Below are 72,089 nucleotides of genomic sequence, written 5' to 3' on the forward strand. Positions count from 1 at the left end.
ACAGCTTTCTTTTTCAACTGAATCTGGCACTACATATGCTGCATGCGTGTGTTTTTGAATAGCTCCTCTTGATGTGGGTGGCCCCCTGCTCGAAGGGGAGGCTAAATATGTGCCTGATGTGACCTGTCAATACCATTATGAAGTCTATGACTAAACATTGTAAAACATTAGCATTGCTACATTGAGGCTAATGGGAAAAAAAGACAATGTACTAACCACTAAAGGTGACACTTCAAACATAGAAACACGGAGCATTTGCAAACAATGCGAAAAAAAAGAAAAAATCCATTTCTGATAACACTTGCATGATGAAAAGAGAATCGCACTTTTTGTTTTCTCTTAGTAACGCTTACGATTAGCAGCTTAGCAAATGTACTTCCTGTGTACATTTCAAAATAAAAGCTTCAAATTCGCTAACATGCGCACTTTGCAGGATGAGATAACAGTAATTTTGGATCAATCAAACACTTTTGATGGGCTTTAATTGGCAGAGAACAAACATGGCATTGGGTTTCTCACCTATTTCATATTCTGCACTTAGCTAGCTTTTAAATGACTTTTAATGCATTGTGTGTGTTTTTTTTTTTTAATTGCATTTGAATGGGAGATTTATTAGAATTTATTGTCAATACATTAAGTGGTTGAACTGGTTTAAAATTTGATATTTGATATTTTCTGTGTCCTTTATGGTATATTGGGGACGGGTTTCAATAAGCTTCGGCTTGTCAAGTCAGCCCTTTTCTTTTCAGGTTGAATTAATTCTAAACACATATAAATGCTGTATGTTTGTTTGGATTTGTCATGCCTGAAGGGAAAATAAATAAATAAATAAAAATAAATAAATTTTAAAAATTACAATAATATCGCATCTCGGCAATAATTTATGCGACAATATATCACCTACTACAAATTGTTATCGTGACAGGCCCATTTCTAACAGTAGGAAGCTTCTTGATTTGTTTTTATCAGTGGTAACATGCCAAAGTTACTATGATATCAATATAAAAACAGTATCTCCAGTTCATCCATCACACACATTCCATAGTTGCGTTTCCATTACAGTTTTTTTGAAAAATAAAAAAACTCTCATGAAATCTCAAGATTTTGCTGAAGGAAGAAACTCTCCCAAAACCTGTTGTTTACGGATAAGTGATCATGTGACTAGGTGCATCACATCCTGTGGCGTATAATTTTGTAAAAGGTGTTTCCATTACGCTCTTGCCATATACCAACATCGAGACGTCTGAAGATCCTTTAATCGTAAATACATTTTTGCGATATTTCAGTGTTTTGTTTTTATTTTTTTCTGAAATTCACGCGTTTCCAGGGGTAATGTAACACAGCTAATGACAGCCAGTTAGTCAATTATAAATATACACATAACACATAGTACGTATATAAACATTAAACCCTTTCCAAGTAATAGGAATGTCATATGTGGGTTAGGCAAGGAAAAATGGCAGTGGACCAAAATGCAGGAACTGGAAAAAAGGCCGGCAAAGCAGGGGAACTGGTGCAAAAACTAAAATAATATTTATTTACATACAACACTCATTCTACAAAATAAGTTTAACCCAAGAACAAACAAAAACTTACACAACCAATGAACATTTTAGACAATGACCTGACAAAGACTGAACTGAAACAGGCAGCTTAAATACACAAACAGGTTTAACAAGAAAAGTAGAAAGTCATTGTCGACAAAACACCGTGATAATTACTGCGAGGTCAATGTATAAAAAACTCAATTCTGATTTATCTGTTGCCATCAATGGCAGCCAATAAGTTACAGTGTTTCAAATGAAGACTTGTAGCATTCCATTCGGTATTGATGATTTTTTTTTTTTTTTTTTTTTTTAACTTTGGCACACTATTGGAACATTACATCCCATGTCATGGCTAAGATTTGGTTGAGCTTTAACGTGTTCACTACTGTGGCTACAACATTTAAAGGGACTAAATGGGATTTTAAAAATTAATTTAAAATACTTGTGCCCACCATGCATGCTCCACCAATGCCCTGTTGAGCACACAGAGCTCTGACATTTTAGCTGAGACGGTTCCAAAACCCCTTTTTCTTACTGTCAATAGACAGACTTCGGGTTGAACACTCTGGGCAAACGAGTGCCTGTGCACGTTCATGCACATCCCTGAGTAGAATAGTGCATTTTCACTTAGCCTCCACCTAGTCTCTGCTTGGCAAAACTTTTCAAGCACCCTTAAGACTTGCTACTAATTTTTTCAGGTAGTCCCCGGGTTATGACGTACCTGACATACGTGATTCCAACTTTACAACGCTGGACTCTTGGCCGCCGTCCACACCTAGTTCTTGCCATGTCAGGATCCCCTCCTCCCCCAGCATCGTCACCGCCGCCTGTTGTCATGCTGCTGCTGCTTCCCCCCGACTTGGACTCCTCTTGCGAGTACCGATCCGTACATTTTTAGTTCGGACGGCGGGCTCGCGTTAAGAGAGGGGACACCAGCAACCTAAGCAGCCATGATATCCACCTTCTCTCACCTCCCTTCTCTTTCTACAGCACTTTTTCTCAGCAAGGCGAATCATTCGCGAGTAAAGCCCGAATAGTTTTTTTTTTTTTTTCCTTTAATGCCTGACTAGTCAACGAATATAACGGCATTTAACACAACGTACCTCACAGTACCTTATTTTTTACTTTATCTTATTAATATGACGCATAAGGCATGTTTTTGGACGGTTATTTTAGGTTCAGGGGATGTCTTGGGGTACTTAAAAGGTTAATTCCGACTTAAGCGAAAATTCAGGTTACATCGCCCTGCTAAGAAACAGAATTGATTCGTAACCCAGGTAAAAGTACAAATTGGTAAAATATTTAAAATATTGAGTGTACTGGTTCAAGTTGTACTTTTCATGCATTTCCATTTGCAAGTTCACCACATTAGTGACATTAGTTGGAAGGAGTATCGATCCGCCTTCCAGATGCAAATTAATTTATTATTACTCTTAAATGAGAAGGAACAAAGAGCTTGAAATCAGTCTTCAGTGCTGCTGGACGACATCGAAAGATAGAGAATGAACTGTAATCTGATAAAAGACCCTTTATCCCTCTGCTACCTCACCTTCAGCGTTCTACGGTGACCAGGGCTTACAGAAGGATCACTGCTTAGACCACCTAGTACATACATACACGGACATACCCCACGCACATCAACTCACTTAAGGTGCTCCCTGGCTACACCCAACCGAGGGTGACTTTTGTGTTGATTTTTTATATGTATCACAAGCCTGTACTTTGTTTTTGGGTGAATATGTATTGAGTTGGGCAGATGGTGCCATAGGTCTCTCGCTATCTCAATAGATTTGTGCACAAAAGGGAGAACAGAGTGAGTGTGAGGAGAAAGTTAATAGTGTTGTAGCATCCATACAAATCACCCTGCTGCATTTAAAGCTTAATGACCTGAACAGACATATGACCAAAGTTGAGGAGGTTCCAATGTGAATACTGAAAGTTGTAGTTGTGTTCAATCAATACATGTAATTCTGTGAAGATATGTGGTTTAAAGCAGTCCAGGTCCCAAAGCTGTCCTAATCTTCTAGTTTATACTAGTGTTGCACCGATATCGTTACCGATAAGGCACTAAAATTACATAATCAGTATCGGTGAATACTAAGAATTGATACTATGTACTCTTCAAGATTGAGTTTCAAAACACCTTGCTTTCAGTTACACATACTGTACATCTAATCATCCTGCTTTGAATTAAAATGACTTTATCGCCAATAGACATACAATTCATTTGAAGTGGGAGGTGGCAGCGAAATCTACATTCGTTCCCACTTCAAATGGATTGGATGTAAAGCACCGTCAACGGCAGCCACTGAGTCAATAGCAGGTTCGTTTATATTGATAAATAATGAAGAGTTCCACATATTGTAAACATGAAATAAGTAGAGCAAACTGCATACGTGTTTTGATCCTTTTAATCCTAACAATATCTGGAGCTACAATTCAATTTTGAGACAGAAGACATGTAACCAAAGTTTGGGGGGGGACCATGCCTCCCACCCCCCCACCCCCGGTGGCCAAAAAGTGTCATTGCAATTATTTGACTTTCCTGCATATGATTTTAAAATTAAGAGTTTTCCGGTAAATTATTATCTATAAAAGTTGTAAAGCAATAAAACAAACAACAAAAATAAATGAAATTAACAAAAAACAAATTTTTTATAATGGGTCAAAATTATTTTTCGAACATATCATGTGACTAGCACCTTAGAAGGTCATTTGCTTTGCTTGGCCAAAACCACCTGAGGACCGAAGAGGCAAGATGGATATATCTAATTTTTTTCAAACCTAAGCTTTCAAAAGCGACAACAACTCCTGAGCAAGAACCAAGGATTGAAAATGTGGACCATGAAACGCCAGAGAGCACCGCCAAAATGGTAAGCAGAGTTCAATTTGCCCCACTAAAGACACTAACTGTACAACAGAGCCACCACCGGTGGGTGTACCATATTAAATGGATGACGATCTTGGCGAAAATTATAGCTGTCCTAAGCAGCCTGATTTACAATTCCCCCAAAAAATGATGGGAAACAAAAAACGCTCACGTTCAACTTATTATAATTATTCTTGTAAGTTAATTTTATTGCTGACACTGCGTTTCGGGATCATCAACATGTTGCCCCCCCACCCCACCCCAAAAGTAAAACTCTGCCTATGCATGTAACAAGCTTAATAGGTAAAACATACATGGTTGAAATAAACTCAAACTTCAGTCCAACAAATATGACAAAATTAATGGACCATTTCTCTTTGATGGCTTTTTTAATGTGCAAAAGACTCAGGATATTGCAATAATAGTTTTTTCCCCTCCTTGCGAATAAGGATTTCAGCATGATATGGCACAATATGTATGTACAAGGTCTTCTATACCCCAAGCAAAGTGGCCAAAAGAACATAAACAAATGTGCTAAAATAGTAAAGCTGTTTCGAGATTTCAATTAAAATACTTAAAAAACAAGGTACAATTAGTCATTTGGTGAGTGCTGTGATTTAGCTAAAGTGCAAATAGAGTTCTACTAAATGATGCAAATTAATACTTGGTATCAAGTATGCTAACAAAAATATTCCTATTCTTGTTTCGATATTACAGAATACACAAGTAGAAAAAAAGTAGGAACATCAACAAGAAAACACACTGATGTATCTGTTAGTTTATTCTTTTAGATATAGTCGACAAACACACTCGCATGCCGTCATCTCCCCAGTGGCAGATGGGCTTGATGGAACTCAGTCAGCTTGTTAGTCATCATGACCTCAACAACAGTGTCGCTGCAACATGCATATGGATGCATTTTCCCACTCTTGCTTTCCCACTCTATGACTTACAATCTTCATGTCGCAAAACCACAAAGTTAATTACTGGAGACGGGTGAAAGAGGGCTTTTTGGATTTCCATTTGCTGACACTACTATCTCATTTTCAGTACACACGATGACATTCTTGCTGGGTGTGCTACGAGAAATTATGAGAGACTCTTAGATTCTTGCTGGTTTCAGCATGATCAATACTTATGCCATTAAAACACATGCATCCACTTCTCATGAATTTGCAAGAAACCAGCCGAGCAAGGCCTTTCAACTCGTTCCCCTCAAGAATAATTAGACTCAGGTTTGGAAAAGAATCTTTTTACTCACCTGCTGAACCCAAGAGCAAAGAGAACCAGTTTTACCTGACGTTCTTTAAGCGGCTTGCGCCATTGCTGTGTTGCTCGAAACAAAGTAAAGAGACAATTGGATTACACGACAATCAGAGGGAGTATGACATCAGTTACTGCTCAACACGCTGTCCTCAAATATATTTTTTACATTTAAAAGTTTGATACGGCCCCTCTGTCAATTATATGAAGCATTTGACGTGTGTATAGTGTTCTTGCCAATGTACTCTTTTGGTGTGTGCAGTTCAGTAATTGCCGTGTACTCTATCGACCTCGGAATGTAAACGGCTAAATATCTTAGTAATAGCTTTAGTGGTATTAGGAAGGTTTACCTACAACATTTCACATTAGTTTACCTAAATCTCCATCATGCTGAAGCCTACTCCAAAGATGATGACCGCTTTCACAACTATGGGTTGTATAAAGCATTCATTGCTCGGCTGGTAAAATTTGTCATTGCTCCGGAACAACTTGAGGGACTTCAATGCTTTAAAAGTGGACTACATTTGTCATCGCAGTACCAAAATACTTCTAGTAAATTTAATGAAATATTACAAAAAAAGGGGCCATTTCTACAGTAAACTTCATGGCATTTATGTACATGCAATAGAGTCTAACTCACGCTTTTTTATTTTAAAACCTATTTCCACGTAAAAGCAGGAAACCAACAACAACCAACTGTGATAACTGCATTCACATTTTATTTACATTTGATATTATTATATGCCTTTCAATTATTTTTTTTAAATAAATTAAAATTGTTACTTATTGTTTATTGATTTATTAACATTTTATGGGGCAGTCATTTAACTTATTTGTTGCCGTTCACTGTGCTAGGCGTCCAATCCATTTGGAACAGGATGGCAGCGAATGATAATTGATCAATAAGCATTTAAGATTCATTTTAAAAAATAATAAATGAATAAATAAAAGACTGATAGTTTCTAAAGCTATTTGAAAAGTGCAAAAGACTGGAACAATAACAAAATATTTATTCAAATCAAAATATGTTCATTTGCCCCTCCCAGTCCAAATTGATTAGAATTCTTGTTTTTTTCTCTTTTTTTCTTTTTTAACCTGTGTTGTTCAGCTGCTTGACACGGAGAATGGAGATCTGAGTGTCCGATTGATCTGAACAGTTTTAATGTATCACATAGGAGTATGACATGCATCCATTGCGATCATTCAACGTACCTCATTTATTAAGAGGAAGCAGCGAACAGAAAGGGATTATGGGGAAACAAAAGAAAAGAGGGAGAGAGAGACAGAAAAAGCACATCAACAACAAGAAATACAGTGTATCACAAAAGTGAGTACACCCCTTGCATTTCTGCAGATATTTAATTTTATCTTTTCATGGGACAACACTGACAAAATGACACTTTGACACAATGAAAAGTAGTCTGTGTGCAGCTTATATAACAGAGTTAATTTATTTTCCCCTCAAAAAAGCTCAAAGTATAGCCATTAATAGCTAAACCCCTGGCAACAAAAGTAGTACTGTCAGCATTGCTGCAGACCCTCTTCTGAAGACGGTACACAAGAAAGCCTGCAAACAGTTTGCTGAAGACATGTCAACAAAGCACATGGATTACTGGAACCATGTCCTATGGTCTGATGAGACGGGCGGGCTTTCTTGTGTACCGTCTTCAAAAGAGGCTTCCTCCTGGGGTGACAGCCATGCACACCAATTTGACGTAGAGTGTGGCGTATGGTCTGAGCACTAACAGGCTGACCCCCCCACCTCTTCAATCTCTGCAGCAATGCTGCTTATTATATAAGCTGCACAATGACTCCTTTTCATTTTGTCAACGTGTCATTTTGTCAGTGTTGTCCCATGAAAAGATATACTTAAATATCTGCGGAAATGTGAGGGGTGTACTCACTTTTGTGATACACTGTACATGAATCGCCTACTCTAACTAACTATGAATATGTTAGAACTATCGTTAGCTAGTTGTATTTCTGGTTGACACCATGTGGGGGGCCTGGTGACCTAGGAAAGGTGGGGGGGTGTCCGAGAGATAAGTGATTGGAAGGGGTGAAGTGTACCTAAATCTTCCATGTGGTCTAGAACCCAGTATTGTGCGAATGTGAGTATGTTGGCACCCTATTCTATGGTGTCTCTTTGCTAATCCTGACACCGAGGTTTCCTACTTAAGTGTGTCTAATTTCACCTTGTCATGCATGAGTCCCATCTAACATGTGATAGTCCCGCTGGCGAATGGAGATGCCGCGTGGGTGCCACCCCAGGGCCCCGGCCCTTCCCCAGCCCATTTGATCGGCATTCTAGCATCGGCAATGGCACTGAAAGATGAGCATTCACTGTCAGTCCTCCCAGTTTAAAATAATTGGATTTCTATTGTTGTCAATGGCAGATTATAAGTTAATACTGTACCTTGAAATGCAGGCAGCGATCGTACAATTGCCTTCCTCAAGACCATTTTAACTGGGATGGCTGGCATTAAGTGATCATGTTTCCCTACAATTGCTGGCGATAGACGTCCAATCCAATTTGACAGAACCCCTCAGTCAAATTGGATTGGATATCTATCACCGTTATGGCAGCCAATGAGTTAACTGCTAGGGGAACCATTTATTTTCTCGCACGTATGCCGGATCATCGTATATTGCAACAGACAAACTCACATGAACATGAATAAAAAAGTTAATACATGCACAGTTCACATAATACCAAGGCTCACGACTAAATTGAAAAAAATACTCGAAAGAGCAGAATATAACTGCACTATTGTCCGCAACCCACAATATTATATGGTCAACTGATACAGATCGCAATATAAATATGAGAAAGAGAAATACAAAAAAATCCGAATAAGAGAAGAAAACTTGATGCAGCCAAAAGGTTATGAAACTGACAGCGATTACATTATTGGCCTTCCAGGGTATGCAAGCAACGAAACATATCTGATTTGTACCCAACAGACTGCACTCCAATTTTGCATTTCCTCCAGTTGGGAGAGAGCGTGGTTTTAAAACAGCCTTTGAAACACTGCACTGTTCTGTATAAGCACTCTTCAGTACAACGGCCAGGAAAGCAGCAGGAAACCTTAACCTGATGATATGTTTAGCAGTAAAGAGAACATTTGCATTTGTTTTCCTGCACTGGCCTCAGCAAGGGGCTGTTTATGTAAGATAATTACACAGTGAAAGTGTCTTTTTTTGTTGCTGTTAGTTTTTTTTTTTTTTTTTTTTTTAAGGAGTGTATTTTCATTTTAGCAATAGTATTTTTAGAACAAATGTTAAATCCGAGGTTGTAGACAAGCTGGAAAGAGGTTTTAACAGTTTGAAAGAATATATTAAATGTTTAGGCTTTATCTATAAAGTAAAAAACAAATGTCAGGAATAGGGTTGGGCATCAAGCACTGAGCATCGATAGGACCCGGTTCTAACACTTCGGTTCTCCCGAAACCATTCGAATTTTTAAATTTCGATTCCATGTTTCGATGCCCTGACCGCCGAGCGGAAAAAAATACTGCCGAAAACCACGAAGAAGCTACAAGAAGCGTGTGTTTATGCATTGCAATTTCATTACAACCATGGACACGGTGCTGCGGCGCTCAAAAGTTTGGCTTAACTTTAGGGAAAAAAATGACCAGTCAGCTCAGTACAACATTTGTAACACAACTATATCATGCAAGGGTGGCTGCACGGCCAATCATGCACGACCGGCTTCATGGAATACAGCCTAAGTGCCAAGTGCAAAGCTAGCCGAGTGCTACATAGTTGACACGCTGCGCCATCAGAACCAGGTAAGTAAAACAATACATTAAATCTGCCTTCTGCTGTTCCCGCAGTCCAACCCCTGATTAAGCAGTAGATGATGGATGGATGGATGGATGGATGGATGGATGGATGGATGGATGGATGGATGGATGGATGGATGGATGGATGGATGGATGGATGGATGGATGGATGGATGGATGGATGGATGGATGGATGGATGGATGGATGGATGGATGGATGGATGGATGGATGGATGGATGGATGGATGGATGGATGGATGGATGGATGGATGGATGGAAAATAGTACGAGAATAAGTCGTATTATTACATCAGGCTATGGTCGATATCATGTATATAGAATTAGATGCAAAATGACAGATTTGGCAGCGTTGGAACATATAAAGAGAAATAGATGCGAAATGACAGATTCGCTGGCGGTAGTAAACAGCCGCCATCTTAAAGCAGTGGACGCCTCCATTAAAATCAACAGTATTAAAATGATTTTCTTTTTGGAATCTGTTGTGTTGCTTATTTGGAAAGAAGGAGCTATATGAAGCATTCGATTACTTTTTTAATGAACTCGTAGCAGTGAAAACATAGCATCACATCACAAAGCTTCCTAGCCAGAAGCTCTCATCTCTTCTTCTCCGCATTATACGTACATAATCCTACAGCGCCACTCACTGGCCTAACTGGTATTCTCACAACAAACATTGCATGTGTCTGTAAACACAACAGAATCGGTTTTACAAATAAGGAAACCTTATTATTTTGCCTCATCTACATCAAATTATAATCAATAGAAGAATTTATACTAATGCTTCGTTGTAGCTCCCAGCTAAGGTACATGTATGGCAAAAGAATATAAGTAAATGTTTTCTCCGTGAGCTTTTGAAAAATAAACATCTTTGGAAAAGTTCACTCCTTTGGAAAGAAACATCATCACATTCAAGTTCAAAGATTGATATTTATATACAGGTTAAAAATAACCCTGTGAGAAGTTCATATAATTTATACATTTTATATTAATTGTATTAATATTAAATCATAATAATTATAAATTCATATAGATAATAAAAATAATAAATTTTAAATTCATATAATTTTTTAAAAAATTGAGAAGTTAAGACATTAATATAAATTTTTAAAGTAAAGATTTTTTTTACCCTGCCTTTTTTTTGGGGGGACCCTGCCGTTTAAAAGAATCGGAATCGAGAATCGTTCGGAACCGGAATTGAAACATGGAACCGGAATTGAAACCGGAATCATTCAATTTCAAACATGCCCAACCCTAGTCAGGATTTGGAGCTTGAAATAACATCAGAATTTTATCTTGAGTAACTCATTCAGAAGCACTTTAAGCTAGTGGTGCAACAATTAATTAATCGACAATTTATCGATTGACAAATTAATCAACAACTAGTTTGATAACCAATTAATCGTTTAGGACCTTCTTCACCTTAAACCTGTCTAAATTCATGAAATTATAACATATGCTGTATACAACTTCTCAGTTGTAAATATCAGATTTCTTCATTATATTTTTATTAGGTCAAAGTTAGGACATGAACAAAATCTGCTTTTTGCCAATTTTTTGACATCTTACAGTCTAAGTGAGCTTAATAAGGCTGCAACAACTAATTGATTACATGGATTGATACATTAGTTGCCAACGAATTTGATAATCGATTTTTGCCGGCAACTATGAGTAGTCCCGTTTGGGTCCTTGTTTGTGTGTAATGCGAGTCTGTGTGCGTGACAGTGATTAGCACAAAAGAGAGAGAGTTCACTGCTACACTCAGGCTACTGAATCAATAAAACTGTATTACGAAGTGTAGAAAGTTAGATTGTCTTTTGTATCGTTAGATCTATTGTGCCTCTGTCTTAGGTGAGTAAATGAAGCCACTTGTATTGTTTGTATTCTTTGTTGACGAGACGTCACTACTTAGCACGGAGGATTAAGCTGTTTAGCGATTATGCTAACCAGTGTCTTAAGTGTCCGTTTGTATTGTGTTTGGAGAAACATATTAGCAGTTGAGTTGTCTCATTTCTTTTTATTAAGAAACCACAAACAGAAACCCATTCATAAAACAGCTTTTAGATTCTCCTTTCAACACAAGCTCCTATTCAAAATGTAAATTGTCATATAAGAGAGTGTGCTTTGAAATTGGATTTGGATTGTATTGATGAACAAATGTTTGATAAAGAAAACTTATTTCCTATATCCTTATTTGATTTTGTTGTTTGGTTTGTTTCAAGAAAAATGATTCATTGACACATCAGCAGCACTTTGATTTTAATGAACAGGACTTTTGTCTGATTTATGTACTGAGAAATTCTTTTGAAGTTTTATACTAAGAACCGTTATTAAAAACAAAATGTATGTATTTAAAACAGTACAGTTGTAGACTACAGTTAAGTCCGGAAGCTGTAACAAAATATTATTTTTGAAGGAAATAGTCATCCATTTTGTCTTCACTACATGCCTAAAAAACTTAAAGGTAAATTGTGAAGGTAATTGAAAAAAATGTGACATTTATCTGATTAATTGATGATAAAAATAATTGTTAGTTGCAGCCCTACTTTAAGCTAATAGCAGGTACTAAGTATGCCTAGTGTTGCACCAATACTGATACTAAAATGGCGTCATTGATATTGAAGAGTACTACGAAATAACATGCCGATGCTGAGCAATATGTACTTGTCGAGATCTTTTTTCCAACTGCTGGTCGCCAGACCCAAGATGGCCGCCAGCCATTAACACCACCTTTAAAAAGGAGCGCTTGTTGCCCTTCCCAAGCTGATAATAGACAATTAGACATACAATTGTGTGGCGTCCAATCATCCTTCTTTTGTGAATTTAAATGAGTTTATCAATAGTAGACGTCCAATCCTTTTGAACCGAGAGGGTCGGAGCCAATGAAAATAATTTTAAGGGGAATAAATGCCTACACATTTGAGCCCTCAGCACATTCAGTTCCTTGGTGCATGGGTAGAAGACGTGATACTGTCAAAATGTTGGTTTTTATCTGCCAGGTTTTTTGAGGAAAGAGGATAGAGCTATGGGGACAAAATATTTTAGGCACTTTATTTGAGCACGAATGAGTGAAACGGATTGTTTCTATCAAGAAATACAAGAAGTGAAAGTGCCAGAGGTTAGGGTTGTTTGCTTACCAGGGGCCTCCAAACACAACCATTACAGGCTGTTTCTTCGCTTGGTGCCCGTTTCCTTAGAAACAACACCCTCCTCCTTTACATTAATAGAGTCCTTATATTGCTGCAGGTTGTTATGGCAACAGGGTGATGTGACATAATCCAATGTGGTGTTGTTTAATCAGGTCCCTTGCTCTGGCCCGAAGCACAGTCTTTTCTCTAATTGTGTCTTCGTCTTCATGAGAAAGCCGCATGAGAATTCATCAGTGTGTCAATAATTGCTCTACCACATTGTGTGGGAAAGGTTAAGAAAAGTAGTGTGAAGCTGTTTTAATCAAGGCTGTTTTGTGCACTACAAAGAGGATTCAATGTAACGTTGAAAAAAAGAAACTCGACAGAGATGTAAAGCTAAACCTTTTGAGACTTGGTGACTTTGAATAACTTTATTTTCTTGTTCTTATTTTTGATGTCAGTGTGAGTGAATCTGTTTTCGTGAGTTGTCATTTCAAGCACATTCGGTAAAGTGACTGCAAAATAGCTATCAGGCTGATTCTCTTTCATATAGATACATTGCCAATGATGCCATTTTAGGTGGGTTAACAAATTAGATATGTTTGCTGCTGCATATATGATCGTCATGGAGCAATGTCAACAGAGACGTTTTGATTTATACTCTTGCCTTTGTTCATTAGTCACTTTAATAGTGAAGCCAAAAGGTGTTTTCAAACAGGAGACCATAGTGAAATACAGTAGGTCATGATTTTTGCGGTGATGTCGTTTGTCACGCCTCCAAACTCATCGCGTGCAGCCCTCTTGAGCAATAGTGTCCGACACTTAATCGGTCCTTGTTATAACTCCCCCAGGAGGTTAATTCCACACAGAGCGCTTAGATCGCGCTAGTGATCAATTTTATGAGGAAGAAAAATACATTAAAAATACCCAAAAAGGTATGCAAGTGAACTGAACTGAACTGAACTGAACATGCAAAAGCAAAAAGGTTCAATGCAGTTCATCCATATGAACTATTACACCCCATACATAAAAAGACATAATGCTCTTTGTTTTTCAACTTGCAACATTTGGCTTGGCTTGGCATTCCTGTGATTTTAATTAGTTACAGTTACCACTTACTTCTCCCAACAAGTAATTGAGTTAGTAACTCAGATACCTCATTCATTCATTCATTTTCCATGCCGCTTATTTCCACTAGCGTCGCGGAGGTGCTGGAGCCTATCCCAGCCAACAACAGGCAGTAGGCGGGGTACACCCTGAATTGGTTCCCAGCCAACTGCAGCAGTTACCACAATGTAAGAGTAATTAGTTACTCAGCAAAGTAACTGACGTTACTTTTCATGTTCTACAAATTATTACATTATACATTTAACAACATATTTCACATCAAAGATGTTTATACTAACTGATTGGATTGAACTGATTTTTTCATTAAAAAAACCCAAAACATTTTTGACACCTTTTTTCAATCACCAATATAAGAGTGTAACGGTATACTTAAACTTTCAAATCCTCCTTTTTCCTGTTGTACTGAACCTGCACCATGCCGTGACACCCGTACCGAAGTACGTACTGAACCGTGTCTATTGTCATATCCCTATTATATATAGATTAGGGTGACCATTTTTGATTTCCAAAAAAGAGGACACTCAGCCCAGCCTCAAGATACTTGAATTTTACTCGAAGTTCACTCAAAGATGCCTATATCACTTTGATATATTTAAAGTGTGCCCCCTCACTCTGGATGGAAAAATGCAGTTTGAAAAAAATATATATAATGACTTTAAAAATCAAAACACATACACACAGTAGGCTATGTGCCAACTAAACATTTTTATAAATTGTCCTTGACAAATTGTTATTCCCATTCAATTGATATTCTCATTCAATGTTATAGATTGCACACAAACAAAAACCGAAATAAACTGACGAACTAGTCAACCAGCATGTTTCCAAACATAGCAGATCAAAACTTCATTTCCCATAATGCCTAGCGCGGTTTAGCTTACTGTATATATATATATATATATATATATATATATATATATATATATATATATATATATATATATATATATATATATATATTCTCCCAACAAGTAATTGAGTTAGTAACTCAGATACCTCATTCATTCATTCATTTTCCATGCCGCTTATTTCCACTAGCGTCGCGGAGGTGCTGGAGCCTATCCCAGCCAACAACAGGCAGTAGGCGGGGTACACCCTGAATTGGTTCATTATTATCAACTAATTGTACCCACCTGGGCGCCACAAACTGTATGTAAAAAAAAAAAAAAAAAAAAAAAAAAAAGCCCGGGAGTTTAAGATGACGGTCGGCACGTTAAATGCTAATGCTAATGAGAACGCAAATGCTATGCTAACACTCTGAGCTACCTAGCCAATCTACAGTGCGTTTGCAATGGCATCAGCACTGCCTTAACCCCTCCCGCTCTGCTCTCACTTTCTGCCAGGCAGCTGTGACAAAATCAGACAACTAAATTGTACTAATGTGCCCCTTCACATCATAAGTAACGGTAACGGTGTTGCAGAGATGGCAAAAGTAATTAATTAGATTGGTCAGTGCTGAAAAAAATGATGCCGTTAGATACCTTGTTTTACTCTAACGCTGTTATTAACGACACTGGTTGTAACTACTTCACGTCTCATGCACATCATGAACAACCACTGTGTCAACTGCTCTGGACGCTAGAACAGTCAGGTGACTGAACCTTGCTCAAGGGCACCTTTAGAAGTAAACCAGCATGTACTGCATCTGATCTGGCCAATCCACAACAGGTCTTAAACCTAGCCAACAGCACTACAGATTGAGCTACTGCCTCTGCCAACTCTGTATTAATACTAATCGGCTCTCGCTCTGAGTCATACACACCGCCCACAGGAGGCACTGCTAACACATTTACATTAATATTCTTCATCTTAACCTATGATAAAGCTTTTAACTTCATATTAATAGTGAAAGAAAAGGCACTGTGGGTGATGGCATGCAGGTGTATCTCCCATTTGATTTTTAAAAGGAAAAAAAGTACTGCATTGTAATCGCATATAATGACAGATTATTAGCATAAATGCATATTTATGTTGTGTAAAATCTTGTCTTGATTACGCTGCAAAAACACTTCCTTAAAACTGGTTGAATTCCCTTGTTTTTAGTGTAAATCTACTAGAAATAAGTGAAATCATTAGCCAGTTCTTCAAGTAAATTTTACTCAGATTACTTGAAAAAAGCTTAACGGACTTATTTTAAGCGATAAATTAGTATATTTAATCTTTTTTAAAAATGTCAGAATTGTTCTTAATCCAAGAATAGATATTGTTCAAAACATTATTTGAATGCTAATTATTCTTGATTTAGCGGAAAAATGACCAAATTCTAGATGTATCGGCTTAATAAGAACAAATAGTAATATTTACTTTTAGTAAGTGGAATAATCTGCCACATTCATCTGTTAACTAGTCACTCAAAACAAGATGGAGAAAACTATTTGAGTAGATTTAAGAAAAAGAAATCTGATTAAGAAATTATAAATTTGCAGCGTACCATTAGCTGGTTTGTTATTTGTTGTCATACTTGTTGGGAATCACTGTTGCATAGCATGTAATTCAATCCAGTAATGTTGCAAGGATAAAAAGGTTTGTCGTCAAAACTCCAAGCATGCTTCAGGCACAATCGGCTCTCCAGCGGAGCACTTCCAGCGATCAATAATCTTCTCGCTGTCTTTCTCCCACCTTTTTTGTTCTTAAGTTTCCCAGATCTGAATGGGTGAGACACACTGATCTAGAAACCCCCTCCAACAACCTCTCCATCCCTGGCCTGCAGACTCCTCCCGTCAACGCTGGCTCCCATAACATCCGTTGACATGGCCTCTACCGGCTGTTTGCTGGGTCTGACCGAGCTGGGCCTGAAATGTGACCAGCAGATTGAGAGGAGATATGAGATTGTGCCCTCTGTGGTCTGTTCCATGAGCTGCCTTTTTGGAATCATCTACTGCTTCTTTGGTATGTTGTGCACAAGTCTACTGTTTGCATTGAGGTTCTGCTTGTATTTATCACAATTATTCACTTCATTGGCTGCCATCGACAGCATTAGACGTCCAATCCATTTGGGACAGGCTGGCAGCTAATGATCATTGATCAATGAGCATTTTAGATTTATGAAGTAAATTGTAAAATAAATATATATTTTTTTAATCATTAGAACAACATAGAATTTAAAGACATCTGAACAGTACAAAAATCAGGAGTAAAATTAAAACTGCATATATCTGTTGGAAAAATATATTCATAAGTACCGAATTTTCCACACTATAAGGTGTACCTACAGTAAAAGCCATCAATTTTCTCAAAAGCAAACAGTGCACCTTATAATCCAATACGCCTTACATATGGATCAGTATCGGTTAATCATGGCATGACATTTCCTTTAGCGCAGCTCGATCTACTGGATGTATACGCAACCCCAACCAGTACTACTACTACTACTACTGCACCTTATAATGCAGTGTGCCCTGTACATAAAAACCATTTTAAAATAGCCCATTCAACGCTGCTAAACGCGTTCTGACTACACACACAATAGGAAATATTGCAAATTGTGAATTTATGACGGAAACTATGGCGAATTTTCATCTCATTTTCGTGTCGTCAGATGACAACTGGCATCCATCTCGTTATGTTTTAGTCTCCCAAGACACGTTTTCAGCATGTCATCGTGACGTCATCGTCATGAAAAAATGTTTCGATGACGAAATATTTTCATGATCGTCACCGTTGACGAAAACAACCCTGCATTGAAGGTGTGCCTTATACTCCAATGTGCTTTATAGTGCAGAAAATACTTTACATAAAATTTAAAAAAAAAAAAAATGAAAATAGTAAATGCATGAATTTTAGATTTCTAAAAGTTACATAAGTATGATTAAAGATATTTGAAAAGCACAAAAAACAGAAGTGATAAAAAATACAATACAATGATAATAATACAAAACTTGAATCTTTTATTCATAAAAACTACATAAATAGTTTGCAAAAATATTTGTTATGTTCAAAAAGTAGGAAATAAACAGCATAAGTCAATAGATGAATTTCATTTTCATCTAAAAATTGGATTTGAAAAATGAATACATATTTAATAAGTACAAAATATAGACATATACAACATACAGTGCATGTTTTTTTTTTTTTTACATTAATTAGTTTTTAGTTTAGTTTAATTTGGTTCAAAATGATAAAACATTGAAAGAAACCGTGTAGCTTATGTGAAGGCAGATTCATTATATCTCATTATACAGTAGTCTTTAAAATATCATCCATGCGCAAATGTCTATTCATCAGGTCCTGTTCACAGTCACAAAGGTCATGTCATATATTGTGAGTGTATTTTCTTTAATTCAACTGAACAAAGTTACATGTGAGATGTGGGAAGACAAAAGGCCATCTATTTTTTTTAATTCAGCTGAACAAAGTTACATGTGAGATGTGGTGAGACAAAAGGCCAGGACAAAGCAGGAGAAATAAAAGGGCATAAGCTGACAGGAACAGATGGGATCGAGGGCTTGATTGCTCGAGGGATATTAGACAAGGTGAGCAGACAATGAGAAGGAGTGGCAGAAAGGCAAATGCAATGTACGGATTTGTCTTGCTAGAAGACAAGAAAAGCCAGGGTTTATACTTATAACTATGATAGAAGAACAAATACAAATTTGAAATAGTTCTTATCCAACAAAAGTTAATTTTAGATTTGCGGATGCCTTTAGAAAAGTTAGACAAAGGATAAGAAAAGCTAAAAGGATTGCATCAAATGGCCACCACAGTTTGGTCTCTGGTCTGGATAAAGGAAGTGTGCAATACACACACTACTATCATTTAATCTGAGGTTTATTCCCCTTGAGTCGTCGAACAGAAAGTAACAACAAAAGAGATGGAAATTTTAATGATGGCAAAACAGAGCTGAATGGTTTTTATTGGAATACAGAACAACATAATGATGCAACGCGAAGTACAACGACCCAAAGCCAAGAAATACTGAAGATGCCACGCTAAGAGACAAAAGAAAAGGAAATTAGAAGGGCAGCAGCCTGCATTTGGCAAATTAATGCGCATGACCTTTTAGTATTACAATATGATGATTAACGCATTGGCTACCATTGACAATCTGCAGTAGATGTCCAATCCATTGGAACTGGGACACTGGCGGTGAAAGAACATTTGTTCATTCGCCACCACACCCTCAAAGTTCAAATAAATTGAAAGTCAGTTGTTTTAAATGGCAGGCATTGATATAGGATATTTGTCCACAGTTTCCAACATTTTTTATCAGATTTTTCCATCACATTCTAATGAGGATTTGTCTGTGTGTTTGAAAGCCAACATGTGAAGACCTTGCTATTGCAGTTTCTAGTGCTAACAGTCCAAATAGTTCAAACAAAATACTGCACACAACTCGACAAAGAATGAAGGACTTGTCATGCAGTCTGCTGGTTTCATTCACTTGAAAGGGTGAAAAAGAAAAAAAAAAAGCTGTGAATTATTGCTTTTGTTTTAACACCACATCCTACTGCTTTTGGCCACATCGAAGACCAAATAGACGTGGAGCTGTACTATTAGAAAGCTTTCACTGTGTTTTTGATTAAAATACATCTACTGACATGAGCAAAAGGAGCATTTGTTTATTGTTTAAAATACTTGCTGGAAATTCCATCACTTGCACCTAAAGGTCACCATCACAAAGTATCACTGTTTTGCAGAGGTGGGTAGTAATGCGTTGCATGTACTCCGTTACATTTACTTGAGTAACCTTTTCAGAAAAATGTACTTCTAAGAGTAGTTTTACTAAGCCATACTTTACTTGAGTAGATTTGTGAAGAAAAAACGCTACTCTTACGCTGCTACTTTGGGCTACACAAGAGTCGTTTTATTTTTCCTCTTTATTCTACATATTAGATTTATTGTTGTTTTTGCCAGCGATGCTATTGGCAAGAGTGGCACTACTAATTCTACCAATAAGACGTCGAAACAATAATCATCCATTACACCAATCAAATGCAAGCTTGCCATTCTATGATCACACAAGCCTGTTCAGTCACGTGTCTTTGAAGCACCGGAACAAATGAAGTAGACATACATAGAGCGCTGCCCTTAACATGAATCGAAATCGCGGATTTAAAATTCTCTCCCAGTTTTTATTTGGCACCGATTGACCACAGAAAACCGGAGATATGATCCTTTTATTTTATTTTCATAATCGTAACTATGAAGGAACTACAGTAATCACTACTCAAACTTTTTTTTTTCCACTAGAGGGCAGGGCACTCATGCTCGCAGGGCACTCTTGCTCTTTGGACGAATAATGCTTCATTACTGTTTTTTTTTTTTTTTTTTTGCTCTCATTAATGATTTTTTTTTTCCTTTGGCTTAATGTGGTTATGTAATGGGTTTTTGTACAGTATCATTATAACAACAGTTCATATAGAAAACTTTGTGGTGAGACAAAAAAAAAACTTTAAAAAAATAAATAAATAAAGTCAAACAAAAACAAGCAGTTACTCAAAATGTTACTCATTACTTGAGTGTTCGTTTCACTGGATACTTTTTCACTTGTATTTGAGTACATTTTCTGGATGACTACTTTTACTCTTACTAGTGTAATATTATTTTGAAGTAACGCTACTCTTACTTGAGTAAAATTTTTGGCTACTCTACCCACCTCTGTTGTTTTGTGACCACAACTTTTCAGGGTTTTTCTAATTGCACTTTCTATCTAAAACTGAAAATTCTGTATAAAAAAATATATAAAAAAATATTTTGCCATTAAAATCATTATATTACAAGAATAACGTCATATGTTATAACACTGTGAGAAAAAAGTTGCAATATTGAGACAAAACTAATCATAATACCGTATTGGCCCGAATATAAGACGGCCCTGATTATAAGACGACCCCCTCTCTTTCAAGACTCGAGTTTGAAAAAAGACTTTTTGAACACCAAATAATTTTTTATACAGAAAATAATTACAGTGCATTTGAAACAAATGATTGTAACAATAAATTTGAGAGAAAAAGCATGCTACTTTGCCTCATTTAAATCTTAATACCTGAACATTTAAATATGTAAACTAAAGTTCAATCACATTCGTAAATGAGTGGATTCTGGGTTTTGAAATGTAAATAAACCAATCTACTGTGATAAAACAACAAAATTGTAATAACTGCATTAACCATCAAAGTGAAGTCTAACTGTAACTGTAGTCTTGAAACAAATCTGAATAAGGAAAAACATTGCAATAAAATAATGAAAACTGGTTAAACCAGTAGCTGAGCTTTGTCATGACAGAACATCGCTTCAATGATAGCTGGCGCCATCTAGTGTCATGAATGGGGAGAGTAGCTGAGATCTGTCATCATAACAGAACATCACTTCAATGATAGCTGGCGACATCTAGCGTCATGAATTGGGAGAGTAGCTGAGCTCTGTCATCTCAACAGAACATCGCTTCAATGATAGCTGGCGACATCTAGCGTCGTGAATGGGTATAATGTCTAGACCGCAAATATAATATGACCCCCTCTTTTTCAATCTTATTTCAATAAAAAAAACACCGTCTTATATTCGGGCCAATACGATATTGCGAGAATAAAGTCGTAATACATTTTTCGATTATGTAAAATTCTGTAAATTTACTTTTTTTCTCGTAATATTATGAAAAATTATGTAGAATTATGACTTTAATATCATATTACGACAGTTTTCTCATAACATTACGACTTTAATCTCATAATATCTCAACACTTTTCCTCATAATATTATGACATTTTCTCATAGTTGTCACTCTGAGGTAACGTGGCGGACTCAGCTGCGGAGTTCTGGCAACAAAGTTTTATCAGGAAAACAAAGGTTCTTCTGCTGGCATGAGGAAAAGTACAGACAATAAAGCAAACTTTGAACTTTGAACATAAAACGCTTCAAACAGAGGAATAAGTCAGGATAACTACAATCAAAAATTCAAACACAAAGCACTCCAAAAAGGAGGAAAAGTACAAACATAAAACACTCCAAATGGATGGAAAAGCTAAGATAACTAGGATCAAAAGTTCAAACACAAAGCATTCCAAATGGAGGATAATATCTAGACAACTATGATTGCTATGAAATAAGGCTGACATGACCAACATAAGTTGTAAGACACTTCTGCAAAAGACAAGGGAAACTCAATATATACACACGAGGTAGTGGGGAACAGATGGAAATAATAGGCAATTAGGTGACAAGAGGAAGGACAAGTACACAGACATGAGGAGGGTGAAGCCTTCAAAATAAAACAGGAAATGACATAACACTACATTACTATTACAACATATGACTTCATTCTCATAATATGTCAACATTAATCGAATTTAATTACTTTATTTCCCTAGTCCTATTTTTTTTTTACTACATTTGTTTGACCCTAATACTCAGGTGTAGGAAGGAGCTAAAATAATCGATTTTATCAACTCAATGGCTGCCATTGATGGCAAAAACCTTTCAATGTATTTGCGAAGGACGGAACGTTCACTCGTTGCCACCCTCACAGTTCAGTTAGGTGCTTAGAAGTGATAAACTCATTTATTATATACATCAAAATGAATTCATGAGTGGTAGTTTGATTGCGGTCTTTCTTCCTCTCCACAGGCTACAGATGCTTCAAGGCCGTGCTGTTCCTTACAGGCTTAATGTTCGGCTCTGTGGTCATCTTCATGCTGTGCTACAAGGAGAGAGTGATGGACACTCAGCTCAGCATAGAGGCATCAGTGGGCATCGGCCTAGGAATTGGGACTTTGTGCGGCCTGGTGACAATGTTGGTCCGCAGTGTCGGGCTGTTTATGGTGGGCTTACTGCTGGGCCTATTGGTTGGAGTGGCTTCACTGGTGGTGAGGACAAAAGCCAGATTGAATGTTAAAAAGTACAGTGGAACCTCGTAAATGCAATCAGATTGGGGTTGGATGACTTCCAAATTTTTTGTAATTACTTTACGGCCAGAAAGTAGAAAAGTGAATCAAATCCAGGCGGTTTCCATCATAAAATCTATATTAACTGGACAGAAACAGAAGTTGGTAGGTACGCCGCGTCAATGTTTGGGGGTGACCTCGCTGTTCGTCGGAGGCCAGGTTTCTTTTTCTTTACATCACCCGTTTCTCTGATGTTGTTTACCCATGAAACAGTCGACTGCAGGCCAGGAATACAATATTGAAACGTCTACGGACTTCACATTGCATTTTGATGATTGAGCGACCACTTAAACAAAAAAATGCCTCAATGACGAAAGCGCATTCCAACTTCGTCCACTCCTTGATGCCCACTGGGGTTTCTGAAAAATAAACACAAAATAAATAACGCATATTAAGAACCAAACTTTAAGCCCCACCCTCTCAAATAAATCCATCCCTACCATCCTCAGAACAACCATCGCTTCAGGACGCCAAATTTAAATAAGCAAGTTGCTCTGCCTCACCCTGTATAACACATTTTATACTGATGAGTTAGAACTATCTAATGATATTAAAGTAAAATTTGCCAACCCTTTGAATAACCCTGGCTACAATGTAAGGAGGGTGGACTACAAAACATTTTCACTGCTATCACTAACCATACCTTTTGAAATTATGTCCAAAAAGTTTTGGTTTTATTGTGTGTGGGATCATCTCATTCACTGTCAGCCATTTTCAGAACAGCCAATCTCATATTTCCACTCAGAGCATTTTTGATTGATTTAAGATTCAAAGTATTTGTTTTGTGATTGTATAACGATGATGACTGTTACTATTTTCCTGAGAAAATGGAAGCCCACCATGTTTTTTGGGGAAAAAATTTAAATAAAAATTAAATGTGATGTGACATTTCAATGTTATTGACTATTATTTGTTATCACGGGCAATTTGTTTACTACTTAAAAAAGGCTAGGTCTTAAAACACAGTTTTAGCAAAAACAAAAAATTCAAAAATAATATGCAATTCTGTACAATGGCAGAGAGCTGCAACAGGCTCGCAACGCACATCAACCATAACATGTCGACATTGCGCTTTCAAACGTATCACCAGACACTGTTAAAATGTGGTTAAAATATATACAGTGGTGGTCACACTATATACGAATTTAATTCGTTCCAGGATCTGATTTGTAAGTCAAAATGGTTGTATGTCAAGTGGGATTTTCTCATAAGAATACATTATAATTCGATTAATTCGTTCCACAGACCAAAAACCTAGTCTAAATTCTTAATAAATACTGTAGGTCAAATTAAAAATAGCAATTACACATAACAAAACAAATAAATTATAAATACAAATCGGAATAATAATATAATAATAATAAGTACAATAATGATATTGCGAATTATTAGACCAATGCCGTAGCCGTTAATTTCGCCCATTGATTTTTTTTCACAACGTTTCAAATTGCATGCATGGGACGAAAAATATAATAATAACCTTGAATCCTCGAACACATCACTCCTGAGACAATCCTTCCTATTTGTATGCAGTGAAGCTTTTGTACTTTTTCAACCTAAATCTGGCGTTGGATCGCTGCATGTGTTTGAGAATGGAGGGCCCCCGTACTTGAAGGAGTGGCGCAGTGTCTGGGGAATGTGTCCCGTCAATATCATTTTGAAGTCTGTGTGGCGATTGTGTTTTGGCATGCTGTTCCTGTACGCACCGTGTGACTAACGGCAGAGTGAGAGTGGTGCATTAGAGTGGGAAGCTTTTACTTTCTCTGTTTATGTTCTGTTGTTGTTGGCATCAGCGGATAGTTAATTGATTAAAAACCTGACGAAGCTGGAGACTTTCTTCCAATGTTACCATGATAATAATAATAATCAGAGTCGTCCTCAAGATCATACTAGACATATTCTACCCGTATTGTTGGCTGACGTGCACACCACGCTCATATTTTTCTATCATTTCCTTCAATGTTAAGCATCACCTTTTTCCTTTTTTCACCACCTGCATTAACCGTCTTGGGATTTTTGTTGATTTCTCTCATAAGAAAATCCGCCGTGCTTCGGTCTTGCAGTAAAAAAATGAATGAGATAACTGTTTTAGCCTATTCGGGGCAAGGGAAACTCGGTGGCCCACCAGGCCTATAAAGCACTAGGTGAAAACCTAATATATACACCAAATCTAGCAATTAAATACGCTCCTTTCATAAGGAAACAAAAATTCGATTCTACCACTTTCCATTTTCTAGTAACAAGCATGGATCATATTTCTCATAGTCCCGTTGTTTCTTAATGAAACCAGACTGATCTCACATGTAAAACAGTGTATCACTTTCTTCAACAGTAAAATTGTTTGTGAGCTTGAAATTCACAGGGAACCAGTGTCAGACTCTCCTCTACACCTCCCTAATAAAAAACGTTATTGACGAGAACATAGTATGTCGCCTATGGCAGTGTAAGAGTCAGTATCGCATGGATATGAACTCGTTCGTCTTTTGAAGCATAATTGCCCAGAATTTCAGCGTATAACTTTTAAAGGTTCCATTGTACTTGCAAGATGCTTTAAATGTTTATATGTGTACAACAAGAAAACACATCATCCGTTAAGTATTTTAAGTTCAGGAAGTAAATCGTTGTCACTTTCCCTTCTTGAAGGTCATGGAGGAATTTTACCACCCCCGAACAGTGTGGGTTCCTTTGGGAATCCTTCTGGGTTCTGGAACCCTATTTGCTGTCCTCACTCTTCAGTGGCAGCGCTGCTTTGTGACCTTTTCGACCGCTACCTTTGGATCAGCCATCATCACCATCACGGTGGATTACTTCATAGAGCTGTTCGCGATGGTTCACTACGTCTACGAGAGACTCAAGGTGCTTCTTCTACTTTCTTTGTGTTCCCGGCTGAACTTTTAATTGCACAAACAGACAGAAATACGATTTATTATTCCGAGTTGAGAGTAAATTGCTTCGCTGAGAAGTAAAGATAACACCCTTATTCAGGTAGAGTTATGCAGCTCTGCAAACTCGATTTCCAAATCTGTCAAGCAATGAGCAGATATCAAATCAGATAAGGCGATGTGGAAAATAACAATTTACCAACCACTTGCACAGTGCATGCACAACATACTACTTGATGACTCATTGGTAATGTGCAGTGGAGCATTTCATTTCTTTGCCGGAGATGCAGTGAGACACTTTTGCTACGCTTTGGAAATACTGCAGCAGGCCGAGGGGTCATACAGCCTTCTCGTCATGAATCATCCAGTCTGGTACAGTCCAGTCAGTCTGTACTTTGTCCAAGAATATCATTAGACCCACACTGCCAGACCAAGAGAGCAGTGGGGTGCTTTAAAACTTCCTTCAGGCTATATTTACACCTTGTCCTCTCCTTACTGGGCTTGCCAATAAATGTACGTAATCAGCAAGCTTAATTTCGATTTCACATCAGCTTTTGTAGACTTAGTAGAAAATCTGCAAGCACTTTGCTTTATTGATTTATTAATCTTTTATAGGGCAGTTATTTAACTCATTGTGTGCCATTTACAGCACAAGAACGAACGTTCATTCACCCCAGCCAGTCGGATTGGACTAGTGCCGTCAACGGCAATGGAAGATGAACATTAACTGTCAGGCTTTACAGTTTAAGTGAAATGGATGTGTAGTGTTGTCAATGGCAGGCAATAAGTTAAATACAGTACTTTGAAATACTTTTTTTTTTTTTTTTTTAATAAATAAATAAAAGGCCTAGAGTGTTATTGGGGGCCATAACCAAAGCGCATTTCTCTTTTTATGAATTGTAATTTGATGAATTTTGTTTTTATTAACATTTTATTTATTTATAATGAGGCTGCAACAACTAATCGATCAAATCGATTAAGATCGATTCATAAATTAGCCAACTAATTTGATAATCGATTTTTGCCGGCAGCTATGAGCAGTCCCATTTGGGTCATTGTGAGTGTGTAATGTGAGGCTGCGTGTGCCAATAATTAGAGCAAGAGAGAGAAAGTTCACTGCTACACTATGGTTGGGTTGCCGAATCAATTACATAACAAAATGTCGAGAGTTAGATTGTCTTTTCTGTGGTTAGATCCCATGTGCCTCTGTCAGAGGTAAGTAAATGAGGGCGATTGTATTGTTGATGAGATATTACTACTTAGCACAGATCGCTAAGCTATTTAGCGATTATGCTAATCAGTGTCTTAAGTGTCCGTTTGTATTGTGTTTTGGAGAAGCATATTAGCACTTGAGTTGTTGTTAGATAGTAAAGTTGTCTAAATTCTTTTTATAAAGAAACCACACACATAAACCCATTCATGTAACAGCTTAAGGCTGATTTATGCTTCTGCGATCCGGTGACGGCGGAGCGACGGCATAGACTCTACGCTGTCACTGCGCATTCGAAGTTCAGCGTCAAGGAAATGCGTTGCTCTGTAATTTACTTCCATGTCACCAGACAGGTGTGGCTTTGTCTTTGTATGGTTTTGTGGGCTGTGTCGAATTCCTTTAGTTTTCCTCCAGTCATTGACAGCAATGGCAACATAGGTGGTGTGTATTTGCAGCTGCAGCTAATCAGTATTGGACAACAAAAGTTATTTATACAATTGTTGAAGCGTAGAGGACACAGAAGATGTTTGCAAATGTTTGAAAACGCCGGTGTTGGTGTGCTGAACTAAAAATAACGTTCTGAGCGGACCAATCATAGTCCTTCGATATTCACGTCATGTGCGTTGGCGTGACGCGTAGTTAGGATTTTTTGGAGGTGCATGTCAGGCTACGGCGTAGGGTTGTAAATCGGGTCTGTGTTAACGGCTTAGGTACGCCGTCAACGCTACGCAGAAGCATATATCAGCCTTAGGTCTTCTTTCAACACTAATTTAAATTCAAACTGTAAATTGGCATACAAGAGAGTGTGCTTTGAAATTGGATTTGGATTGTATTTATAAACATTTGTTTGATAAAGAAAACTGATTCATTACAGTCTTCCTCCTCCTTATTTGAAATTTTTGTTTAGTTTTTTTTAGAGAAAATAAATGAGTCATTGACACAATATATAGCAGCGAGAAGAAGAAAAAAAATGTAAATCAGCAGGACTTCTTTTTGTTATTTGAATGAATGTTTTCTCTGATTTGTTTACTGATAAATTCTTTTTTGAAATGTTAAACTCATTACCTTTATTTAAAAATTCAATTTTATTTTCTTAAAACAGTACAGTTGTAGACTAAAGTTAGTCAGAAAGCTGTAATAAAATATTATTTTTGAAGGAACTAGTCATCCATTTTGTTTTCATTTATTACTTACAACATGCCTAAAATAACTGCAGGTTAAAATGTGAAGGTTATTGAAAAAAAGTGACATATATCCGATTAATCGATTAATCATTTAATGAATCGTCCGATTAATGGATTATAAAAATAATAGTTACTTGCACCCTAATTTATAATTTATTCATGAAAAAAAAGCTATACACAAAAAATAATTATTAACAAATATTCATATAATTTTAATTGTGACATACATGGACATCACATTTTGGATCATGTAGGACACACTTGTATACCAAATATTAACTCATTCACTGCCATTGATGGACGTCTAATCCAATTTGACTGGTGGGCTTGCAGCGATCAAACTATCACTTTGTTAATTTGTGATCGCTGGGTCTTTATTGGACTTTATTTTTTTTTTTAATTACCAAAAATACTCACTTGCCCTGTAAAGGGTTAATCTGCAAGTGTCTGGACATTTGTACTATAGGTAATAGTCATTTCAGACTAATCATTGGCAATTAAATGCTTAAGAAGCACTGAAATTGGTTTTCCAAGTGTTACTCAAACTGCATGAAAGTGCAATTTACGAGTAGCAAATACCAATCAACTGGAGTAAAACTTCATTAAGTAGCAAACAAGCTAAAAAAGAAATAAAATAAATAAAATTTAACATTATAAACTACAAGGGTAATGCATTTGGTGCAGTGGATTTCTGTGATTTGGATGAATTAATTATGTTAATGAGAAAAACAAAGATTGGAATTGTCATCAATACAGGTAGCGCCCAAAAAGCAAGTCTGCTGGTTCACGTGGGTCATCATGGGAGTGTGGCCGGTCCTCGCACTACTTGGCGTGCTGATTCAGTGGAAAGTCACAGCAGAAGGTTTTTCTCACACAGAGGGTGAGTATGGAACCACTGCATTTTTGCCACTAACATTTCTTAATGTGATGGGGGCTTAGGAGCAATGACTATTTTCATGATGCTTATGTTAGAAAACAATTCACATGTTATTTTGTGTTACAGTTGTGTGGCTTTACATTGTTTCACATACTAGACTGTGATCAACATCAAATTTTCCACGCGAAAATTGTCTATGTTAACTGATTGGCTGCCATTGACAGCACTAGACATCCAATTCATTTTGGCCCTCCAAATCAAAATGAATTGAAAGTCTGCTGTTGTCAATAGCAGGCAATGAAGTAAGAAAGACACTCATTTTTGTAAACAGAACATATTCAGAAATGTTGCAAAAATATTTTGTGTCTCTGTGATATAGTGATTTTTTATTTTTTTTAATTACAAATAGCTTGGTTTTCTCTAAATGTTTTTCCTTTTTTCCCCAAAGTGTGATTAAAAAAAGAAAGAAAAAAAAACTTATTTGAATATCTATATTTTAATAAATGGATTTTAAGCACTGCAAATGTAAAAATTATTATATAAATGAGATATACAATGGTAGGAAAGTATTTGAACCTTTTGGAATTTCTCATATTTCTGCATAAAATCACCATCAAATGTGATCTGATCTTTGTCAAAATCACACAGATGAAAATATAGTGTCTGCCGTAACTAAAACCGCCCAAACATTTATAGGTTTTCATATTTTAATGAGTATAGCATGCAAACAGCGACAGTATGGGGGGATAAGTAAGTGAACCCTCTGCATAGGGAGACTTAAAGAGCAATTGAAACCAATTTTTTTAAGTCAGGTGTGTGCCCAATCACTAATGAGTGGTTTAAAGTTACCCTGCCCACTATAAAACACACACCGGATAAGAATTGTCTCGATGAGAAACATTGTCTGATGTGCATAATGGCTCGGTCAAAAGAGCTGTCTGACCTGCGATCCAGGATTGTTGATTTGTATAAAGCTGGGAAAGGATACAAAACCATCTCTAAAAGTCTGGATGTTCATCAGTCGACAGTCAGAGGAGTTGTCTTCAAATGGAGAGAGTTGGGCACTGTTGCTTCTCTCCCAAGAAGTGGCCGTCCACCAAAGATGACGCCAAGAGTTCAGTGCAGAATACTCAGAGGTAAAAAAGAACCCTAGAGTGTTTGCTACGACTTACAGAAATCACTGGCACAGTCCAATATTTCTATGCACACATCAACTATGTGTAAAACTATGTCCAAGAATAGTGTTCATGTATGGACTCCAAGGAGGAAGTCACTGCTGTCTAAAAAACATTGTTGCTCATTACTGTTCGCAAAAAGGCACTTGGTCACTCCACAGAAGTTTTGGCAAAATATTTTATGGACTGATGAAACCAAAGTTTAATTGTTTGGGAGTAACACACAACGTCATATGCGGAGGAAAAAGGGAACAGCTCACAAACATCAACACCTCATCCCCACCGTGAAGCATGGTAGAGGGAGCACCATGATTTGGAGCTGTTTTACTGCCTCAGGGCCTGGACAACTTGCAATCATTAATGGAATAATGAATACAAAAGTTTAGCAGGATGTTTTGCAGGAAAACGTGAGGCCGTCTGTCAGACAGTTGAAGCTAAAAAGAGGATGAATGCAATAAGACAATGATCCAAAACACAGAAGTAAGTCAACCTCAGAATGGTTTCAGAAAAACAAAATACACGTTTTGGAGTTGCCAAGTCAAAGTCCAGACTTGAACCCCATTGAGATGCTGTGGCATGACTTAAAGACAGCGATTCATGCCATCCAAGGAAGCTGACTGAACGATAGCAGTTATGTAGAGGAGAATGGGCCAAGATTTGTCCTGATTGATGTGCCAGACTGATCTGCAGCTACAGGAAGCGTCTGGTTAAGTTACTGCTGCCAAAGGGGAGTTCAAAATGTGATGGTTCACTTATTTATTTTTCCCCCTTCTGTCATTGTTTGCATGCTATCCTCATTAGAATATGAAAACCTATAAATGTTTGAGTGGTTTTAGTTGAAGCAGACAGTTTTTTCATCGGTGTGATTTTAACAAATATCAGATCACATTTGATGGTGATTATATGCAGAAATGTGAGAAATTCCAAAAGGTTCAGATACTTTTTCGGACCACTGTATAGAAATATATACATATACAGTATATACACATGCATACATACATACATGAAGTAGATGTATACATGCATATATTTCAACGTTTTTAAATAAAATACTTTTCAGCGATGGACTGAGGGCGTGAAGTTTGAAGAGCGATATAGCAAGGGATCATTGTAATTTTAGCGTAGAATATCGTAGCTTGATTTCCTGACACCTGTCGATAATTGTTGTATTGCCATTATGTGAGATAATCATTATCGTGAGCCTTGTATTGCAAATTTTATCGCATCAGGAGGTACCCAAATGTTCCTGTCCCTATTACAAACCCATTTTTGTACGTCAAAATACAAGACAAAATCTTATTAAGTATCGACATGAAGTCACCCCAAGCTCCTGCAGTGATATTAGACACTCTCCATTTGTCACAAGTTCATCGAACGGTTTAATTCTGCTTGTAATCATAACCATAATGAGGGAACATAATGTGTGCTTCTGTGTTTGTGTGTTGTTAAGGCAAATCGCCTTTTTATCCGCACTGAAAGCAACCACAACACAGATGGCGAGATGGCACCCGCAAATGCATGCTGCAAAATCGTCAACACATGACTCTTAGAGGCATGCTTTCATACACAATAACAGACAAATACAAGGTCTCTTGCTCATTCATTCATTTAGCACTCACACAACCACTACAGATATGACAATGTCACACTTAGCCTTCAAAAACAGGATTTAACATTTGGTTGTAATAGCTTTCAGTTAGTGGGCATGGGAAGAGCGATGAAGCCTTGTCACTGAAAAATATAACAGTGAAGGGAAATAGACGTAGAGCATTGTTGCATTTAAACTACACAACAGATTCCCGGGGACGACATGATTTTTTAATAGGAACAAGTGCAGTACTCATAAGCTTCTTCCGCACTGACAAGCAAACATGAAAAAAAAATCGATACGTATACAATATCCGGCTTCCTCTTTGCATATTTTGTGCGTTGCTGCACATGTGGCGGGATGGATAAGAAATGAAGTTAATTTTTGTTATAAACCAGAGGTTTCAAACTCAATCGGGCGGCTTCTCGTAAAAGAGTTTGGGTTGCATCAAAGATTCCCTAAAAAGGGATTAATGTTCCTAACTTGGCTAACTTCTTGGTAAAAACATAACTACAGTATAAGTCATCATTAGTTTGTTATGTTAGCTATATTACAATTAAAAAAGGAAGGCAAAACATTAAATTCCCAGAGCTAAATATACATTGGTTTGAAAAAGTATCTGAACCTTTTGGAATTTCTCACATTTCTGCATAAAATCACCATCAAATGTGATCTGATCTTTTTCAAAATCACACAGATGAAAAAACAGTGTCTGCGTCATCTAAAACCACCCAAACATTTATAGTTTTTCATATTTTAATGAAGATAGTATTCAAACAATGACAGAAGGGGGGAAAAATAAGTAAGTGAACCACTACATTTAATATTTTGTGCCCCCCCCTTTGGCAGCAATAACTTAAATCAGACGCTTCCTGTAGCTGCAGATCAGTCTGGCACATCGATCACGACTAATATTGGCCCATTCCTCTCTACAAAACTGCTGTAGTTCAGTCAGATTCCTGGGATGTCTGGCATTAATCGCTGTCTTTAAATAATGCCACAGCATTTCAATGGGGTTCAAGTCTGGACTTTGACTTGGCCACTCGGTTGCAGCATCCATCGTCTTTTTAGCTTCAACTGTCTGACAGATGGCCTCAGGTTTTCCTGCAAAACATCCTGCTGAACTTTTGGATTCATCATTCCATTAATGATTGCAAGTTGTCCAGGCCCTGAGGCTGCAAAGCAGCTCCAAATCATGATGCTCCCTCAACCATGCTTCACAGTGGGGATGAGGTGTTGATGTTTGTGAGCTATTCCCTTTTTCCTCCGCACATGACGTTGTGTGTTACTCCCAAACAATTAAACTTTGGTTTCATCAGTCCACAAAATATTTTGCCAAAACTTCTGTGGAGTGACCAAGTGCCTTTTTGCAAACATTAAACGAGCAACAATGTATTTTAGACAGCAGCTACTTCCTCCTAGGAGTCCTCCCATGAACACTATTCTTGGCCATAGTTTTACATATAGTTGATGTGTGCGTGTGAGATATTGGACTGTGCCAGTGATTTCTGTAAGTATTTAGCAGGCAGTTTAGGGTTCTTTTGAACCTCTCTTTGTATTCTTTTGGTGTCATCTTTGTCTCCTTGGGAGAGAAGCAACAGTACAAAACTCTCTCCATTTGTAGACAACTTCTCTGACTGTCGATTGATGAACATCCAGACTTTTAGTGATGTTTTTGTATAATTTTCCCAGCTTTATACAAATCGACAATCCTTGATCACAGGTCTTCATACTGCTCTTTTGACCGAGCCATGATGCACATCAGACAATGCTTCTCATCAAGACAATTCTCACCAGATGTGTGTTTTATAGATGGCAGGGCAGCTTTAAACCACTCATCAGTGATTGGGCACACACTTGACTTAAATTGTTTGGTAAAAATTGGTTTTAATTACTCTTTAAGTCTGCTTAGGCAGAGGGGTCTCTTACTTATTTTTCCCCCTTCTGTCATTGTTTGCATGCTATCCTCATTAAAATATGAAAACCTATAAATGTTAGGGTGGTTTTAGTTAAAGCAGACAGTTTTTTCATCTGTGTGATTTTGACAAAGATCAGATAACATTTACAATTTAATGTTTATTTTATGCAGAAATTTGATAATTTCCAAAAGGTTCAGATACTTTTTCATACCACTGTACGCTGGCCACACTATTTTTTTTTTTTTTTGTCAAAATTGATGTATGTATTATTCATTTTCGTAATCAATTACAATTACCCTTCTTTTGATTTTTTTCCAATTAATTATTTGATCTTTTTTCATTTCCAATGGTAAATTACATGCTCGGCCATTTTTTGTTGAATTAAAGTTGTTTTACTATGTTTTTTTTTTTTTTTTTTTTTTGTTTTTTAAAACATTTAATTACTGAATTCTTTTTTTTTTTTAATTGCCCATGGCAAAATATGCGCAGGCCACTAATACTACTGCATAATATAATAAAAATAATCATATTATAATACAAATATTGGGCTATAAAATATTTTCCTGCAGGCCTCAAAGTCTTTAGCTGCCTTTGATGGCAATAGACGTCCAATCCATTTGAACTGGGAGGGCTGACAGCAAATGAATAAATGTTAGTTTTCTCATAGCCCTCCCAGTTCAAATCGATTGGAGATCTACTAAGGACAAACTATTTCACAGCAGACGGATGAAAATAGCCATATGATTGGACATCTATCATCGTCAATGGCACTGAAAGAGTTAAGTGGGCATCCTGTATTAGAGCAATTTACAGGTTTTTATGTGGTAAAATAATGGAAGTACATGGAGAAAAGGGGGATGGTGCTGTGGGAGCAGCTGTGAAAAGTGGGGTAGCCGGGGTCAGAACTGGCGCATACTGGGTAAACAGGGCACTCAAGTGGGCCAGTGAGGAAAATCACGTGGCAGCCATTCAATTGCGTGCAGCCCACTACTGATCTGTTTAAACATAATTGGCTCGTCTTCCTCTTCAGTTTTTTTGTTTCATCAATACTTCTGACATCATTGGTCAGCATAGAAACACATACAGACACAATAAGTGGCATTTGGCCAAGGGGTCCAGAGAGGGTGAGCCGAGGAAAAGAAAAAGGGGGTTTCATTAAGCAATTCCCTGGCAGATGGTGCCTCGTTATCCATGCGCTCACAAAGAAAAGCAAAACAATGGACAAGAACACACGCACTCATGGGCGACAGGCTATGATTTTCATGATGTTCACAGAATTTGAGTTTACGTTGTTGCATTACATTACAACATGTTTGAATGTGCAAAAGAATCATTAAAATTAAATTGAGATTGAGATGAAAAATAAGACTATTACATCAAGACCATTTTAAGAGAGTATCTTTGAAAAATGAGAAAGTTAAAAATGCAGCCATTTGCAATAATTTAAGGACAAGTGAGTATGACAAGTATGCGTCTGCACAATATTACTGACCAGGGGTCGCCTCAAAAATGGGACTAATGCTAATTGCTAATTCACTTTGGCTCTTTGGTTAAAAACAACACTGAAAGCTAGAGTTATCTTGAACTATGTCTGTCCATTACAGATTTAATTAACAATAATAATAATAAATAATAATAATAAATTGAAAAAGCAAAATAATGGAGCACAGTTTTTAAAATGTATGTATTCATTGTTGATTTTTTTTAAATGTATTATTGTTTTTATAATTTTCTTTTCATTGATTATTAGATTTTTATTACAATTATTTAAATTTTTTTTTTTTTTTTTTTTACTTCCCATGGCAATTTTTTAATTAAATTCATGTTTTGTTTTGTTTTTTTAAATGTACGTGTAGTACTATGTTATCTATTTATTTGGTGGTTTAATAATTATTTCATTTAAATTTATATAACTTTTATTGTCCTTGGAAAATTACGCACAGGTCCCACTATTAATACACTTCAATGTCAAAAAGTGGGCCGTAAAATATTGTCCCACGAACTTCAACTAGCCTCTGGGCCTCAAGTTTGGGACCCCTGTTGTTGACGTTCAGCACAATTAGTTGCCATTTGGTTGGTGATAGACGATCAAGTTGCTTTACAAATGAGCTGTTTTTAAATTGAACACAATGTTCAAAGTTCAGCATATTACCACTTACGAAACTCAAACTAACCTTTTTTTTTTTCATTCTTTCATAAATTTACTAATTTACTGCCATTGACGGTGATAGACATTCAATCCATTTGGACTAAGAGGGCTGGATACGATCAAACGATAAAAAAACTTCAAAATGTGTTAATATTGTTCCTCATCCTCTTCCCCAGTAAATGAATAACATCCTTCTTCCTGATGATGTTCTGTTTTTCTCTCTAGTGGTTTTAAGTCGACAACAAAGGAGAGTGCAGCTCATGCGTATCCGGCAGCGAGAAGAGAGGCTCAAAAAGGAGAACGAGAACAAAAAGAAAAAACAACAGAACCAGAAGAGCAGCCAAAAGCAGAAGGCCAACGGCCGTCACCACCAGCAGTACCACCACCCGGCGACGTCCCACCCCCACCACCCAGCCCGGAGCACGCAGCCCCCGAAAGTCCCTCCCTCCCAGACTGAGCCAGGCTTCCATCGCAAGCCGAACCCAAAAAAGCGCTTTGAAGGAGATGTGCTTTCACCGGTAAGAGCCATGTGAATGAGGGGAATGTCTTACGTCAAGGGAAAATAAATTACTGTATCTGTATCGATATTAGAATCGGTATCAGTGCAACACTATTCTTTAAAATTGTTATGCTATTTTTATTTACCGATACTGCTGATGCTATGCAACTTTTCAAGATCTACTGTATTTCACAACAGCTAGTCGCCCTACCCAAGGTGGTCGCCAGCTATGCGCATTGCCGTCAAAAGGAGCACTTGTCACCCTTCCCAAAATGTTGAGAGCATCTAATCATCATTCTGCTGCAGTGTTGTTTTTGGCAGCCCTTTTAATTTTCCTCTTAGTCTTAGTCTTTTGGACAATAGTACTTATTAGTCTTTGTCTTGTTTTAGTCATTTCAAAATGTGTTTGTCTTCGTCTAGTTTTTCTTTTTTTTTTTCAAAAACTCAAAAGTTTAATCTAGTCTAGTTTTTAGCTGACATTTACTTAATTTTTTTGTCTGTAAAATTCGAACATTTCATTCCAAAATAATTGAATAAAAAAAAGTTCCAACTATTCCGAAAGAACATTGCAACTAATAAAATGTCACATATTGTGAACATGTGAAGGAAACTATGGCGTATTTTCATCACGTTCTTGTCTCGTTAGATTAAAACTGGCATTCGTGTCGTTACGTTTTAGTCAGCAAAGACACATTTTTAGCTTGTTATCATTTCGTCATTGTCATGAAAAAATTGTTTGTCGACGAAATGTTTTCGTTATAGTCATCGTTGACGAAAACAACACTGTTCTGCTATGACTTCATTGAGTTTATTACTAGTAAACGTTCAATCCATTTGAACCGGTAGAAGTAGCACCGACCCTCCCAGTTCAAATCGATTGGACGTCAACTGCCGTCAATAGTAGACAATGAGTTAAGCAGTGTGTGACCAAGCCATGAAAGCAATTACTTTACCGTCATGTGTGAGTATGCAGTAATTTAGTATAAGAAAATATATTTCAAAATGATGTATTGGTACTCTATTGGCATCGGCTGATACCACACATCTGCGTGTCGGAATCAGTAATGAGTGAAGAGAAATGGAGCAACACTAGAAAAAAATGGATTACCTTTATAGAACAGTGAAGTATTAAGTTTCAAGCATCCGAAATAGGACTTCGGAAAGTCACAGAAAAAAAAGCATTAGGTGCAGTATTTGTTAGAGGAAGTTTCAGGAAAGACAGCAGCATGTTTGGCCTTGATAGAAAGCTCTTCCAGTGTTTCTACCAGTGCGTCATAGCTTGTTGCCCCCACACCAGGTTACAATAAATGTATTAAAAGTAAAGATGCACCGATACAAGTATCGACACGGGGGGCCGATCCGGGCCGAAATGGTGGTATCAGTATTAGAGCTGTCCCGACTAGTTGACATTGTCGACGCCATTCATGACGTAAATGCTTCGACGGGCACAACATACCGTCGACGGATAACGATGGGTTAAAAAAGAAAAAATTACATGCGGATAAAGTTTAGAATGGCGGACGCTCGCCATGCAAGTACTGAAAGCAGCATAAAGCCAAAAAAGCGGACCAGAATGGCCAGAGCCTAGAAGTATTTCAAGGAAATAGGGAGGGTGCCACTGTGTGTCTCTTTGCCAAGCTGAGCTCGCATACCATGGTAGCACATCAGCTATTAACGAACACTTGAAGTGCCGTCACGCAGGTGTAATTTTGGAAGACGAGAAAAAACAACAAGCTAGTGGATAGTAAATCCATACAACTTTCTAACGATTTTTTTAAATTGAAGTTGCCTTTATGTGCGTCGTATCAACATGCATCATTGTTTCCCCCCACGTACTTCACGTTTTTAATCTACTCTGCTGCTGCTCCCGAAAGCTGTAGATCTCAACATCTCTGTGCACGGCATGCAAATTGTATTTATTAGGATCATGGAAGCTCCCACTTGGGGAAAAAAATAGAATTTTTTTTTTTTTTTTAAATACATATATATATATATATATATATATGTATATTTACACATAATATAATAAAAATATATATGGAAACACAGCGCTGGCCTGCTTACTATAATCCATGACTGCACAAATGTTAATGACTTTTTATTATAAAGTATTATTGTGTATATATATATAGATATATATATATATATATATATATATATATATATATGTGTGTGTGTGTGTGTGTGTGTGTATATATGTGCATATAGGAATATACTCTAAAATTAATACTATATATTTAATTTTTGTTACTATGACTATGTGTGCCTTTGATTTAAAATAATTGTGGTAATATTTCAGACAGTTTTTCCCCTCCCCCAGAAAGAGCATCTGAACTCACACAAAGTATTCTGAAATTGATTGTCCGGGACATGAGGCCGATTGCAATTCATTTTAACATTTAAAACAATAGAGACATACCACAAAAAAGTAAGAATTGTTTTGACTCATGTTAAAAAGGTGGAGTCATAGTGTTTCCGTTTACATTTTTTTTTGCACTAGTTAATACCAGCAGCATTTAACCTCATTGTTTGTGATTTATAATCGGTATTTATGTTTATTATTTATAGGGTGATAAAGAATTTAAGTGTTCCAAAATGTGTATTTGGGAATTAATAAACTTGAAAAAAAAATTCATTATTAAATTAGTAAAAAAAAAAAAAAAAATTATCAGATTAGTCGAATAATCGTAAAAATAGTCGGCTGACTAATCGGGAGAAAATTAGTCGTTTGGAACATCCCTAATATATATATAAAAAATGGCCAAAAATTGGTATCGTTGCAACACTAATTAAAAGTACAGGGTGACCCTGCCCCACACAAAAAAGCCCCAAATTCAGATAGGTGTTATTTATTTTTATTCAGAATAGAAATAGACTGTAGCTTTTTTTTCAATATATCTTGCGTTGTGTTTAAAATGAACAAATCTTAGCTACAGTCTTTTTTTTTTCGTTTTTTTTTTTTTTTTAAATGATGCCTATATAAATTTGGGGCTTGTTTTTTATTTGAGTCAACCTGCATACAAATTTTAACTTTGTCTGGTGATACAGTTGATATTTGAACAAACCTGTCCCAGCTGTCTGCCGTTTCACTGATTTGTATTGTATTTTTGTTTGTTTGTTAAAACGGTATCTGTGTTTTTTGTAAGAATTTAAGTACTGTTAATAAATTTTAAATTTATTTTAGTTAGTTATTCTTTAAATAACACTAAGGCTGTCCCGATCCGATCACGTGATTAAAAATCGGACAGATCGCGCCATTTTTCAGAGGATTAAGAACAGGTGAAAAAGTTCGGGTTTTTAATTTAAAAAAATATATTTATGTCTTTCTGCTTAATGCTCATAAAGAGCCACACTCTCCTGCTAAGCTGTGCAGCAAAACTGTCCAGTGCAGTTTGCGTTTGGTAATTAAAGTTAATGATGATTGACAGGTTTGTAGCTTTGATCTTGCCAGAGAAGCTTGGTAGCTCTACGATCAAGGGTACAAATGTGTCAGTCATTGTTTAGCTTGTTACATAGTAGTGTACTGTGGCAACTCATTGTGTAAGTGAGAGGCTGTTCTCAGCAGCGTGATTAAATTAAAAAAGAGAATTCATTCAAATAAAAACAATTAAAATGAAAAACTTTTTTTTCGGTATCGGATCGGAACTCGTTATCGGCATTCTCAAAATCAGAGACTCTGTCTCTGATTTTACGATCGGGACATTCTTCAATAACAAATAATGGTCATAAATTCAAAATTCCTGTCAACTAAACATTTCCGTGGGCCTCTCTACTCCCAGGCTTTGCAAGTTTTTGTTGGAAACTCCGTTTTCTGTATTTTTTGTTTATCTCGTGTCCTCATTTCTTGAATTTTATCTTTGTATTTGTCTTACAACAGAGCTACATCCGCAGTTTCAGAGACAGACAAACAGACAGACGAGCGTACTCCCACAGTCGAATGATGAGCCGCTCCCGGATGGCTGAACTCGACTATGACTGTGGCTCTCAAGTGCCCCTCACAGCGTCTTCTGGAGCGCCAGTTCGTATCTGATGCCTCCAAAGGCGTCAAGCATGGCTCAGAGCGTTAAAGGCTGTGTTCGTATGGCCTTTAAAAATCTACAAGAAAACAGAACGGATTTTAGCTGCATGCTGAGTCGACTTGTCGACCTATTGACGCCAGACAAATAGCAAGAGAGCCTGCAACAAAACTGTCACATCTTTTATTTATCTCTGCTGAATTTTGGACTTGTGGCCCGTGGGTCACATGAATGGCTTTCAGAGATGTTAAGATGTTGCCTCTGCTTGAATATTTTCCATGGAGAAGATTATAACCAACAAGTGTCCTCACTGAAAGATGAAAAAAAACATTTGTTAGCTTTTTAACAGCAGTTTTTAAGAAGTTGTGCGTGTTAACTGGTGGCTGTGTTATTCAAACCAGCTCTACTCAATTGCAAAAACATGTAAGTTCTCGATATTTTTTTCTGAAAGAACAACTTCAATGTATATTATTTTATGCAGACATGGCACAGAGAGGGTCAGATCTACAACCATTCTCTAAGTGTGGAGTCATGAATTACTAAAAAGCTACCAATTATAATTGCAAAATCCTAAAGCAGCACCACAGTGGTATCGTTGCCTAGTTCGTTTGTCTCGACAAATGATCCTTCCTCTTTTTTTTTTTTTTTTTTTTTTAAATTTAAATTGCATGTATGTGGCCTCTTTCCAAAAGCCAGTTGGCATCCTGATGAGTAATAGCTGTACAAAATGGAAAAATGTAGTTTGGCTTGCGTATGAATACATGCTCTGCTCCATTTTATTTTCTTCTTTTTATATACACAGCTGGCCAAAAGTACTGGCACCTCTGCAATTCTGTCAGATAATGCTCAATTTCTCCCAGAAAATGAGTGCAATTACAGATGCTTCGGTAGTAATATCTTCATTTATTTTGTTTGCAATCTGTTGGCGTCTGAATGAAAAGGGACTCTATGGTAGGATACCCAGGAAGACCTCACTTCTGACCCAGAGACATAAAAAAAGCTTGGAGGGAGTTTGCCAAAATTTACCTGAGGAAGCCAAAAACCTTTTGGAAGAATGTTCTCTGGTCAGTTGAGACAAAAGTAGAGCTTTTCGGGTAAAGGCAACAGCATAGACTTTACAGGGGGAAAAATGAGGCCTTCAAAGAAAAGGTCCCCACAGTCAAAACATGGTGGAGGTGCCCTGATGTTTTGGGGTTGCTTTGCTACCTCTGGCACTGGACTGCTTGACCGTGTGCATGGCATTATGAAGTCTGAAGACTACCAACAAATTTTGCGGCATAATGTAAGGCCCAGTGTGAGAAAGCTGGGTCTCCCTCAGAGGTCACTGGAGACTTCTAAAGTGGCTAGCAATGAGTCCAGACCTGAATCCGGTAAAACACCTCTGGAGAGATCTGAAAATGGCAGTTTGGAGAAGGCACCCTTCAAATCTTAGAGACCTGGAGCATTTGGTCAGAGAAGAATGGTCTAAAATTCCAGCAGACCATTGTAAGAAACTCATCGATGGATACCGGAAGCGGTTGTTCCGAGATATTTTGTCTAAAAGTTGTGCTACCAAGTATTAGGCTGAGGGTGCCAATACTTTTGTCCGGCCCATTTTTGGAGTTTTGTGTAGCATGATAATGATTTTTTTTTTCATTCGCTTTTGTGTTTTTCCATTGCAAGCAAAATAAATGAAGATATAACTACCAAATCATTAATTTTCTGGGAGAAATTGAGCATTATCTGACAGAATTGCAAGGGTGCCAATACTTTTGGCCAGCAGTGCACACATACACAAGCAGCAGTTGTGATATGCTGGCCCCTAAAAGTGACTGACTGCTCTGATCATGTTGTGTTAGGTCAAAGCAGACAACACACAACAGTGAACATGTAAAGAAATCAAGTGCTACTGTGTTGGTGGCACACATGCCTTTTGGCAAGAGATGGATTGTACCAAACACTGGTTAAAACAAGGGGTGAGGATTTCTCTCGCAGTGTATTAAAATGTAATTGTGTGATGAGTTTTTTGTTTGGTTGGTTTGTTTTTCAAGAAAATACAGTAAATGCCGTTATTCCTAGGCTAAAATACATTTAAAACCGTCAAGATGGTGGCAAAGACATTGAAATGTGTTTCTTGAGGGAGCGTGAGATGTGATCAATTGCAATGGCGCCCTCTAACGTTTACAAATGGACTCTCCTTGTACATTACTATGGGACTTCTGTCTTCTTGCGATGGACATCCAGAAAGCAGCATTTTTATGGTATTATTTGAACTTTGTACTTATAATTGTTACTTTCTTATTGGATCATGAGACAAGCAGAAATTTAACAACTAAATATATATATATATTTAAATGCCACCGGAAAAGTACATTTGTACCTATTTTTTGTGTACATCTTGTAGATGTTTAAATAAGACAAAACAAAGGATTGCCATGACTTCAGTACTGAAGTGCCACAATCAGCAATTGTGATTGTGTTGAACTTGGCAGGCCTTGCACTTCTTTGAGGGGTACAAGTGCACTGGTACCTCCTTTCATGCACGAGTGTCCTTTGTCTTGTGTTTTCATTGTGTCGGTGTGTTGACGTGATGTGTTCTGGTGACAATTTCCTCGTAAATCACATGATTTCATGTCAAAATTGGACTAATTTGAAAACACGAAGAACTGTCAGAAAGCCCAGAACAACAATGAAAAAGCGGTATTTTGCAATGATTTCTTACTAAATTATAGTTAAAATATATGTTTTCTTTTGATTTGTTACATCTAATTTTATTTCTAGGTTCTCCTCATCAAATTTCATTTCAATGACAGCAGCATATATTTATATTTAACTTGTGGCTTAATTGTCCTTCCCGTCCATTATCTTTTCTCTTTCAGGATTCCTCTTGTGTCTACATAGTCTGTTTAAACAGTGCATGAAAAACATTTACATCCTCCCAAACGCAATGTTTTGCCATCTTTTTTTTTTTTTTTTTTTGGTCTAATTTGACAGTGTTTTTGTTGCATAATTCCAGTCATGTTATCTCTCTTTATAATTTAACAGCAAACAGTTTACTAAAAAGTATGCTGAATTTGGAAGCACTGAATTGCTCCTGTCAAGTTTTCAAAAAGAATACATTTTTCAGTCAGTCTTTGAAACTCCTGCAGGATATGATGAATTAACACTTAATGTAAATAAAAAGATGTACATACTATTTAATTGTAACAAACGTTTGCTGTCGTCATGTTTACACCATGGTCTTGTAGATATTTTTTCAGTGATTATCTGGTGCAGTAGATATTTTCAAATTGCGTTCTTGAATGTTCAAGTGGTTTGTTTTTATTCCAGACATAAATGAGCCTGTGAAGAGATACTGATTTACCTTATTGCCATCATTCATTTATTATTTTGTATAATAATTATTATTGAGCATGTCATTAAATGGACCTATGATATGATTAAATGAAATACATGTGATTATACAATTGTAGTGTGAGTTGTGTTTTTAAAAGTGGGCGTGTGATTCATGATGAAAATAAATAATATATATTGTGGTTGGAGTTGGAGTTTTCAATGCTATACAGTGGTATGAAAAGGTTTTTGAACCTTTTGGAATTTCTCAAATATCTGATTAAAATCACCATCAATTGTGATCTGATCTTTGTCAAAATCACATAGATGAAAAACAGTGTCTGCTTTAACTAAAACGACCCAAACATTTATAGTTTTTCATATTTTAATGAAGATAGTATGCAAACAATGACAGAAAGGGGGGAAAAGAGGAAGTGAACCATCACATTTAATATTTTGTGCCCCCCCCCCCCCCTTTTTGGCAGCAATAACTTCATCCAGACATTTCCTGTAGCTCCAGATCAGTCTGGCACATCGATCAGGACTAATCTTGGCTCAGTCTTCTCAACAAAACTGCTACAGTTCAGTCAGATTCCTGGGATATCTGGCATGAATCGCTTTCTTTAGGTCATGCCACAGCATCTAAATGGGCTGGACTTTGACTTGGCAACTCCAGAATGTGTATTTTGTTCTTTTGAAACCATTTTGAAGTTGATTTACTTCTGTGTTTTGGATCATTGCCCTGTTACACCATCCATCGTCTTTTTGGCTTCAACTGTCTGACAGACGGCCTCAGGTTTTCCTGCAAAACATCCTGAAAAACTTTTGAATTCATTCTTCCATTAATGATTGCAAATTGTCCAGGTCCTGAGGTAGCTAAACAGCCCCAAATCATGATGCGCACTCCACCACGCTTCACGGTGGGGATGAGGTGTTGATGTTTGCGAACTGTTCCATTTTTCCTCCACACATAACGTTGTGTGCTATTCCCAAACAATTAAACTTTGGTTTAATCAGTCCACAAAATATTTTGCCAAAACATCTGTGGAGTGTCCAAGTGCCTTTTTGTGAACATTAAACGGGCAACATTTTTTTAGACAGCAGTGACTTCCTCTGTGGAGTCCTTCCATGAACACCATCCTTGGCCATACTTTTACATATAGTTGATGTGTGCACATAGATATTGGACTGTGCCAGTGATTTCTGTAAGTCTTTAGCAAACACTCTAGTGTTCTTTTTTACCTCTCTGAGTATTCTACACTGAACTCTTGGCGTCATCTTTGGTGGACGGCCACTCCTTGGAAGAGAAGAAACAGTGCCAAACCCTCTCCATTTGTAGACAACTTCTCTGACTGTCAGTTGATGAACATCCAGACTTTTAGAGATGGTTTTGCATCCTTTCCAAGCTTTATATAAATCAACAATCCTTGATTGCAGGTCTTCAGACAGCTCTTTTGACCAAGCCATGATGCACATCAGACAATGCTTCTCTTCAAGACATTTCTAACCAGGTGTGTGTTTTATAGTCGGCGGGGCAGCTTTAAACCACTCATCAGTGATTGGGCACACACCTGACTTAAATTGTTTGGTAAAAATTGGTTTCAATTGCTCTTTAAGTCCCCTTAGGCAGAGTATTTTCCCCCTTATGTCATTGTTTGCATGCTATCCTCATTATAAAATGAAAACCTATAAATGTTTAGGTGGTTTTAGGTAAAGCAGACAGTGTTTTTTCACCTGTGTGATTTTGACAAAGATCAGATCACATTTGATGGGGGATTTTTGCAGAAATGTGAGAAATTCCAAAAAGTTCAGATACTTTTTCATACCACTGTATATACCCAAGTCACCACAACAATTACAATAAAGTAATATGAACTACAATATGTTTTAAAATGACATTTTACTCATTGGCTGCCATTGAGGGTGCTAGATGTTCAATCCATTTCGACTGTGAGGCCTGGCAGTGATTATTTCTGACAGTTTTTCTCACACAAAATTGGGATTGGCTGTCAAGCTCAGTCAATGACACAGAAAAAATTTGCATTCATAACTAGTCCTCCCAGTTTATTGGACATCTATCGTCATCTATTGTCGTCACTGGCAGACAGAGTTAGATAATATGAAATTTTAAAAATAATAATAATGAATCAACTTTACAGTATTACTAGGGGCATAACCCCAGTGTTTTTCTATTTTTATTATGCATTTTATAAATTTATAGTTTATGGTGGAAAACACTCAGGTGACTTAAAGTTCCGCTCTGAGACCCCCAATTTAGCCAAATTTCAAAATTGTCCTATAGGCATGTGTGATACATCATTGGAAAGCTTAAAATCTCAATTTTCTGGGGGAAGAAAAATTTTGAACAGGAGGCCATTAAATAAAAAACGTTAAAACAGCAAAACCCTAACTGGAGGTGAGAGCACGCGAGAGCATAATTAAATACGCCATGATTTTAACGAGATATTATCACGTACTTACCTTGTTTCGATCCAAAAACTCCATGTAGCATGTATCATCGAGTGTCAAGAAACAGATGTGAATGGCCACAGCCAGATTTTTCAAATCTGGCTAAATGAATGATATGTTACTGATTTTTCAAAATAAATGACAAAACGATTTCATTTTCCAGGTGTTGCTGTAAACCGTCAAGTAATTACCCTTCCAAGAGTATGCCTGTGTCGTCAGGAGATCCCAGACGTGAGAGCCAAACTTGAGGAGGCTGAAGCACTGACAGGGGCATGAATTACATTAAAAAAATAAAACCATAAATTGTAAACAACATTGATACATTTTGTTCACTGTTTAATGTATTCTATTGGTATATAATATATTGTAATTATATTACATTCTGAAAAAATATTCAATAGGCCACAATAATAAATGATACCAGATTTATGTTGAATCAGCATCAGCTTTCGCTGTCAGATTGTGACACAACATATGAGCTAAGTTATACCAAGCACACAATGGCACACATCAAAGTAAAATTTAATAAATTTAGTAAGCAACACAAAGTTAGGATAGCAACGGACTAGCGCAACATTGAAAAATTATAATGGCAGTGGGGAATATGTATTTACTCTTTTCTCTAGCATTAAGTGTTCTCTATACAAAGATAATGCATTATCATTAAAATATGAAGGTAACTAGATTTTTCTTTTTAAAAAATGTGTACTGTATATATGACTAGTTTATGATTTCATGTCATCAAAATTTGCACAATTATTTCTCCTAAGTCATCGTCATCTGATGTCGCAGACGGAAGAAATTCAGCATCTGGCAGGCCTCATAGGATCTCTTCAGTCGTCATTGCTGGACACCGCATCACTTGGCATGACTCGACCCACTCTCTCTTGATTTTGGGGAACTGGGTGGCGACTGACTTGCAACGCTTTTTTTATCGTGTTGAGGGTTTCCACCGCTTAATTTTTTATGTTTGGCTTCCTGGAGAAAAAAAAAAAAAAAATCACAGCAGCATGAAAATATTGGATGAATCCTAATTTTGATTTAATAATAATTTCTTGGTGATCAAATAATAATGCCCCAGTCAAAGCAGCATCTATTTGATGCTCTTGTTTCCTCTTCAAATAGGCAGACCTTGATGTTGAAGTATACTAGTTATTGTTTTATTGAGATGTATTTGATACATTAGGGCCTGGCAGAGGATTGTTTTATATGTAGGCTTTATATTTACCCTGTGACAGGCCAAAAAACAATGAGCCAAGGACCTATTCGGTGCTGGGAACATTTGAATTTACATAACACTTATTGATATAGTCATAAAATCACATGAGTAGACCTGTCAGCAAACCTATCTACTTATGACAGGGCAACAGCAGCAACAACAACAAAAGTCGCGGTTCAAAAAACAGGCTGTAGGAGTCCCCCTCGTTTATCAACAGAAGTGCATCAAATTTTAGAATCAGAAAGGTAAGGGTCTACTTACGTATTTGTAAAACCAAGGTTGCATTGCTGTAGGTTTTCAAAGCTGTCGTGGCTGAAATGATGAAAACAATGAGCCGATTGGGGACCTGTATGCATGCTCACAAAAACGGTCCAAACCTTTGCAGGAGAAGTTTTTTTGGACCACTCCTAGAGTCTCGAGTCTTCCTGTGAGCAATTCATCGCTACATATCGAGATGGCATGACGAATCCCGCGAGTAAAACCCAGAAAATGTTTGCAATATATGGCGAGGATAGCGTGGTGCTATATTTCCGTGTTCAGAGTGGTGGCGAGGCTTCCTGGAAGTTACGTCATGAGGTAGCGGTCGGCAGGACGGCACGTCCCTCGTTGCTATGGTGTTGCTATGGCCATAACTCAAAAACTATGTGGTCATTTTTTTTTTTTTTTTTTATGTACTTTTTGAGACAGCGAATGATGCATTTAATACAATTCAACTGAGTAAAACACTCAAGAGCAAAATCCAAAAAGCTCTTCAGTTGCCCTTTAATATTATGGTTTTGTTTTTTTGTTTTTTTTTTATTCCCAAAAATATTCACTTTCTCTATAAAGCAACAAAATGATCTTACCAGGGTCAAATGCCAGCATCGTGGAAAAAAATAGAATGCACGGTATATACTACTTTTCAAGTACTTCTTAGTATATATCTTTACTGACTGGAGACGTTGCACAAAGTTTGGCCTAACAACACTGACCGAAAGCTTTGAAATGACTTTGCTTGCTATCGTCCTCTCTCTGTTTCAGTGATTATCTCCCTCCCATTGTAACCTTTCATTAACATCGCACTCTCTTTGTCTTGCTCACCGGCTGTGCTGCCTTCTCAGTCGCGCTTTCTTCTAGCATTCTTTTTTTCCTCCCCCGTCTGCTTCTTATCTCTGCTAACATTTTCAGTCCAGTAACTTCAGACACATGCTGCACTGTAGATCTCACTGTAGCAGGGCCCAGCTCATTAACTGGCCATTGTTCACGCCGACCGTTTCTGATCATTTCAACGGGGCCCCCACTTTGTCAAAGAGTGAATTAGATGTGCACAGTAAAATGCTACGCTTGGTGGCAAGGCAATTGTTTCAGTTGATAAATGTAGTGCGCACAAGCTACATGAGGGAGGGCACCAACGATTTTAAAACTCCTTGTCGGGTCAGAAGAACCTTGAACAATTTCTGATAACAAATGTCTTTATTTTGAAATTTTAGTCAGAGTGAAGCAGCTCCACATGGTCGCCCATGCACACACAATCGCACGCTCTCGGCACAAGGCCAAGATCATAATGTCACACATGACTTAGTTCCTTTTTTATGAGATGTTTCTTGACATTTTAACTGCCATCTCGCCCACTTCTGCTACAGCTTCTAACATCAACACAAGCCATTCTCTAGCCAGCTGCACGAATGCATATTTGCACAAACAAAATGTGGAAAATGTGCCGCCACAGTCGCTCTGACCAAGGTTTGTCATACTACTGTGGTAAAATTTCTAAGATTTTTTTTATTGTTATTATCATCTTTATTAATTTTTTTGGTCAACATATTGTGGATTTTTTTTTTTTTCATGGAATCACCACCTGGTTACATGATGTCTTGCTGGTGTTGTGTGGACTCGCTGACAACCTGAGAAACACAGCAAAGAATAAATAAATATATATTGTAAAACATTAAGAACCAAGGTATATTGCAGATAATTTGGGCACCTGGTTTTCATCAAATGTGTTGTTTCTTGTATATGATTAACTCATTTAGGATAGTTAGCAAAAGAGGAAGGAATTTTATATTAAACTAGAAACTGCAATTTCTGGAGAAATTGTGATTAGAGCTTTGCTGTGGTTGATACAGATCTAAGACCCGCCCAGTTGGTTTTAGGGCATTTTGGAATCACTTCCTGTTGATTTGGGGACATTTTGGGGACACATCCTGTTGATATTAGGTCACTTCCTGTTGATTTAGGGACATTTCGAAGTCACTTGTGTACGTACATTGGTGTCAATGACATGGACGTTCATGGCTGTCAATGGCATCAACTTACTTGGGCGCCAGTCGAATGTCAATGGGCTGTAAGGGAAAGCTTTTGGTGAAAAATCACAACCACACAGGTTTTTTTGTCATTGAAAATGAATGGGAAATTTTGACATACATGGCTGTCAATGGCATCCCATTAGGCGAATTTTGAGGGAACTGTAATTTTTTTGCAAATATTGTTTACAACTTTTACGCCCCTTACTGTCCTGGAATTTTGAAAAATTGTAGGACTAGATAGATTTTTGAATTTGTTTTGTTGTTGTTTTTCTTAAACACACATTTACACACAAACACAAAACGTTGGGGGGGGTCATTCGAAAAATTCCCCGCGTCGCGCGAGAATTCCAGCCATTTTGATATCTGAAGAGTGCCGGTCGGTCAAACGGTTTTGGGCGGAAATTAAGATGATCATAAGGAAGAATAATGTTGAGGAATTTTATTAAATGGGCCTTTGCCTTGCAAAGCTCCCATCTAATCACAAATTGACGGCAATAGACAACCAATCCATTTTGACAGGATGGATTGGATGTTTATTACCTTCAATGGCAGCAAAAGAGTAAAGAATGTAGTGCTGTAAAGAACATTAGAGTTGAAGAAACAAGTGTCAGGTGTAAATAAGCATTCCTAAATTTCAAAAGTACCCACAAAAATAACATTGGTGATCATACTGACCGTTAACAGCAATTTCTTTTTTAATCCTTTCCCAAAATACTGTAAAAAAAATTTGGGGACAAGTCTCACAAAATATACAGTGAGTAAATTAAGTATTTTAACACCCTGTGATTTTGCGAGGTCCCCCACTTAGAAATGATGGGCGGGTTTGAAATGTTCATGGTAAGTGCTTGTCCACTGTGAGAGATGATCTCAAAAAAAAAACAAGCCCAAAATCACAGTGTATAATAGTTTAACAAATTATTTGTATTATACTGCTGCAAATAATGTAAGCGTTTGAACACCTTAGAAAATCAATGTTAATATTTGGTTCAGTATCCATAGATTTCAAGATTGATTAGATAGGTCAGACGTTTCCTGTAACTTTTCACCAGGTTTGCAGAGGCTGCAGCAGGGATTTTGCACCACTGCTCCACACAGATCTTCTCTAGATCAATCAGGTTTGAGCTTCCTCCAAAGCTCTATCGGGTTTAGGTCTGGAGACTGACTTATGAAGCCACTCCTTGGTAATTCTGGCTATCTGCTTCAGGCATTTGTCATTTTGGAAGACCCAGTCATGACCCATGTACAATGCTCTAACTGAGAAAAGGAGGTTGTTCCCTAACATCCCACAATACATGGCCCTGGTCATCCTCTCTTTAAGACAGTGCAGTCGTCCAGGCCCATGTGCAGAAAAACACCCCCAAAGCATGATGCTACTACCCCCATGCTTCACAATAGGGATGGTATTCTTGGGATGGTCCTCATCATTCTTCTTCCTCCAAACACTATGAGTGGAACTGAGATAAAAAAAAGTTCCATTTTGATCTCATATGACCACATGACTTTCTCCCATGACTCCTCTGGATGATCAAAGGGTCATTGGCAATTTTAAAACGGGCAAGGACATATGCTGGTTTAAGCATGGGAACCTTCCATTCAATGCAGGATTTTAAACCATGACATCTTAGTGTATTACTAACAGTAACCTTGGAAATGGTGGTCCCAGCTCCTTTCAGGTCATTGACTAGCTTCTCCTGTGGTGTTCTTGGCTGATTCCTCACCGTTCTTAGGATCATTGAGATACTACGAGATAGATCTTGCATGGAGCCCCAGTCTGAGGGAGATTGACAGTCATGTTTAGCTTTTTCAATTTTCTAATAATTGCTCTAACTGTGGATCTTATATCACCAAGCTGCTTGGCAATTGCCCCGTAACCCTATCCAGCCTTTTAGAGGTCTACAATTCTGTCTCTGGTGTCTTTGGACAGCTCTTTGGTCTTGACCATGTTAGTAATCGGAGTCTTCCTGATTGTATGGGGTGGACAGGTGTTTATATGCAGCTAACCAACTCAAACAAGTCACACGTCCAACTCAAAAAGTCTACCTCCACTCCACTTATTCGTTGTACTTTTTAAAAGCGACTAACAGGTCTTTGAGGCTCACAATTCTAGATAATAGACAGGTGTTCAAATACTTATTTGCAGCAGTATAATATAAATAAATTGTTAAAAAACCATACACTGTGATTTCTGGATTGTTTTTTTTTTTTTTAGATCGTCTCACAGTGGACAAGCACCTACCTTGAAAATTTCATAATTTCAGAGTTGCAGACCTTGCAAAATTGCAGGGTTTTCAAATACTTATTCCCCTCACTGTATGAACTGGATATGAAAAAATTGGAATACTTAAGTCTGTGTGCATGTAGTTATGTATGCAATTATGTGTGCTTCTTCTAACCTCTCCATCACGTGTCTCGATGGTCTTGATGAGAACGGTCTTCTTTGAGTGCATCTCGGAAGGACGCTGAGGCTGAGACTCAGGACTGGTCTCTAGGATGAAACATGCACCCCCATTTTAGCGTTTTAATTAACTAACTTAATGTCACTAGTGACTCAGCTCAGCCCAAGCACCAGTTCTATGAAGCAGAAAGCCGCAAGGGTTGGTTACATGTCATAAATCCCCACACAGTGATGGTGGGGGCACTGTTATTATGTAATGGCCTTAAAATAGCAAACCCCATGTTTGGGGATGGGTTATACTTAGCCGAGTATCCCTTCGTATGGAATTTATGATGGTTTTAGGGTATATTTGTGTAAAGGCTTGTCAGCTTTACCTACCTCTAAAACCAATAGAGGAATAAGCAGTTTGGACAGGCATGGAGGTGGTGATCCTGGAAAATGAAATAACACAAAGATACAATACAATGTGTAAGGAAATGTGAATATGAATTGTTTTAGACATACATTGAAGTTTTAATAGGTATTATTTCATTTTGGGGTTTTTTTGTTGTTGGTTTTTTGACAATTACTGTGCAACCGCGAATCCACGAATTTGCGATTCCAAACTGTGAATTTTTGCAGGCTGCACATGAGAATATCACACCTGCTCTCCTCTCCCTCCAGCAGCTTGCGGTAAGTGGCGATTTCAATATCCAGAGCCATTTTAACATTGAGCAGGTCCTGATACTCCCTCAGGTGACGGGCCATATCATCCTAGAAAACAAATGCCGTCATCAAATCAACACCTTCCCCAAACATTCGAACTCTGCAACGACTGTAAATAAACCCATCTGCGACAAACAGCAGCAGGTGTTTAGTTTGATGAGTATCACCAAGCGTGGCATATTATCTGTGATCTGAATTTGTGATTTTATGCATCAATTGGAGATTGAATGGATGGAATATACAATATCGACCTTCATCTTGGCAATGTCCTCCTCCAGACGCGCAATAGTGTCCTGGTAACCGGCAGCCTCGCGACCCATGCGGTCCTCAATATCTCTCATCTGACGCAGCAGAGACTCATTCTTTGGAGGAGCAGACATGTGGAAAAATACTAAGTTTTAAAAAGAAGCTTAGGAATTATGACAACATACAGTACTAGGAGAATAGATGGATAAGTCAAGAAAAAAATATGATTATGAGACACTGAATGTGCTACTCACAGTGCCCTTGAGTGAGTCAATCTCACAGGTATAGGACTGAATCTGGTGTCTGTACTCCATGGTTTCTTGTTTGGCAGAGCGCAGGGCGTCGTTGTTCTTACTTACAGCCTGGTTCAGATCTGAAACCTGAACAAAGGGCATTGTAGTTTAACCCTTGTATTGGTAAAATAGATATATACCCTTAAAGCTTTTAAAGGGACTTTTCTGAGAGTGAAAAGACTTACGACAATAAATGAGTTATTCTACCTTCGACTTGTACCAATCCTCAGCCTCTGAGATGTTTTTTGCGGCGATGGCCTCATACTGCATGCGGATGTCCCTCAGAGCTGCGGTCAGGTCGGGTTTCGACATGTCCATCTGGATCTGCACCTGAGTGTCCTGGATATGGCTCTGCAGCTCACGGATTTCCTGTAGAGTCAGTCATTTACAATGAGAGTCGTATGGTTACGGTTGTGATAATGACACTGAAATATCATTATTATCAGACTGTTTGTATCGTATATAGAACGGGTGTCAAACTTAAGCTGCCGGCCAAAGGCAGATCCGGCCCACTACGTCATTTTTTGTGGCTCACTTTATGCTTCTTCGACTTCCACATTTTCCATATGAATTATTAAGGACAATAGAAAACAGAGAATATAAACTGTTTTTCCCCTATTTTTTAAAAGTGTAAAATAGAAAAAAAGAAAAAAAAAAGATTAAAAACAATTAAAAGAGAATATTTATCGTATTTTTTTTTTTTTTTTTTTTTGGTTTAAGTAAACGAACAAATAAGATAAACAGATAAATTAAACCAGGGGTCCCCAAACTTTTTCCTGTGAGGGCCACCTAACTTTTCCCTTCTCTGATGAGGGGCCGGGTCATTTTGTAAACAGAAAAAGTGTGACGATTGCAGGAGTGCCTAAATGTAAAAATGTATTGTTTTTCAGAAAGCCACAATCAAATAACCCTTTCTGGATTCTTCACGGAACAAATGTAAATAAAATTAATATAATATAATATAATATAATATAATATAATATAATATAATATAATATAATATAATATAATATAATATAATATAATAGGAAAAAGCGGCATGGAAAATGAATGAATGAATAATATAATATTAATTAAATAGATAATAACCAAATAACCCTCTCTGGGATCTTCACAGAAAAAAACAGGAAATAAATAACACTATTGGGGGGAAGAAAAAAAAATGTTCAGGGGGCCGGACCAAATGTGGAGGCGGGCCATATCCGGTCCATGGGCCGTAGTTTGGGGACCACTGAATTAAACAAATATATAGAGAAAATGTTGTTTTTTTCTCTCAATTTTGTAATTCAACAAAAACTTAAAAACAAATGAACTGAAAAAGAATATTTACATTTTTATGATTTTTTTTCTTTGGAAAAAAAAAAAATATATATATATATATATGTGAGTGTATTTGCTATTTAGACACTCAGAAAAGTGGATTTACACAATTTCTAGTTCAACAATGTCATAATAAGAGTCATTGACCAGCAAAATAGTAGTTGATTCATTTGATAATTGATTAGTTGGCGATTAGTGCCTTCCAAAGGAAATCAGAACTACTATGTGGCCCACGACCAGTGCTGTCAGTAACACGCTGTAATCTGATTATTTTAATCTTATTAAAGTTAGTTTCCTTAGTGTCTGTGCATTACCATTTTGTTATTGCCTCGTAATGTATGTTGAATAAAGAATTTTGTAGTCATGTACGAAAAGCATTTTGAATAGAAAACGTGTTTGTGTTTGTTTCCATGGTAACCACTCACAGCTACTTCCTGTTTTGGTCTCGAGTCACATGCGCTAAGTGTTTTGGGACTGAGAAAGGCGTGGGCCACGCTGCCAGCACGGGTGCACGTTCGAGGTGAGTGTTGAGATGTGCGAGGGAATGTTGATCTGTGTACATCCATGAATGAAAGTATTTTTCCTTCATTCTGTGGGTGTATCAGCGATAGGTTTGACACCCTAAATGCGCGGCTGTTTCATAGCTTTGCCGTTGCAACGACGGGCCATCATCGCACAAGTTGGCAAGCATTGCTTACATCATATTAGTGTTGCACATTTATACTGTGAGGTGACATGCTCGTTTAGCATCTTTGGGATGTGTGTTTTGTGGCAAAATTGACCACTTTTGTGTACGGTGTACTTCCGGGTTGTTCGCGCGCATCCTCGGCGCGCGCCCACCCCCACCTTTGTGTTTATTGCACTGTGCAATTCATTTGTGTGTTGTTGATTATTGTGCAGTCAATTTGCATTGTTTTACATTGGCACTGATATGAAATTCTGTTGTTTTTTTTTGTACATTGGGTTTAATCTTCGAATTAGCAGGGTTTCATTGGTGGAGTTGATGGGAGCAAATTCCAGTTTGTCAGTTATTTATTGGTTTCAGGGCTCCGGAGTGGCTGAGCTAGTGCGAGTCAATGGTGGTTGAAATCAACTCCATCGACTAATTAAACTTCTGCTAGCGCGAAAAGTAAGCCTTATGTGAAAAATTCTGATCTTCCCCTTTAAATTCATTTATCAGAAGGTCAACTACATGCGATTACATTTTTCTGTTGTCATTCTTATGTTGAAGCAGCAAAGGGAGAAAAATCGGTAAAAAGTGATAAATTACTTTTAAAGTAACTTAGTTACTTTGATAATAAAGTAATCAGTAAAGTAACTAGAATACTTTTTTTGAGGCATAATCAGTAATTAAATTACTTTTTCAACACTGCCCACGACAAAGATGAATTTGAAAGCAAAATTAGCCTGAAGTTAGTCTCATTTAACCAAGCACTACTGATCCATTTTAACAGGAAAAGCTTGGTTGCCCTCAGCTACCCTGTAGATCAACCAATAGGTATAAATAGCTTCGCATCTGTTCACATGCATACACTCCTTTTCTTTCCCCAGTGTGGAAAAAGACAACAGCTGACCTGCTCTTTTCAAGCTAACCCCTGTTCAGAATTTCTCAAAGGTTAGAGTTGAGGAATAAAAGGCGTCTTCTATGGAGTTCAGTGAATGAGTTACTGCCGTGTTGCAGCCACTGAACTACGCGCCAGCATCTGATTTAGTCTATTTAACTTGGTCTCATTCGTCAGCAGCTACAGAAGATATTTTTAACTGGCAGCTAAACAAACCTCTTCATGGATTTTCTTGAGGAAGGCAATCTCCTCTTGCAGACTTTCAATGCGCCTCTCCAGGTCCAGCCTGGCCAGGGTGGCATTGTCCACATCCTAGATAACAATTGAACTTGTTTTAATGAACTAAAAAGATTTTAAAAGGTAGTGAATAGAAGAAAAATGACATACAGCTCTAAAGGCAGACAGATTGTTCTCAGCTTCTTCCTTCTGGTGAACCTCCTCCTGTAGTCTGCAATGAAGAAAGTGGAAACAATGGGACTTATGTAACACAATCGCTAAATTACTCGTTATATACTGTAGTTTATAGTAGAGCGGGTATTTTTCATTGACTGTTTTTACATTGACCTTACAGTAACTTTGCCATATTTTCACTCAGAATATTGAAATTAAGGAAACAAAATTTACTTTTCTGTTCGGTTTTAATCTTATTTAAAGAATGTACCCATTGGCTGCCTTTGATGACAATAGACATCCTATCCATTTGGACTTGGAGAGGCTCAAGCCAATCACTCGATCGCCAGTTAAAATGGATTCAATGTCTCAACTCAACACCGTTGCTTGTCTGTGCATCACAATGTTGTACTGAAACTTATCTCATTTGTGTTGGGTCTTCACCTACCTGAGCTTCAACTTCTGGAGGTCATCAGCCAGGTTGTCTCTCTCCACCTCCACACGAGCACGCTGGTTGGACAGAGCTTCAATCTGCCTCCTCAGCTCCCTCATTTCATCTTCGTACATCTCAGCCACACGCCCAGGTCCTTCGCGGCCCTTGAGCTTCTCGATCTCTACCGTCAAAGCGGCGTTTTGCTGCTCCAGGAAACGGACCTTCTCAATGTAGCTGGCAAAACGGTCGTTGAGATGCTGAAGCTCGGCCTTCTCGTTGGTCCTTGTGTTGAGGAAGTCCTGGTTCATGGCGTCAGCAAGGTTGAAGTCGAGTTTCTCGCCGTAGGTGCGCACGGCGGTGGAGGAACCCAGGCCGGCGCCACCAGAGGACATTCTGAAGCTGGAATAGGAAGGCGCACCGCTTTTCACCTCATACACTCGAGTCGTATGGGTCGAGGAGCTGCGGCTTCCTCCGTGAGGGGAGAAGAGGGAAGACATCGGAGAAGAACTGACACCAGAACCGAAGGTGCGACGGTAAGATGAGGCCGTCTGGGCCGAGGAGGAGTAGGACTTGCTCATGGCTGTAGGCTTGACTTTTTTGGTGTGGTGGAGCTGCTCGAGAAGACCCAACTGACCCGCTGGGTGAATGGGAGGGGAACCAAGTGAAGAATCCCCCAGCAGCGAGAGTGGTTATTTGTAGCTTTGCCACACCCACCTTCACCCCGACACCTCCTCTACGTCCTCCCATTACCAATTTTGTCCAACAATGACTCCACCTTGTCTCCATTTTAATTTATTAATCACTTTTTGAGAACTTAGGTTTTACCGATTCTAGCCCTGAACAATTTTACCTACACTCATCAGTTGCAAAATCAGGCACACCAGTACCCCAAATTGGTATTTATGGTTATTCACATCTATTACTTAGCTGAATACATTTCAGTAGACTTCCGACTGCAAACATACATACTCGAAATGTCTATCTCCGACATTTCCTCCCTCCTGTGTAGCCATTCAGCTGTTACGGTACCTCCCCCTCCTCCTTACCGCCAAATAGCCTTCTGTTGCCAGAGGCCCATTCAGCTGTCCATGGGGTCTTGTTTCAAATCTTGTGTGCGTGGATGACTTTTTTCACCGGTACTGTATATAATTGAGTGAAGCATTTGTGAGCGGTCATTCTAAAAGGCTAGAATGTTATGGTGAGCTTTTTTGTCTTGAACATGCTACAGTGTCAAATGTACAATGTCAAAAGACAATAATATAATATGTTCTCTCCTCATTCTGTATATTGTACTCAGAGTTGTGTAATTGATTTTAAAATCAATCCGAATAAATCCCCGATTAATCGATGCAGAACTGCTTATGCCAGTGCTTCGCAATTATTTCTTCTTACGAGCCCCCCAGGAACATGTAAATGTTTTGCACATTCCTACATGCAGATCTCCTCTAGAGCAGTGATATTTTGGGGCTGTCGTTGGGCAACACGTACTTTCAACTCCCTGCACAGATTTTCTATGGGGTTGAGATCTGGAGACTGTCTAGGCCACTCCAGGACCTTGAAATGCTTCTTACGAAGCCAGTCCTTTGTTGCCCTGGCTGTGTGTTTGGGATCATTGTCATGCTGAAAGACCCAGCCACGTCTAATCTTCAATGCCCTTGCTGACGGAAGGAGATTTTCACTCAAAATCTCTCGATACACGGCCCCATTCATTCTTTCCTTTACACAGATAAGTTGTCCTGGTCCCTTTGCAGAAAAACAGCCCCAAAGCATGATGTTTCCACCCCCATGCTTCACAGTGGGTATGGTGCAATTCAGTATTCTTTCTCCTCCAAACACAAGAACCTGTGTTTCTACCAAAAAGTTCTATTTTGGTTTCATCTGACCATAACACATTCTCCCAGTCCTCTTCCTTATCATCCAAATGCTCTCTAGCGAACCGCAGACGGGCTTGGACGTGTACTGGCTTCAATAGGGGGACACGTCTGGCAGTGCAGGATTTGAGTCCCTGGCGGCGCATTGTGTTACTGATAGTAGCCTTTGTTATTGTGGTCCCAGCTCTCTGTAGGTCATTCACTAGGTTCCCCAGTGTGGTTTTGGGATTTTTGCTCACCGTTCTTGTTATCATTTTGACGCCATGGGGTGAGATCTTGCATGATCTTGCAGATCGAGGGAGATCATCAGTGGTTTTGTATGTCTTCCTTTTTCTAATAATTGCTCCCACAGTTGAAATTTTTTACACCAAGCGTTTTACCTATTGCCGATTCAGTCTTCCCAGCCTGGTACAGGTCTACAATTTTGTCTCTGGTTTCCTTCGACAGCTCTTTGGTCTTGGCCATAGTGGAGTTTGGAGTGTGACAGGTGTCTTTTATACTGATAATGAGTTAAAACAGGTGCCATTAATACAGGTAACGAGTGGTGCCTCGTTAGACCTCGAGAGAGGAAGTTAGACCTCTTTGACAGTCAGAAATCTTGCTTATTTGTAGGTGACCAAATACTTATTTTCCACTCTAATTTGGATTTTTTTTTTCCACATTCTGTCTCTCATGGTTGAGCTTTACCCATGTTGACAATTACAGGCCTCTCTAATCTTTTCAAGTAGGAGAACTTGCACAATTGGTGATTGACTAAATACTTATTTGCCCCACTGTAACTACACTTTTGCATAACATTGTGTTCCTTTTTAATATTAAAGGGGAAAAAGTTAAATAGCTTAATTTACAATAAAGTATGACGTTATCAACATTGTTTTGTTTGTAATAGAAAAGACTTGAAGCGCATCAATTTTCCTGAATTAAACACAAAAAAAGTCACATCCAAACTGTCAAAATACACCCAATGTACATTTTTTGACCATTTGATACTGAAAATAATATTTTATCAAATCAATAAATAATAATTACTTCAAATTGATTAGCAACATTAACTCATGAGGACAATATGCCAAACGATTTGACCGAAAAAACTAAACTTAATAGAACCAAAACAACAGTGGCATTCAACAGAGCATCAGTTTTTATTTTTGCTGCAGGCAGTATCAGCTCCTTTGCTATGGAGCGGGGTTATTTTGCACTAAGCAACTTTGTATGCCACCTTATAGGATGCTAACAGTGCTCGCTGGTTTACTGATGTAACACGGATAAAGAGGGACGATTGTTGGCAGTATTCGGTATGTGTTTGCTGAAAAAAATCAAGTGGCTTATCAATGTGATTTGGGTTTAAAGTCTTTAAGTGACGTGTTAATTGATTTGCCTCACTGCTATCCGCTGCAAACATTTTTAGACACAGTAAACAGACTGGTCTTTCCCCTTCTCCCACTGTATTAAAAGTCAAATCCAAAAGCCAAATACTACATACGCTTCATCATATTTCCTCGTCTTAGCTCTTCATATTTCCATATCTTCATATCTCTTTCCTGTGTGCTCTTGTTTGATTCAAATATAGATAAGTTTCCTGAGCAAAATAGGGGTGGCGCCATCTTGGAAAATTTCTACTTCGAACTTCCAGTTTAGAAAAAACCTCATGGGTTGCGGTTGAAGTTAGCAGTGTGTTGACGAAGTTAGAACTGCAAAATCAAGCCTGGGGAACCCACGGAATGTCCAAAAATTGATTCAGCATGACGAAGATGAGACATACATGAGATTGTATGATTGTTCCTATTACTTCGTTAATCATTCGTGGACAAAATTATAACAACCTGTCAGCTTGTGTTGACGTTAGATATAGACTGATACGCTGTCCACTTGAGTGACCAAAATGAGATGAAATTACAAATTATATTACATTTGCCGAATGCAGAAGGGCTGACATGGATTTTGTTGCTACAAGGAAATACTACAAGGTATGTACATATAAACAAAAATACTATGTCATTCTTTTTTATTGCAGATATTGATCACAATAAAACATTTGGACAACATGATTCAATTTCTTGATTTATTTCAAACGATTGGTGCATGTCCAAAACAGGTCAATAAATCACAATTTATAAAATTATTGGAAAAATAGCATACGAGAATGAGACATCAGACAGCAGAGCTCCAGAGCCTCGCCAAACTTTCACCTGAAATTATGGCCTCCAGACAGGCTTTTTCCCGCTGCCCTCAGGAATTCCAGCTCCATTCGCGTATCTTAAAAGTTGCTGCAGTTAAGAACCTGATAGTTGGATCTCGGTATTAAGCTGACGGTCCACCACGAGGCGAGCCACCTCCTCCAGCCCCAGCCTCTCGGCCGCCCCCAGATAGAACGACGTAGTCTCGATATATGTCCATCAATGTACAGTAAGCGTTCTTGTGAGGCACATAACTTGTCTTACTTTGCCTAACAGCATTTTCCACCTGTAAACAAAGGAACAAAAAAACTTGTATGACTTGCATTTATGTGTTGACATAATTGTGCCATGCTGACGTACTGATTAGCAACAGGCTAGTAGCAAATACAGTAGTTGTAGTAAATAATAATTAAACATCATAATTACAATCATCATCGTAATAACTATATCAAAGGCAACAAGTCATTTCATGCGCAAGATTTTAGCTTAAGTATCTTTTGAGCACCCGACACATGAAAATGCAGGGATAGGAAGAACATACCTTTCATCACACAGTGGCAACATGGCTACAAAAACACCTGGTTTTTGTGGTGGCACGAGCTTGGTTCCACATCTGCTATTTGAGAAGTACTGCGTTATGCTCAGTGTTGTCACTGATTACTTTAACTAATTTAAATACTGATTACACCTCAAATAAGTAATCTAGTTACTTTACTGATTACTTAATTATCAAAGTAACTAAGTTACTTTAAAAGTAACTTATCAGTTACTTTTTACCAATGTTTCTCCTTTTGTTGCTTCAACATAAAAAAACAAACAAACAAAAAAACTGAAAAATGTCATTGCGTGTAATTGAGTTTTCTACATAAGGCTTAAAGTGCCTGTGACACGAAAAAGCATGTTTATTTCATAATACACGCGGTATTTTATGCTCCTGAATGATATGGACCGCTTGGATGTGTGTGGAGGCGATCGCTATATTTATTTAGTTTTTTGAATCCCGCGCCAGGAAAATGAGTGACTTCCGGCTTCGGTCTTGCATTGAGGAGGAGGGCGCTGTGACGTGTACGGTAGAAGACGTCCTCTTCACTGTACAGCGTACTGTTGTGTATGGGGACGAATGATTCAGCTGATTTTGCGGATTAATACGTTTATTTTTCGCATCACGCCAGCCAAACGGCTGCAGAAAAATCATTCTGTATGAGGGAGAGGCGTATGCGCCTTTTTGGAGTTTCAAAAGGTTCCCATTCACCGTGGATATTTACTGTGGGACCATTGGACTTACGAGGAAGTGAGTAAACATCTTGTTTTGTATTATGTCAAATACGAATACAGCGATTACAAAGTAAACACTACAAACTTCCTTTAAATGAAGGACTACTTACGTTTGATCATTGATAGGCATGTAAAAAGCTGTCCTAATGGTCATTAGCAGCAGCCCGTTAGCTGCACAACAACTCCAGCCACCCTCCTCCAGGGAACGAACTGTAAATTGCTCTCCGCCGGGCGGTTTGCCGATCCGCGACAACAATAGACAACCGGGTCGTCATGTCAAATAATCCAGGATAGTTATGTGTGATTTTCCGCTTTGAAGACTTTGAAACATCACTCGGTTCGGGTTAGCATGTCGGCTAGCTGTCACGCCTTCTGGTTTCTTACATTCTCCGAAGCCGGGGAAGGGAAATGACAAATGTCCGATTTAGGTGTCATAAAATATAGTTCGGGAGGTGCGACAGTAAAGGTGAAGTCGACAGTTTTGACCATTATGGAGTAATTTTGCCATGTCGTCCTGAATAAATGCATTTTTATTATTTCATATTCCATTCAGCACAAGACTGTTATTTGTCATGACCATGCCATTTATTTAGCAATTGGGGAAAATACTTGGATAAAAAGAATATCCTATAAAAATATTGAAGTAAAGAGACAGAAACAATGACATTTTGCCGCTCTCTTCGTCGCGTGTTCCTCATTGTGAATAGTTCCCCCTCGACGAGCTGACTGGTCCTTCTCAAGCCATTTATATAGCTATTGGGGAAAAATACTTGGATAAAAAGAATATCCTGTAAAAATATTGAAGTAAAGAGACAGAAACAATGACATTTTGCTGCTCTCTTCGTCGCGTTTTCCTCGTTCTGAATAGCTCTCCCTCGACAGGCTGACTGGTCCTTCTCAAGCCATTTACTGTATATTGCTATTGGGGAAAAATACTTGGATAAAAAGAATATCCTGTAAAAATATTGGAGTAGAGAGACTGAAACAATGACATTTGGCGGCTTTCTTCGTCGCGTTTTCCTCGTTCTGAATAATTCCCCCTCAATGGGCTGAATAGTAAAATCGATGAGACCAGTCTACCGCTGACGTCATCCACCTGTTGGGGACGCTAAAGCCCTATAATGGTAGGCGTGGCTAACTGGCAGATTAAAAGGCTAATTTCTCGTCATCTGTGCTTTGCTAAATTGTTGTATATAGTCGAATCGTCTCAAAATATGATTCTAATTCACATAATAATGCCATTTAAGACTTTTTTCCTCGTGTCGTATGCTCTTTAATCTTTGAGTTAGCGGGGGTTTAATTAGTCGATGGAGCTGATTTCAATCACCATTGACTTGCCCTAGCTTGGCCATTCCGGAGCCCTAAAACTAACAAATAACTGACAAACTGCATGAAATTTGTTAAGATAAACTCCAAGAACTAATTAAACCCCCGCCAACTCCAAGATTAAGCCTAATGTAACAAATTCTGAACTTCCCCTTTGAAATAAAGACCTAGCTGTTAAAATGTTGTCTATAAAAGTCGTAAAGCAATAAAATAAACAACAAAAATTTATGAAATGAACAAAAATCCTACAAAGTACAGTTTTCATAATGGGTCAAAATCCTTTTTCGAACAGATCATGTGACTAGCACCTTGGAGACTATCCTTTGCTTTGCTTAGCCAAAACTACACCAGGGGAGGCAAGATGGATATTTAGAATTTCTTTAAACCTAAGCTTTCAAACGCTACCAACAGCAACTTGAACAGTTGATTGAACTCGAACAGTGTCAAGATGTGTATATATACAGTAATGGCCAAACGTTTGGAGACACCTCAAAGGTGGATACTTTGAAGAATGTAGAATACAAAACCTGTTTTCAGTTATTTAACTTCTTTTTTGCCATTCCACATGTTCGTTCATAGTTTTGATCTCGTTAGTGATAGTTTACAATAGTAGTGAAAATATATAAAACGCAAAAATGATGAAGTGTGTCCAAACTTTTGACTTCTTCAAGTCTTCCATATGCTTTTCCCCCCAGTCCCACAAATGTAAAACTTCGCCTATGATTACAAATCATGTACAATAACAATAAAACGTACAATACGTACAATAAAATGTACATAATTACACATATTATAAAGGCTGGTTACAAACTGTAGAAGTGCTGGCTGTCTCGTTACCTGACAAGGTAGCCAGGCTATGTTGTGGTCAAGGTAATACACGTGACCCGTTTTTTTTCTGATGAGAAAACATGAGATGTGATGTCACTTCCAAACTCAAGAGCAGTATTTTCAATTCAAATGCTCTTCGTACATGACTACAGTATTCATTCTACATACAGTATGAGGCAACAACAAAATAGCAACGCACAGGCACTGAGGAAACTAAATTTAATCAGATTTCTGGCTTGGAAAAATGAACGCGTTAGATTGCTCGTTACTGAAAGAAAGTAATCAGATTACAGTAACGTGTTACTGACAACACTGGACTTATGCTAAGAGGAAGTTGTTACGACTGCACCCATGGAAGTGTTCAAAAGTAGTCAGTTCCGATCAGGAAAAACGTAGGTGATTAAGGAATGGCACACCAAATGCACTGAACTGCTTCATTTCATGAGTGCATCACAGACTATAACATAAGTAGTCATCTTCATGTTGTTTATATCAAATTGATAAAATCATGCTCTGAACCTGTACTTTCAAATGTATTTTTTAATATAGGAATCAGTTCAAAAATTGAAAATCAAAGAAACAGTTCTGGCTAATTTTGCTTTGGATTTGTAATTGAAGATTGGTTAAACAAATGATGCACGGATTATTACACTGGGGTGTCACCTAAAAATGTGTACACAATTAAAATATTTCATTCAATTTTCAATATGGAATGACATTTAAATCAGTTTATTGTTTTGTCACCACCTGTTCTCTAAATGAAATGTCAAACTTGTGACTTATTCAACTGACGGTAACTCACATTATTTTTGTTTTTTAATTTGGCTCCTAAATTGTCCTATTTGAACTTCAGCATTCAGTAAAATTTAGAAATTAATTTCCTTTCTTCAAAATGTAGTCATGCTTCATTATAATGTGTTCTATCTGTAAAGAAACAACAAACAATTGAGTAATCAGCTGCTTGCATGTGTATACATTTTACAGTGGGCACACTTTATAAACACAACATGAGTTGCTACCCAGTCAGGAGCTATAGTTATAGTAGGGTCATACATGCATTGCCTTGACTTACGTAATGAGCACTTTGAGGCACTGCCAAAAAGGTCATATAATTTTGCCATTGGGGTCTCTTGACTCTCACATAACAGAAAAATGACACTATTTGTGTATCACTATTTTCTATACGTGATTGTTTAAGTAAATAGACAAACAAGAATATAAGTCAGTTGATGACGGATCACAAAATGTGTCAAACTGAAAATTACGGAAGGCTACATTTGTGTTGGTCTGAAAAGGACAAACTCTGATAGGAATGAAGCACTGTACTTTAAAGTTTGAAAGTTTGTGTCAAATTGCATAAAAACACTCAGATATATTATGAGGCTAGGTCTGCTTTCTTATTAAAACAAGGAAAAAGTTATAGCAATTAACATACCCAGCCTTTTGCAGGCAATGAGTTAAATGAGTGCCCTGTAAAGTGTTAAGGCTGGAACATCAATAGTGGAGCAGCAGCTGGAAGTGAAGGCATCAATGAGTGCTCACTACAGCGCAGGGTCGGTGATCTTAAGAGTTTGCTGGAGGGTTGGGGGAAAACACAGCAGTGCTACAGGAAAACAGGAGGATTGTGATGGTGCCGCTCAATAGACACTGGAAAGTGGCAAAGTGGCAATAACAATCACAATATTAAACCTCTCCACTCTTCTGCAAAGATGACTGTCAGTGCAGCGCAGTCAATAACAAGACACAAAGACAGGAACATAACGGCAATCTTTTTGAAGAGTGCATACAAGCATCCACTTATTCCATGTGCATGTCGAGTTGGTGGGATGCGGTGGTTCAAAGGGGTCCTGTGTGTGGCCGTGCCTGTAGTCGCATTTCAGGGGGCAACACATGTCAGCTGCCAGTGGTGTCACTCTATTTTTAGCATTCCTGTTTGGACCTTCTTGTCCACCCCACATATCCAAAGAATCATGGTACAGACAGTTGAAACATAAATGTGGAAGATGATGGCACACTTTTTGTAATATTGCACATAGCTCATGTCACAAGCTGCCTTTGCTAAAGAAGAGACATGATTCAGTAGTATATAAAGAGAATTTACTGCACTATCTGATGACATTATTGCAGGAAACATCTCGCATCAGTTTGCTCCGAGAGACTTACAGTTGAATCATCAACATAAAATCGGAACTCTTTAGAGTTGACTAACGAGGTCAGATACAGAGAGGAACCAGTGGGACTGCTGGCCAGAAAATAAACTTAAATTAGCTCTCAGATCTCATCACGGCTGAGAGGAACACATGTCCCCAAACAAGTCAGAGAATATTAAAGTACACAGCAGCCAAATAATTCCCTTGCCGGCCATCCAACCAAAGTAAGATGTCAGTTGTTGAATTAACATACTACTGTACTTGCTCTAAATTATCATTAGGAAAAAAATTATAATCCGAATCAAATTCATCGTTATTGGATAAATATGTTAGCAACATACATGGAATTAAAAATCAACCAGAAATGGATGAATGTTGATGTAAAATATAGGTAAAAGAAATTAAAAATATTTAAACTTTTATAGTTTTTTCAAATAAAAAAGAAAGTGAAAAACCATGAGTCATATTCCAACACATTCATTACATCCCAATTCTGAGTAATCAGGGGTAAATGAGGTGATAAAGAAAAATTAAAGGGTACCACGGATAGAAAGACATGTATGTTAGTACAAGTTATAATAATTTGATATTAAAACTCCTCTTGATGTTTTCTTTTTAACAAAACTTGTAAAAATTTTGAAATAAAAAAAAATAAACTAGTAGCTCGTTATCGTTGTTGACGTCGCAGGGCGGTGACGTCACATTGGTACGCCGCTGCACTTCCACAGTGTCACTCTTTAAGTATGTAAGGTAGTGATTTAAATATACCACAAGGTGTCAATGGAGAGTTTTAAATTAATTAGAGATCAAGCCAATGAGTGCATTTTGTGACTTAATATTGCCATCCAGTGTATTTGTTGAGCTAAACAAGTTGCTAAAATGTTTAAATAAAGTTTGACCCAAATCTGAGTAAGTTTTATGTGTATTTTGGATATTTATTTTGGTTGTGAATTTGTTGTTTAACTGTGTGAGACTAGGACCTCATTAATACAGATTGAAGCCCTTTGCTTTTGTGAACATTTTTTGAGAGATATGAATATTATTTTTGTTGTATTTTCAATGTATGATACTTATGTTTATTATGAAGGAGTTACTGAAACGTATGCCAATAAACGGCATGGTCCGAGCTACGAATCTGAATGCCTGTATTCACTTGCCTTTCTCTGCCTCTTAGATTTCAATGTGCAAAATAAGGTGTCATTATAATCTGTTGGGAAGACAATGATACGAATAGCCAGCAATCAGATTAAGTTTAATACATTAATTCGTTTTCCGTGTCACTTATTCACCGGGAAGCAACCAGCAGGATGAGCAAAAATCTGGACATCTGCTTTTACGTGACATAAATAAGGTAAGACGTCATCAGACGCCATTAGACGTCTCGGTAGAGGCGAACGTTTACGTGTGTTGTGATGCACGGCACACACACAACAGCTCTGGATGCTAACTATTTCTATAATAATATTGGAGTAAGTTGGATCACACAATAGTTTACCTTGAAGATGCGCAAACAGTTTTTGACATCAAACACCCTCCTGCTCTCGTCACTAGAGCAGGGGAGTGCTGTCACTAGCAAACTTGACACATGAACGGTACTCGTTTCATCCTGTCTTTCCTGTTCATTTTGCTTTTGCAGTCCTTCTCATTCATGTTCCAATCGGGTTCAAATTGCAAGGGCAGAACCGATGACATGTTAATGTAGTTAAAGGGTGACACTGTGGAAGTACGGCAGCGTACTCATGTTATGTCACCGCCCTGTGACGTCAACAACAATGGCGACCTACCAGTTATAAGAATTTTACAAATTTTATTCAAACGAAAACATTAAGAGGGGTTTTAATATCAAATTATTATAACTCGTAACATTTATCTTTTAAAAACTACAGGTCTTTCTATCCGTGGTACACTTGAAAATGTACTGTAACAACTGAAACATGGTAATTTGAACCCCTCACTTGACCTGAGAAAATCATTTGTATGATGTCTATTTATTAGCGATTTGGCTGCCATTGACGGTGATAGATGAATAAGAGTTGCTCTAATAAAGAACGGATATTACATTGACCACACAGTAAGTTTCGCATACAGTGATCCCTCGCTACTTTGAGCTTCAAACTTTGTATATATATATATATATTAATAAAAAATGAGAAATTATGGCGTAAAATCTGCCCGTTCGATAGCACAAGGCAGGGAGAGCCCATCCAACTCAAAATCCACCTCTCTGGTTTGCCAGCCAGCATTCCTCGGTAATCTCACAAGTTGATTGGCCAAGACGTTTTACCCAGCTGCTCTCCCATACCTATCGAAGGAAGTCCACTCCCTCTCGCCTTTTTACGCTTGTGACGTCGTTTAAAATGGCTCCGAAACGTCCTCCACTTGCTAAATGCTCTAGCGAACCCAAGAAGAAGAGACAAATGATGACAGTATACGAGAAAGTTGAACTATTGGACATGCTTTATCTTACTTATACATTATTTAATGCATGCTACTGTATCTACAGTATATTAATATTTACTGTACATATATCAAACTACTGTATTCTATACACAAAAAATATACAGTATACTGTATGTACTGTGAATAAAAATATTGATTCTCCGTATCGAAGCAGCTGAACAGGACAGGTTAAAAAAAATTTTGGTTTTTTTAGAGGGTTCTAATTTACTCCTTTTTTACGCAGGGGTTTCTTGTTCCCATTAAGCGTGAAAAACGAGGGATCACTCTATTCCTACTAAGAGCAACGAAATTAACGAAACACGTCAACAACTCTCCTGTTCCAACATCTTTTAGTTTATTTCATAAAGTAACTAATTGACTGCCACTGACTGCGACAGATGTCCAATCGTTCGACAGCTGTCAACCCTCTCAGTCAATATGGATTGGACATCTATAGCCGTCAATGGCACTGAAACATGATCACTCTCACTTCCTCTTTAACCGAATAAATGATGGGTCAAGTCGATCACTGTCAGCCCTCCTAATCAAAAGGGATTGGACGTCTATCAGCATCAATGGCACTGAAACGTGATCACTCTCACTTCATCTTCAACTGATTAAATGGTGTGTCATGTCTAGACATGCCTCTACTGAGTTGGACAGTCTGACGCTAAAAATCACGTGTTTAAAAAGACCCAAATAGTGTGCACGGACGACGCTGTTCAGCTGGTGTAATCCATTATAAATGGGGGATGCATGTTACCTAGCAACCAACTAAACACATATACACACATGCCAACAAACTGAGCTGCCAATCGAGCGCAACAAGGACGATACAATGAGGCTTAAAGCATGACAGTGTGCCTCTTGGTGATTGCATTCAAATGTGTAACATACAAAACCGGTTCCAAATCTATTTCAGTCTCTCTCTGAGCCATCGGCAGCTCAGTGTGACAAGAAAAGCAAGCGGTGGGCATTCAAACAAACCCTGTGATTCATGAGTCACACCATCTTAAAAGACCACATCCTGCTTTATTTCAGGGTACTTGCCACATTGGAATAGCATGTGCAAATTTCCCCATTGTCAAACTAATTCTTTATTAGTTTATTATCATTTTATTATCATTTTATCTCAAATCGAATAACAACAACAATCTGCTCGGTGGACTACATGGGCTTAAAGTGCATGAACACATTTTTTGGTTTGTTCGATTAACACACCCAGATATACATTACACATATTTACACACATTGATTTACAAACTATATTCCTTTTGCATGCATACAATTATACTGATACCATAATGTTGAATAGGACATTCATTACCTACTGCCTGTGGCACTCTAAGAATAGGACAAATGTGTGAATAGCAGGCCCATCGCCAAGAATCTGGTATTTGAAATGGGAGGGTTTTGTTGGTTTTATAGTGATCTAAAATTAAAACGTAATGATGGGTTTGCAGGTTGTAATCTCTCTAATAAAAGACGCATTCTGTGCACACATATTGGTATGATTGTTCCCTGGCAACCACAAAACCAATCCTGGCCATTCTTGGAAAGTTTTTATCTCTCACAGAAATATGCATTGTTTGTTTTATGAAGACTAATAAACGTTATGTTGTCCTAGTCTAAAGTACATGATGCCATTTTTTGGGCTCATAGTTACGAAGCCACTGGCAAAACAAATTTTACTGCAGCCCAGACTTTTTACCACTAGAGGGTAGAAGAGGACAAAAGATTAACTGAGATGCAACTACACTGGCCTAGGCACAACTCGTGTACGGTATGTATTATTACAGATACAGATTATATATATATATATATATATATATATATATATATATATATATATATATATATATATATATATATATATATATATATATATATATATATATATATATATATAGTGCATGGCGGAAAACACAGACGAGACTGAAAAAGAAGTTTCTGCTCTTGCACCGCTCTTTCAAATAAACTGCTGTATTTTAAGCCAAAAGATCTTTTGTGTTTGATAGAACAATATGTCTATATCCTGCCATTGCAGTTTCATGGCGCATTTAGCCCCCGAACTATTTTTAATTTGTCCGTTTTACCCTGGAGACCCCCGTTTACAGACACCGCACAACCACTTTTGTTTCAATCCAGCCATAAAAAGAAGGTAAGTAATTATAATATTATTTGAAATATCTATCATTTTTAGTTTAGGATCATTAATTGATGTCTAATATTTAGTTTTTTTATTTTTTATTTTTTTTAAAAAAAAAACGACTTTAAAAAATTATTCACTCACATATTTTAAACTTTTAAATAAATTACGTCACAATGAAAAAAATTGTGTCTGTAAATAGGTCACGGAAAGCTACCTCATAACTATCGCTTAATTTTGTTGTTTTTTTTTGTTGTTGTTGTTACTGTCGCATTTTCTCTGATATTTTAGATGATAAATAATCAATCCAAACAAAAAAAAAATTTGAAAAATTTAAAACAAGAAAGTTTAAAAGGGTAAACATTTGAACAAGAAAATCTCGACCACTCCTCGATGTCTGCGATTCCTGCATCACGACCCTTGTTATATTACCGCGTTTCACCCATAAAATCCCCAAAAAGTCCGGCTGTGGCCATTCACATCTGTGTCTTGACACTCTGTGAGACATGCTACACGGAGTTTTGGGATCGAAACAAGGTAAGTACACGATAATTTCTCGTTAAAATCATGGTGTCTTTAATTATGCTCTCTAATGCTCTCACCTTGAGTTAGGGTTTAGGGGTATAAAAAAAAGTTTTTGGGGGGAAATGCCTTCCTGTTCAGTTTTTATTCCCCTAGAAAATTGAGCTTTTAAGCTTTCCAATGATGTATCACACATGCATATAGGACAATTTTGAAATTTTGACAAATTGGGGGTCTCAGAGTGGAGCTTCAAGACAAGTCACCGAAGTGTTTTCCGCCATAAATAAAGTCAGGTTGTGTGCTTTGGTGTGGAGGGAAAAATAGATGATATATTGATACATCTTGATAATACCTGCTTTAGACCTCCTATCCCAATTGCTTATTTTCCCAAAGACGTACATTTGAAGCAACACTAGGTAACTTTTCAACCTTTATAAAATATTTTTATCACATTTGTGACTATATGTCGACTAACAACTAGTTGAATGACACCTCTTATATCTTGAGGGGGTCTGTATTACTTTCACCGGTGTTCGGCCATTCCTTGCGGCAAAACATCCTACACAATGCTCAGCGCGCTTGCGCAACCATCTGCACGCATGCGCACA

At 37.7% G+C, this 72,089-nt stretch overlaps 2 protein-coding genes across 2 annotated transcripts; one reads left to right on the forward strand and one right to left on the reverse strand.

The window, feature by feature from the left end:
* Nucleotides 1-16,487: 16,487 nt before the first annotated feature.
* LOC130927090 (transmembrane protein 198-B-like) lies at nucleotides 16,488-40,946 on the forward strand. Its single transcript, XM_057852631.1, has 6 exons — nucleotides 16,488-16,626; nucleotides 22,300-22,538; nucleotides 25,260-25,472; nucleotides 28,649-28,772; nucleotides 35,826-36,118; nucleotides 39,977-40,946. Exons 1-6 carry the CDS (start codon nucleotides 16,488-16,490, stop codon nucleotides 40,127-40,129), a joined length of 1,161 nt encoding a protein of 386 aa, XP_057708614.1. The 3' UTR covers nucleotides 40,130-40,946.
* A 7,629-nt stretch (nucleotides 40,947-48,575) lies between these two features.
* On the reverse strand, nucleotides 48,576-57,406 carry LOC130926922 (desmin-like). The gene is made up of 10 exons (XM_057852246.1): nucleotides 56,760-57,406; nucleotides 56,309-56,369; nucleotides 56,138-56,233; nucleotides 53,247-53,408; nucleotides 53,001-53,126; nucleotides 52,752-52,862; nucleotides 52,439-52,548; nucleotides 52,174-52,226; nucleotides 51,794-51,885; nucleotides 48,576-48,998 (listed from the first exon to the last, which is right to left on the reverse strand). Exons 1-10 carry the CDS (start codon nucleotides 57,320-57,322, stop codon nucleotides 48,957-48,959), a joined length of 1,416 nt encoding a protein of 471 aa, XP_057708229.1. The 5' UTR covers nucleotides 57,323-57,406; the 3' UTR covers nucleotides 48,576-48,956.
* Between the last annotated feature and the right edge of the window lie 14,683 nt (nucleotides 57,407-72,089).

This window comes from Corythoichthys intestinalis, chromosome 12 (genome assembly GCF_030265065.1).
Source record: "Corythoichthys intestinalis isolate RoL2023-P3 chromosome 12, ASM3026506v1, whole genome shotgun sequence".
In the NCBI taxonomy this organism is placed as follows: Eukaryota; Metazoa; Chordata; class Actinopteri; order Syngnathiformes; family Syngnathidae; genus Corythoichthys; species Corythoichthys intestinalis.

What these genes read in the sequence shown, in the direction of transcription:
- LOC130927090 (XM_057852631.1), top strand. Translation starts at nt 16,488, where the DNA reads ATGGCCTCTACCGGCTGTTTGCTGGGTCTGACCGAGCTGGGCCTGAAA. An exon ending in AATCATCTACTGCTTCTTTG is followed by an intron (nt 16,627 to 22,299) that starts GTATGTTGTGCA and finishes TCCTCTCCACAG; the next exon opens with GCTACAGATGCTTCAAGGCC. An exon ending in TTGGAGTGGCTTCACTGGTG is followed by an intron (nt 22,539 to 25,259) that starts GTGAGGACAAAA and finishes CCCTTCTTGAAG; the next exon opens with GTCATGGAGGAATTTTACCA.
- LOC130926922 (XM_057852246.1), bottom strand. Translation starts at nt 57,322, where the DNA reads ATGAGCAAGTCCTACTCCTCCTCGGCCCAGACGGCCTCATCTTACCGT. An exon ending in ATCTGTCTGCCTTTAGAGCT is followed by an intron (nt 56,234 to 56,308) that starts GTATGTCATTTT and finishes ATTGTTATCTAG; the next exon opens with GATGTGGACAATGCCACCCT. An exon ending in TTGACTCACTCAAGGGCACT is followed by an intron (nt 52,863 to 53,000) that starts GTGAGTAGCACA and finishes GCTCCTCCAAAG; the next exon opens with AATGAGTCTCTGCTGCGTCA.